Consider the following 72,089-nt stretch of genomic DNA (forward strand, 5'->3'; position numbering starts at 1 on the left):
CCGGCGTGTCCGGCTTTTTCGCCGGAGACAAAAAACGTTACAGTAGACGTTTTTTCCAGACGCCGGATCGCGACACATTGCGACACATTGCTGGATCCGGCGAAAACCGGATGAAACGCATGGCCATCCGGCGCGATCCGGCGCAAATGCAAGTCAATGGGGGTGAAACCGGATCCGGCATTGCATTTCGCCGGATCCGGTTTCTGTCAAAAGCGCCGGATTGCGCCTGACGGCGAAAACCTGATGTGTGAAAGAGGCCTAACAGTGACCACAACCTTGATAATCAGTCCCAGTTCCTGGGGTACATATGCACTTGTGCTAGATTTGTTATGCTACCCAGGTGCAAATCCTGATTGACTCTCTATAATGGTCTTTGTTGGCTTTATTTAGAGCCAGTGCAGGGTGTTTTTTTTTTTCCTTTCTCTGTGTGTATTGTTGCCTCAAGATACGCCTTGCTGCTACTCATGTTTTATTTATTTAGTTCCAGTAAAATTATTTGAAATTATCTTAAAATTGGTATAAATAAAAGTTATGTTTTAGTTTAGTATATTATGCACACAAGTTAGGTATACTTTTATTATTTAGGAGACAAAGCGGACTATCCATTTTAATAAATCAACAATATAATATTGCAATTATAGCAGCAAGGCGTAACTTGATGCAACAATACACACAGAGAAAGGAAAAAAAAAAAACCAAAAAAAAACCCCATACATTTCTGCCCAAGACTAATGATTGGTATGGGTTGCAGCTGGGTGAGCTAGTATATAAGGACGGGCTGACAGGCATTCAGCATAGCCCTGATGAAGAGGGAAGCACCCCTCGAAACATGTTGGTGCCTCTCGTGCACCTGGCCTCATCCCTGCCTGTGATGTCACAGTAGCTCCGCCCCCCACTCTCGCTGCGTCCTCGTCAATACTTCCGGCCGGAGTACACGAGTTGCTGGCGTCTACCCGCTCCCCTACTACATGCTGCATAGCTTATCACTCCATCAGCAGCTGCTGCCTCAGCCAGAGCCGCTGCCTCAACCAGACTGCGCCAGAGCAATCACCAGAAGTAAGTGCATAGAAGTCCTATTAGGACTAACTGATTATTGGAATGCTAGCATAATTAGGGTGTCTAGTGGATCCCTCCTTACACTGCATTGCTTATCACTCTATCAGCAGCTGCTGCCTCAGCCAGACTGTGACAGAGCAATTACCAGAAGTAAGTGCATAGAAGTCCTACCAGGACTTAGGCTGTGTGCACAAGCTGCGGATTTTGCTGCGGTTCCGCAGCGGTTTTGGCCGCTGCGGACCCGCAGCAGTTTTTGCTGCGGTGTACAGTACCATGATTCCCTATGGGAATCAAAAACCGCAGTGCAGACGGTGCAGATTTTTCCGCGCGGATTATCTGCGGTTTTCAATCCGCAGAAAGAATTGACATGTCAATTCTTTCTGCGGATTCCCCTGCGGTTTGCCATCTCCTCCATTGAGGAGATGAAAAACCGCAGGGCAAAACAGCAGAGCAATCCGCAGGTAAAACCGCAGGTCTTTTGACCTGCGGTTTCACCTGCGGATTTTACAAAATCCGCGTGGATGAATCCGCACATAATCCGCAGCGTGTGCACACAGCCTAACTGGCTACTGGAACGCTAGCACTATTTGTGGGTTTAGTGGATCCCTCCTTACCCAGCACTTTGTCATTTTTTTTCAACAGTGGATATCGTCCCTGCACTGGCTCTAAATAAAGCCAACAAAGACCATTATAGAGAGTCTATCAGGATTTACACCTTTTTTTTTTTTTCTGTATACATCTGCTCAGCATAGCGCGGTGAATCACACAAATATATGTTTCGCTCACCTTTTAAATGGTGTGAGGCAGTGACAAGTATTATATGCGAGGGTCGCTATGTATCTCCCAGGATGCGCATAGAAGCGTATTAAGGCCACTGGAGTGCATTGCAGTCACAGGCATAACTGTGACTGCAGGGCAAAATAAAAGTAAGTTTTGTCTTGGGCAAGCTATTTGCCCAAGACAGATTTAAGAAAACCTGGCATGGGCTCTTATTTTTGGAGCGAGCTACAGGATGGTAGTGGGGCAGTTTGCTCCCTCCAGGCCGGGTCTTACAAGTGGCCCATGGCCACAGATTTCATTTAAAAACCCTGCAGCAAAAAATTGGATGGGTTGGAGTGTTTTTACAAATTGCAGAGCAGGTGGCTCTGCAACATCTGGTGTGCAGTTAACACAGAGCCAAGGGAAACAAATGCCTGGCACCCCTCAGCATGACACAGTGGTGCAGTCGCCCATGGCAATGGTCTCGGATACGGACTCTTGTGATGCCCCGGCTGCGATCCGGAGGATACCGTTGTTTTCCCTTTGTAAGTTTGTTTTGGGCACTAAAAATACTCTGCTTTGAACTTTCCTGTGGTCACTGCCTATCTGTCGCACTGCACCAACCCCGCTGCACTGCAATGGGTATTCTAATCTCATACAAATATAGTATATCTATAGGATATACCATTTAGGTATAGTAGATGAAAGTCCCACCAGTGCTTTTATCTCGAAAATGGGGCCGTCGTGCATAGCTGTTAGTGGAGAAGTAGTCAAAATTTACATCCTAATGAATAGAAATTACAACCATTTCTCCACCAACAGCCATCTCCATTGGGGCCCCATTCTTGAGATAGATGCAGGTCCTATTGGTTGAACCTGCATCTGCTGTTTACTATTTATTTATGTCAAATTCTTCATAAATCCTCCCTTTAGGTATAGAGGTGTGTGTGTGTGTGTGTGTGTGTGTGAGTGTATATACACAAATATACCAAATCCCACCAAAAACTTGATATGCAAGATGTTTGGGTTTTCTTCATATACTCAGCCTTCCTTCTACATTCCATAGATATACTGATAGCAAATATAGAATGTAATCCCCGGGATAGTGATGATGATGTGTCTGTACATCAAATCAATGGTGCTATATAAGCGAGTAAAATAAAAAAAATGTTTTATGGGCCACATGAACCAGAAAATACTCTGGTATACCTAAGGTCTGATATCATAAGAGGTTTTGAAGGTCAAATCCCAATTGGAGATGATGGCATAGCCAAATGCTTGCCACCATGGCAGAGCACGCACTGGAAGAGTACAGGGACATGGGAGAGCACCTACACAGGCAAGTGCAGGAAATAATAATCAGGTGCTGAGTAACAGCCGAAGCGAGATCACTTTCGGGTCAGGACTCTGGCACAAGCCTAGTGCACCCGACAAGCACGGGGGCGAGGCCTATGAGTGCGCATGTGCGTTCAGTGAGGAACCTGGGGAGGCTGCAAGGCCGGGAGCACAGTGACAGTACAGAGCGCCCAGCCCGTCGGGAGACCGGAGCGCAGGAAGACATGGCGGTAACAGTACCCCCCCTTTACGCCCCTCCTTCTTACATCTGCAGAGGAACCTCTCGAGAATACGAGGGGCATGAATGTTCTCTCGGGGCTCCCAAAATCTCTCCTCAGGACCCAAATCCCTCCAGTCAATCAAAAAGAAGGTTCTCCATCTAACCCTTTTTGAGGCCAGTATATCATTTACCTCAAAGACATCCCTAGTGTTACTGGATGGAGGAGAGTGACTGGATGTGGCATGGAAATGATTGAGAACCACGGGTTTAAGGAGAGATACTGTACATGGAAGGTGTTGGGAATATGAAGTGAGGCAGGCAACCTCAGTTTGAAGGTAACATCATTGACTTGCTTATCACTTCATCTTGCCAGAAGCCCTCTCAAGCGCATCCTTAAGGGCTCGTTACACTAAGCGATATCGCTTGCAATATCGCTATAATGTCACTAGTTTTGTGACCCAGCAGCGATATTGCTAGCGATATCGCTACATGTGATAATTACCTCCGACCGGCTCCCCTGCTGGTTATCGCTGTAGCGCGAGAACATCCTGGGCCATTTCTCGTTGGCCACTTCCTGCTGGGCTTCCTGCAGTGGCAACGAGCGACGCGCGGACGCAGGCGGGAGGATGTCAGGATCGCCTCGTCTGACAGGTAAGTAGCGACACCCGACCGCTGCTATGTCGCTGGTGAGATCTGCCTGTTTGGCAGCTCACTAGTGACCACTTAGCGATGCACCAGCTATCCTGACCGTGTCATATTGTGGTCGGGATCGCTGGTGCATCGCTATGTGTAACGGTACCCTTAGTCTCCCCTCAGATCAGAGAAAACTCCTTCGACATGGAGTCAGCTGCTGGCACGCCCAAGACAAGGGAAACCGGGAGTGGCATATTGGGGTGTTGACCAAAAGTGATGTAGAACGAAGACTAGGTAGAAGATTCGCTGAGATGCTATATGTGAACTCTGCCCAGGTAGGAAGGCTGACCCAGTCATCCTGATGGACATTAGTAAAGTGCCGAAGGTAAGACGTCAGGACCTGGTTGACTTGTTCTACCTGGCTGTTAGTCTGAGGGTGATAGGCCGAGGAAAAATCCAGAGTTACCTTCATGAGTCTGCAGAGAGCTCTCCAGATGCAAATAGTAAATTGTACACCTCTGTCAGATGCTATGTGTAGAGGGAAGCCATGAAACTTGAAAATGTGACTAACAAAGATCTTTGCCAATTCTGGAGCAGATGGTGAGCCGGGTAGGGGAACAAAATGAGCCATTTTCGAAAAACGGTCCACAACCATCAAAATAACCGTACAATCCGAGGAATGAGGCAGATCAGTAATAAAAATCTATGGCAATGTGTTGCCAGGGAGCAGAAGGTACCAGAAGGGGATGCAAGAGCCCGGAGGGAAGTTGCCACCTCCTCATATTGACAGAGGAAAGGCCACCAGAAGTAGCGAGAGATGAGAGAGTCTTCTTGATTCCAGCATGGCCAGCCAATTTATAGAAATGACCCTGTCCTTCTCTGCCACGAACATCTTATCTGGTGGTGTGGTAACCCCGAGTGGAGCCATGGTGATTGCCCTAGAAGGGTCGATGATGTGAGGGGGATCCTCCGACTGGAAGGAACTGGAGAGAGTATCTGTCTTAGCATTGTCGATGCCTGGCCGAAAGTGGAGTTCGAAGTCAAACCGAGCGAAGAACAGGGACCATCTGGCTTGTCAAGGGTTAAGCCTTTGCGTGGACTGAATGTACACCAGATTCTTGTGGCCGGTGTAGACAATAAAAGGATGTATGGCTCCTTCGAGAAGATACCGCCACTCCTCCAACACTAACTTAATGGCCAACAACTCCCTGTACCCGATGGAATAGTTGCATTCTGAAGTGGAGTGTGCTTTGGAGAAGAAACCTCAGGTGACTAATCGACCTGAAGAAGACTTCTGGGAGAGAACAGCACTGATAACCGTGGACGAAGCGTTCACATCGAGAGTGAATGACTTGCTAGCCACAGGACGATGCAATATAGGAGCCTCTGCAAACCTCCGTATCAGGGTTAAGAAGGCCTCTTACGCCTCAATTGACCAGACTTTGGGATTGGATCCTTTGCGGATAAGAGCCGAGATTGGCTTAGTCAGTGACGAGAAATAAATTGTCGGTAGTAGTTCACGAAGCCAAGAAAGCGTTGAATGGCCTTAATCCCCTGAGGTTGTGGCCAGTTGAGAATGGCAGACACCTTTTTGGGATCCATCAATAGACTAGAATTGGAGATAACGTAACCTAGAAAAGGTAGGGAAGTCTGTTCAAAAATGCACTTCTCGAATTGGCGTAAAGCTGATTCTCTCATAGTCACAGCAATACCTGGCGAACATTCCATCTGTGGGTGGGCAAGTCCGGAGAAAAAAACAATGTCATCCAGGTAAACCACCACGCAATAGTATAACAGATCATGGAAGATGTCATTAACCAACTTTTGAAAAACCTTGGAAGCATTGCAAAGACTGAAGGGTATAACTAAATACTCGTAATAACCGTTCCAGGTGTTAAATGTGGTCTTCCACTCATCCTCGGAGCGAATTTGGACTAGGTTGTAGGCCCCACGAATGTCAACCTTAGTGAAGATCCTTGCTCCTCGCAGACAATTAAAGAGCTCTGGGATGAGCAGCAGTGGGTACCTGTTCTTCACGGTAATCTCTTTGAGACCTCTGTAGTCAGTACAAGGACGAAGTGAGATGTCTTTCTTTTTGTCAAATACTGTAAGAATCCAGCAGAAGACATCCGTGAAGGGCCAATAAGGAGCTGGTAATCTGACAGGAGCGAAGACAGGTCGAGACACTACGAATGGACAAACCAGTAACAGGCAATGATCATGGCAGTGCGCACCCCAATATAGAACATCTCCTGAGCGCCAGTCAGGGATAGATTCATGTGCCCTCAGCCAGGGTAGCAAATTGGGCAGGACATAGAATGCAACTCCACCTCTTCTGTAACCTTCTGTCATGATCCATGCTGGATCAGGACTGATAAAAAGCACAGGTAACCTTTTTTTTTTTTTTTTCCTAAGCTGTGCTTAAGGTTGGTTTTTGCCCCCGGTGGCCATTAGGATTATTGCACTGTGGTGTCGTTTGTTCTAAGTTTGCCCCCGGTGGTGGTGAGCGTCATTGCACTCTTGTTTCTTTAGTTAAGTGCACATGATTAAAATTCAGGTGTGATTGCTGACTCTGCTATAAGAGTCACAGGTGTTGGTGATAGTGTTCATTTCAACCATCCTTGGTGGAGGAAGGAGCTGGAGAGCATTCCTTGCAGCACTGTCTTAGCCCTGGTGTGAAAGGAGTTATAGGGGATTTCCTTGTAGCTCTGACAGAGCTTGGTGGCAGCGATTCAGGAGGAGAGCTGCATGCTGGTGGTGGACTCGGTGGCCAGGAGCAAGTGCAACAGAGTAAAGCTAAGTGGTGTTTCCCTGTTTGTGTCTTTCCTTGTTGTGTATTAGTGCAGTGGTGGGGCCAGTGCCTGTGCCACCCAGCTTCCTAGCAAGGGATAGGTGTATGGTGTGCTAGAGCGACAGGTTCCTGATCGGCGCCCGGTGCAGAACCGGGATAGGGTATGTTAGGAGCGTTAGGGACACTGACTCAGGGGAATGCAGGAGGTCTCCATGTCCCCTTTCCCTATCGCAGGGCCCACCGTTGTAACTGTTTAACTTCCCTTTGTCTTGTTGTTTTAGTTACCGGCCTGCGAGCCGTGTCACACAGGACAGTATCATGTGCCGCGTCCTGTTCTAGTTACCGGCCTGCTGGTCGCGTCACACAGGACGGGTCCATGTGACACCTTCGTGATGGTTTCACGCAGTGGCCTTCCTTCTACTGAGGAAATCAGCCGCGGTTCCTCCAGAAGCCTGACCAGAATCTGATGCTTTCTGACCTCCTTAAGACTTATGTTGCCTGCCGAGCCCGAATCCATATACGCCAACTCAGAGTAGAGCCTATTCTCAAAATTATTTGGACAGACATGGTTAAGGGTAGAGAGGAGTCACACACACCTAAGGAGGCCTCTCCTACATGACCTAGGCGGAGGAGTTTCCCGGCCGCTCGGGGCAAGAACGGAGGAAATGCGAGGCACTACCACAGTAAAAACAAAGGCCTTGCGCGACACTCTCTTTCCCTCACAGATCGGCCATTCTGACCCAATCCACCTGCATAGGTTCAGGTGAAAGAACGGAAGGGGATGCTGACGACCGTGGGCTAGGAGGCCTATGGGTGGCAGGGACTGGACGATGGTACTTTTTCTCTCGAGTGGACTCTTGAACGCTCCTGGAAGCGTAGATCAATACATGTGGCCAGGGAAATTAAATCTAGGGAGGTAGGAGTATCCCGACCCGCAAGTTCATCCTTAATTCAACCCAACAACCCCCGCCAGAATGCACCGACCAGCGCTTCGTTATTCCATCCCAGTTCCGAGAACAGAGTACAAAAACAAATGGCATATTGCCCAACGGTGAGGGAGCCTTGGTGGAGGTTAAAGAGACTCAGTGGCTGAGGCTACGTAACCTGGTTTATCAAACACTCTGTGGAAGGTCTCCAAAAAGGTTGACAGCTAAGAGGTTATGGGATTGTCCCGCTCCCACAGAGGAGTAACCCAAGCCAGTACCTCCCCCTCTAAATGAGAAACCACAAACGCCACCTTAGCCCAATCTGTGGGGTATTGATGCAGAGATAATTCAGAATGTAGACGGCATTGATTCAAAAAAACCCTGGCACAGCTTGGGATTGCTACAGCACCAGGGTGGTTTACCTAGGCGGGGTGGAAGGTGCAGGATGGGATCGGGATTACAAGGCAGAGCTTGTGCAGAAGCCGAGGCGGCAGACTGAAGGGATAACAGACGGTCATCCACGGAAGCCATATAGCTTAAAATGTGAGTCTGGGTGTCACACAGCTGAACAAGCTCCTGTAGGAAAATGGCAAGCTGGGATGCATTCCCTGGGTCAGAGGCCTGTAAGGCAGAGAACTGGGATTCCGTGGATTCTCCCACAAGTACACCAACTCCTTTTTGAGCAGCAGCTGAGGCATCAGCGGCGTTCATGGCCTGATTATTCTGTTATGAAACCTAGAGTGGACCTACTGGATCATGGTACCGACCGACCCTGGGCAAGCTGGCCAGGTGAAACTGACCCCTATACAGGGACCATTAGGGGCAGGCCCAGGAGGAAGGTGTACCGCAATAGTTATTGCCAGAGGATCGGCTCGAGGACAAGGAGAAGAATCAGCGTACTCACCGAGAATAAGACGGAACTGAGCAGCCGCGGAGAGACACAGGATCCGGGACAAGGCAGAGTTCACAGAGGAGAACGACACAGGGTCTGGGACAAGGCAGAGTTCACAGAGGGTGCGAGATCCTAGGCTGAGCAGAGCACGCCCTGACAGGCGTACAGGGACAGAGCAGAGCACGTACAGGGGTAGAGCATGCACTGGAAGCGTACAAGGACCTGGGAGAGCACCTACACAGTCAAATGCAGGAAATAATAATCAGGCGCCGATGAACGGCCGAAGCCGTCTGATATACCTGATACCGGACACCCAGCGAGATCACTTCCGGGTCAGGTCTCTGGCAGAAGTCTAGTGCACCCGGCAAGTGCGCAGCCGAGGCCTAAGAGTGCGCATGCACGGATAGTGAGGAACCTGGGGAGGCTGCAAGGCCGGGAGCACAGGCACAGCGCACCCCGGTCCCAGCAGCCCATCGTGAGACCGGAATGCGGGTGGACATGGCGGTAACACTCATATTTTACATAGTCATTAAAGAGTGATCTATTTCAAGTATTTATTTCTGTTACTGTTGATGATTATGGCTTACAGCCAATGAAAACCCAAAAGCCATTATCTCAGTAAATTAGAATAATTAACAAAAAAAACCTGCAAAGGCTTCCTAAGCTTTTAAAAAGGTCCCTTAGTCTGTTTCAGTAAGCTCCACAATCATGAGGAAGATTGCTGACTTGACAGAAGTCCACAAGGCAGTCATTGACACACTCCACAAGTAGGGTAAGCCACAAAAGGTCATTGCTAAAGATGCTGGCTGTTCGCAGAGTGCTGTATTAAAGCCTATTAATGGAAAGTTGCATGGAAAGAAAGTGTGGTAGAAAAAGGTGCGCAAGTAACAGGGATAACCGCAGCCTTGAAAGGATTGTTAAGAAAAGATTATTCAAAAATTTGAGAGAGATTCCCAAGGAATGCTGCAGTCATTGCTTCAAGAGCCACCACACACAGACATATCCTGGACATGGGCTACAAGTGTGGCATTCCTTGTGTCAAGCCACTCATGACCAATAGACAATGCTAGAAGCGTCTTACCTGGGCCAAGGAGAAAAAGAATTGGTCCAAGATGTTTTCAGATGAAAGTAAATTTTGTATTTTCCTCTTCGCCACGACAGCACCCACAGAGAGGGGATCCGCCCCCAGAACAGGAAACCTACAGAGAGATAAATGGGGCGGTCCCCCTCGCTCCCTCAGTTTGGTTTCCTGTTCCTGCAGAAGAGGATGCCTGGTCTGGTAGCCGCCTGCGTGCAGAATATGAGCAGCAGGGGCCCCAGGACCGGAGGCAGCGTCGGGCGGAGAGGTGTATTTCCCCCCCCCCCCCCCAGAGCTGGCGTAATGCAGGTGAGGCTGGAGGCGAAAGTGGTGCCAAAGCTCACTGGGGTTATGGCTATATTCCCCCCCCCCCCCCCCCCCCCCCCCCGAGGGGGTGGACGCATTACAAACGCCATCGGGCGTACTGAGACCGGCGCGCCCCCCCCCCCCTCCCAGTGTGGCAGAAGGGCTTGTGCGGTGTGTGCTGAGCGGCGCTGCTGGGAGTCATACCTGGCAGGAGAAGGACCCCGTGCGTGGAGAGGGGGCGCAGACGCGCGGTGTTGCCGGCCGCATCACTATTTGCGGTGACCCAGCGCTCCAGAAGAGGCAACCCGGAAGTGGAGGAGGACTTCCGGGATCAGGCTGAAGGCAGAGACCGCGGGACAACACCCGCGCATGCGCAGTAGGGGGAGAAAGGGGGGGAAAAAAAAAAAAAAGAGAAAGAGGAGCAGCTATGGCAAAGGCTTTAAAAGGAAGCCACAGACACAGCGCTAGTGCGCAGTCATGTCGTCCTTAGATGACTCAGCTTCGCTCCCATTAGGTCAGCTAGTGGTATCCCCACTTGGCAGTAGACAGAGCAGTGCTACGAGGAGAACCAATAGCACCAGAAGAAGTGGCAGCTCTAGGAAGGAATCCATTGGGCCTTCCAGGCAAGATGAGCCATTAGAGAAGAAACGTAAGGAAAAGAAGTCGTCCCGTGCCTCGCCTCAGCCTGGGTCCCGGACACCGCAGCCGGATAAAAGAACAGAGAAGGCGAAACATAGTGAGTGTGCCTTATGTTCGCAGCCCCTCCCGGATGGCCACCCAAAGAGATTATGCCAATCATGTGTTGAGGAGGCCTTGCAGGAGGAATCCTCACGGAAGAAGGAGGATATCTGGGCACTGATAAGAGAGGAACTACGGGCCTTAGGCGGTTCCAGTAGTCTAGGGGGTCACTCCTCCGTGAGAGAAATACGTTCATCTAAAGGATGAGTCTCGCTGGCGTCTAGGTCACCGTCAGATACCGGAGAACTAGATTCCGATAAGTCCCAGGAATACCTTTCCTCAGAGGACGAAGATCAGACGTGTTTCCCCACGGACAGTGTCAGTAATCTCGTGAAGTCTGTCCGAAATACCATGGGGTTGCCGGAGAGTAAGGACCCCAAAACCCCTCAGGACATAATGTTTGTGGGTATTTCCCGTAAAAAGGTCCGAGCATTCCCAGTGGTCCCAGCTGTAAAAGACCTAGTTAAGAGGGAATGGGAGAAACAAGGTCAGAGGACCTTCCTCCCCTTAACGTCAAAGCGTAAGTATCCCTTTGACGATGAGGAGTTAACGGCCTGGTCGAGAGCCCCCAAGGTGGATGCGGCAGTGGCCTCTACCTCCCGTAGATCCTCCTTGCCGGTGGAGGATTCGGGAACTTTGGCTGATTCTTCGGATCGTAAGACCGATACATTCCTCAAAAGATCTTGGGAAGCTTGTACGGCAGCCTTTAAGCCCGCAATAGCAGCCACATGTACGGCAAGATCTATGTTGGTGTGGCTGAACGACTTGGAGGACAATATTAAAAATGGAATAGCTAGGAGTAGGCTTCTTTCCTCTATGCCCCTCATTAAGGGAGCCGCGGCCTTCCTCTCCGACTCCTCCGCGGATTCTCTCCGGTTGTCGGCTACAGCGGCAGGACTGACCAATGCAGGCAGGCGGGCCTTATGGTTGAAGGGGTGGAAAGGAGACACACAAGCAAAAACTAGATTGTGTGCTATACCCTGCCAGGGTAAGTACCTGTTTGGTACAGAACTGGATGAGATTTTGACAAAAGCGGGGGAGAGGAAAAAGGGGTTCCCTAACCCGTATGTTCCGTTCAACAGGAGGGCCTACAGGAAGCCGCCGTTCGGTAAAAAGAGACTTTAGACCCCAGGACCGCTGGGGAAATAAGGACCCCAAGCAAAGAGGCAACCTATTCGGGAAACGTCCCTTCAGAGGAGACAGATCCAGATTAAATCCGTTATACCGGTAAGTGGCAGGCTATTAAGATTCAGCCGCCAATGGATGAAGGTGACATCAAACCCGTGGGCCCTAAGTATTGTATCATCAGGCCTAAAATTAGAATTCGTTCGGTATCCACCGAACTCCTTCTTATTGACTTCTATGAAGTCCCGATCTCAGCAGGAAGCTCTGGAGATGGAGATTGCGGTACTGCTAACTAAACAGGTTCTAGTGGAGGTCCCAGACGACGAAACAGGGATGGGCTTTTATTCTCCTCTATTCTTAGTCCCAAAACCAGATGGCTTTTACAGGACTATAATAAATTTAAAGAAACTTAATACCTTCCTAAGACTGAGGTCGTTTAAAATGGAGTCGATTAAGTCTGCAATAAAGCTTTTGTTTCCCAGGTGTTATATGGCGGTCTTGGACCTAAAGGACGCCTACTACCATCTCCCCATATATCGAGGGCACCAGAGGTTCCTGCGGGTAGCAGTCTGGTTCAGAGGTCGGATTCAGCATTTCCAGTTTGCGGCAATGCCATTCGGGCTATCCATGGCTCCTCGGGTATTTACCAAATTAATGCTGGAAGTAATGTCATATGTAAGGCTGAATGACACCCTAGTTGTCCCTTACTTAGATGACCTACTCATAGTGTGGAATTCTGTTTCACAGTGTGAAGCAAGAATAGCTAGGATTATCTCATCCCTACAAACACTGGGTTGGCTAATTAACTGGGAGAAATCCAGACTAGAGCCAGTGACCTGTCAAAGGTTTTTGGGCCTGCAAGTAGACTCCGTAACTGAGGAGTGCTTTCTGCCAAACGCCAAAGTAATGGCCATAATCGACAAAGTACAGAATGCTACAGGAAGACCCGTAATATCATTGAGACAGGGCATGTCCTTGCTGGGGTCACTAATATCATGCATTCCAGCGGTGCAATGGGCTCAGTTCCACTCTAGAGGACTACAGTGGGCTATTCTGCAGGAGACAGACTGCAGGGGCGGCTGGAAGGGAAGATATCCGTATCGCCCGAGGTGGTTGAATCCCTAAAATGGTGGTTAATTCCTTCCAATCTATCGAAGGGAGTACAGTGGTGGGTGACTCCCTCCAAGATACTCACCACGGATGCCAGCCCCTTAGGTTGGGGAGCCCACCTAGAGGAGCACATGGTACAAGGCTGGTGGAGAATGAAATAGAGGCCTCCTCTAATGTAAAGGAGCTAACAGCGTTTTTTTTTATGCGATATCTCACTTCCTCCCGCAGTTAAGAGGCGCCCACGTAAGGATCCAGACAGACAATACCACCGCAGTAGTCTATATAAACCGGCAAGGAGGCACGCGGTCAATGCCACTGATGTCTATCGCGGGAAAGATTCTGGAGATGGCCGAGGTCCATCTTCTCTCCTTGTCAGCGCTCCATATAAGAGGAGTGGACAACTCCCGAGCAGACTATCTCAGTCGCCAGGCCCTATACCAGGGAGAGTGGGTCCTCAGCAGAGACGTCTTCGAAATGATAGCGTCAGAATGGGGCAGACCGGAGATAGACCTATTCGCAACCAGAGCCAACAGGCGCGTAAAAAGGTTTGCTTCTCTCTACAGGTCGGACAACCCAGATATTCTAGATGCCCTCCAAGCACCCTGGGCATTCCAACTAGCCTATGCCTTTCCTCCGATGGTGCTACTACCAACAGTAGTCAGGAAAATAAGACAGGAGAGGGCGAGGGTCAGAAATGATAGCCCCGTTTTGGCCAAAAAGACCGTGGTTTTCATGGCTGAGAGCCATGTCGGTAACCGACCCGTGGATCCTGCCGCTGCACCAGAATCTTCTCTCGCAGGGACCCTGCTACCATCCACAGGCCAAAGCCCTGCACCTAGCGGCTTGGAATTTGAAAGGGAGCTACTGAGGCAGAAGGGTTTCTCAAAGAACCTAATCAATACCCTGCTACAAAGCAGGAAGGAGTCCACGACAAAAATATATGCTAAGGTGTGGAGGAAGTTCCTGGCCTTTCACCCAACAAAACTAGCTGGTGAAGTACCCATTACGGCCATTCTAGAGTTTCTACAAAGAGGCCGAGAACTTAGACTCTCAGTAAGCACTCTTAAGGTCCACGTGTCAGCCCTAGGAGCCCTGTTTAACTATAACGTGGCAGCAAATAGATGGGTGACTCGGTTTATCTCGGCCTGTCAACGAGCAGAACCGGTGCATGTGCCTCGACTTCCAGCGTGGAACCTTACTCTGGTTTTGGATGCCTTCACTCAGGCACCATTTGAGCCCATAAGCTCAGCATCAGTAAAGTGCCTCTCATTGAAAACGGCTATGCTGGTGGCCTTAGTATCGGCCAGGAGAGTGAGTGATCTTCATGCTCTGTCAGTAGACCCACCGTTCCTGTTAACAACACGAGACAGTCTCATTTTAAAGACGGACCCGTCCTACCTGCCCAAACGGGCAACTAAATTTCATAGGTCTCAAGAGATATGCCTACCTTCATTCTATGAGAACCCGTCAACACAGGACGAGGAGAAATATCACACCTTAGATGTGAAAAGAGCCGTGCTAGCCTACCTTGATAGGACCAGTCCCTGGAGGCAGAGTAGGTCTCTTTTTGTCTCATTCCAGGGCAGCAGGAAGGGGTCTGCAGTTACATCAGGCACGATATCCAGATGGATTAGAGATGCGATCACAATGGCGTATCTGACAAAAGGAGAAGACCCTCCACTGGGGATTAAGGCGCACTCTACTAGAGCCATATCATCCTCCTGGGCCGAGAGGGCGAACGTCCCAATTGAACAAATATGTAAGGCTGCAACCTGGTCTTCTCCATCTACCTTTTATAGTCACTATAGACTAGATTTGTCCTCTACCGAGGATCTAACTTTTGGTAGATCAGTCCTTAACACGGTGTGCCCGCCCAAGTGATTATCTCTGAAAATCTCTCAGTGGGTGCTGTCGTGGCGAAGAGGAAAAACCGGATTACTTACCGGTAATACTCTTTTGTAGAGTCCACGACAGCACCCGCTCACTTCCCTCCCGTAAGAATTTTTTCACACATGGGTCTCCTTGGTGGTGGAGATTATAATTTAAGTTAGATATGTGATTAAACTTAGTAAGCTTAAAACTGCATAGGGGTAAGATAGATGAATCGCCCAAACAGTTGACTAAAACATGTATGGCGGTTCCTCCGTTGTTCTCGGTAACACAAACTGAGGGAGCGAGGGGGACTGCCCAATTTATCTCTCTGTAGGTTTCCTGTTCCGGGGGCGGATCCCCTCTCTCAGTGGGTGCTGTCGTGGACTCTACAAAAGAGTATTACCGGTAAGTAATCCGGTTTTCATTTGGAAATCAAGGTCCCAGAGTCTGGAGGAAGAATGGAGAGGCAGACAATCCAAGCTGCTTGAGGTACAGTGTGAAGTTTCCACAATCAGTAATGGTTAGGGGAGCCATGTCATCTGCTGGTGTAGGTCCACTGTGTTTTATCGACCAAAGTCAGCGGAGCTGTCTACCAGGAGATTTTAGAGCACTTCATGCTTCCCTCTGCCAACAAACTTTTTGGGATGGAGATTTCATTCTCCAGCAGGATTTGGCACCTGTCCACACTGCCAAAAGTACCAATACCTAGTTTAAAAACAACAGTATCACTGTGATTGGCCAGCAAACTTGCCCTACCTTAACCCCATACAGAATCTATGGGGTATTGTCAAGAGGAAGATGAGACACAAGACCCAACAATGCAGCTGAGCTGAAGGCTGCTATCAAAGCAACCTGGGCTTCCATAACACCTCAGCAGTGCCACAGGCTGATCGCCTCCATGCCACACCACATTGATGCAGTAATTGATGCAAAAGAAGCCCCGACCAAGTATTGAGTGAATTTACTGAACATACATTTCAGTTGGCTAAGAGTTTGTATTTTAAGATAATTTTTCAATTTGGTGTTAAAAAGTATTCTAATTTACTGAGATAATGACTTTTGGGTTTTCATTGGCTGTAAGCCATAATCAACAACATTAACAGAAATAAACACATGAAATAGATAACTCTGTTTGTATTGACTCGATATAATATGAGTTTCACTTTTTGTATTGAAGTGTAGGTAACAGCAGGTATGCAGGATGCAGTGAAGAGACGCGAGACTGGATTGAACTTTGGCTAGAGAACTTTTATAAATTTAAGCCACTAGGGCGATGCTAAGCAACCAATGCACAATAACAGCTATTGTCCTTGCAGGGACTCTGCACAAACAAACACTTTCAGAGAGAACACGACTAACCCGGCAAAGGCCGGTTGCTATAGGGCCGCGATATGGCCGATTACGGGTCCTTATTTCCTATAGTGTCACTTATCCGTCCTGACGTCCCTCGACGTCTCTGAGGCTGCTTTTTGTGTCACAGCTGCTGGGCCCAGCTGCTGAAGAACTGTCGTAATCTTCATTCGCCCCGGAGCCAAGATGGAGTTGGGGCACAACAGGCCCTGAGGAAGTCCTTTCATGACGTAACCCCCTGTAGAGACAGCGGGGTTCAGCTCGTAAGCGAGTTCAATAAGACTCCAGTCTCCAAGCAGGGTTGTGTCGCAGTTACCAGGAGTGGCGGTTGGCAGGCCACGTGCCCGGCCTGGGCCTAGGCAAAGAGTTTCTCTGTAGGCGAGGAGTAGGCCCCAACTGCCGACTGCAGCGGGGTGACATCAACTCCGGGCAATGATTAACAGGCCGCAGCCGCGGGATGGTAGCGGGCGGGCTGGAGTGAAGCGGCTGTGAGGGGCGGCGGACAGGCCGCAACAGACTGGAGCACAGCGGTAACCGCTGCGGACGACCGTGGGCAGGTAGTGACCCTGGATTGGAGTGAAGCGGCAGTCTCTTGTTAAGTTCAGTGCTTACTCTCTGCAGGCCACTGTAAGTCTACCCTCTGCCGGCACCGCTGGTCACCGTCTGTCACTCTGGCTCTCTCAAACTCCCACAGTCTCTTGCTTTGTGTCTGACGTTCAGCCAACTGACTCCCCTGCGCGCTCCCTGTCCCTTTTATACTCGCCCCTCCCCTTGCTGTCCTGTCACTCCCAGCAGTGCACTCTCCTCCTCCGCTCCCCGGGTACAGTTCCCTTAGGAACCTAGATGGCGGTCCCCTTGGTTCTGGCCCGGACACTCTGTGGGGGCCCTTCTCCCTACACTCCCCCATCCTGTATGCTCGCCAGTCCTCGGGCGAGGGCCTCAGTATACTTGGGTTAGTCTGTGGAGATGTCAATTTTTGTTACCATATGAACTGGTCCTATTCGTATCGTTCGGGGGGTTTGCCAGCTGTTGACCGCTCGGAGCATCTTAGTTCGACTGGGGTGGTGGGCTAGCTGGTTCGGGCAGGTTAAGGCTAAGTGCACACGTACCGGAACTCTCGCGGAAATTACCGCGAGAATTACGGAATTCCAGTCCGCGGGAAAATCTCATTTTAAATTCCCGCGATTTTCCCGCGGAAAAACTAGCATTTTGCAAGCGTAATTAGCTTGCAAAATGCTAGCGTTCTCCAAGCGATCTGTAGCATCGCTTGGAGAACTGATTGACAGGTTGGTCACACTCGTCAAACATAGTGTTTGACAAGTGTGACCAACTTTTTACTACTGAGGCCGCCTATGCGGCATCAATAGTAAAAGATTGTAAAAAAAAAAAAATAGTGTTATTCTTACCCTCCGGCGTCCCGCGCAGGCGTTCCCAGTAATCCTTTGCGAAAATGCCCGCGATGACGTCAGTTCTCGCGGGATCGCGGTAATTCGCGATGACGTCGCGCGAATGACCGCGAGACTTCGCGATCCCACGAGAACGGACGCCATCGCAGGCATTTTCGCAAAGGACTACTGGGAACGAGAGCGTGAAGAGAAGCAGGAAGACTGCGCGGGACGTCGGAAGGTAAGAATAACAATATTTTTATTTTTAAATTCTATTTTTTTTACAGGGATATGGTACCCACAGCCCGGAGGACAGTCTCCTCTCCTCCGGACCGTGGGTACCATCCGCAAATGTTCTGCTTACTTTCCGCATGGTGGGCACAGCCACTTGCGGGAAGTAAGCGGAACAATGCATTCCTACGGGTGCGGGATCGCCGCGATTCCGCAAATTAATGAGCATGCTGCGGTTTTTACCGCGAAGCGATTCCGCCGTGGTAAAAACCGCAGTATTAGCACAGCATTGCGGAATGCATGGGATGCTTATTTTTCGCGGTTAAAACCGGCGCGGAAACGCGAAAAACGCCACGTGTGAACTCAGCCTTATTGTGTCAGTTGGTTTGTCTTTGAGTAGAGAGCCCCTGGATATTGTGGGGAAGTCTTCTTCGTCGTCTGGGTCCCAGAACACTGGCAATGGTTCAGAGACCTGAGGAGTAGGTTCAGGTTGTATCGGATCGGTGGAAGTACATGGGCGTAGCATATTACAGTGCACAATGCGAGTAGGCAGTGTTCCGTCTTTCTCTGGTCGTATTTCGTACACAGGTCCTTCAGGGTTTACACGGCGTAGGACCCGATGGGGACTCTCTTCCCAGCGTGGCTCTAATTTGTTCTGGGGTGTTGGTCTAGTATGAGTACTCGGTCTCTGCTTTGGAGGTTGGGAGGTGGAAATAAATTCTTTCCTGGGTGTTCTAAGTCTTGGAGTTTGGTATGTACAATTCGATGAAGAGTTTGCAGTCGGTGACGGTGATTTCGTACCCATGATGATACCCCGGGGTTCCTCTGGGTCCAACTCTACCTCCGTGATCCCTTTGCCTTTTCGTCCGAATAGCAGGGAGTAGGGGGTATAGCCGGTAACTCGGTGTACCCGGTTGTTGTAAACCCATAGTAATTCAGGGACATATTCAGGCCAACGGGCCTTCTTGTCACTCTCCAGAGTACACAACATTTGGATTAATGTCGGATTAAATCGTTCGCAGGCCCCGTTTCCCTGCGGGTGGTATGGCGTGGTCCGGGATTTGTCAATACCATAGAGACGGTGTAGTTCCTCCATAATTTTTCTGAAAAAACATGCTCCTTGGTCGGAATGTATCTGTTGAGGGCAGTCGTATACTTTTATGAAGTTTCTACAAATTGCGGAGGCAGCCGACTCCGCGATCTGGTCTTGAGTGGGAGTGACCACAGCGAACTTAGTGAAATGGTCTACCATGACGAGGTAGTGTTTGTACCCCTGGAATGCGGGACCAATGGTCAGGTAATCCACCGTCAGAAGCTCGAGGGGCGCTGAAGTCACTATTGTTTGTACTGAGGCTCGCTGTGCGGGCGGTTTGGCTAATTCGCATAGGCGGCAGGCCTGACAAGTCTTGCCCAAAACAGCATGTAAGCGTGGATGGTAAATTATCTGTTGTAACTAGTGTTGAGCATTCCGATACCGCAAGTATCGCGTATCGGCCAATATTAGCTGTATCGGAATTCCGATACTTAGATCTGATACTTTTTTCATATCGAATACCGGAATCGGAAGTTCCCATAATGCTAGGAGCCCGCTTGATTTGATTCAGCCAATGGGGATCCTCAGAAGTGTGGGCACATCCTGATAGGCATGTTAACTACTGGCATGGCTGTGATTGGCTGCTGAAATGATGTCATGATGCACTATAAAAACCGCAGCAGCCGCCATTTCGGGTTCACTCTGCTGTGAATTCAGTTGGGGACAGGCTGCTGTTGAAGACTGTGAGGGACAATTAGAAATAGCGATCATCAAACATATCTATTGCTCTACCCAGGCTACATAATCCACCACTGTAGCTTTTTTTTTTTTAGCCCAGCAGCGCAGTTTTAATAGCTGTCTGCAAGGGCTGTGTGAGTGCAGACCCAAGCTGTGTAGTGTGTCCTGCAGGCACGTCTGCTTGTAGGCTGCCCAGCGTGTGTCTCTGCCTCATAAACATTTTTCTTTTATTGCTGCTTTTTTTTTTTTTTCTCCTGTATAGTGTGCTTCCATACGTATCCATATACGTTGGTTGCAAACACTAAAGGAGTTGACAGTGGAGCCTTTCAGTGCTATAGCCCATTTCTCTGCACTGTTTTTGGCTGCCTGATAGGTCTCTCTGTGTGTGAGTGCAGCTCACGTTGCAGTGTGTTCTACAGCCACCGCTGGTTGTAGTCCGCTCAGCGTGCGTCACTGCCTCATACATAGTCCTTTTTTTGCAGCTAATTTGTCCAGATTTTTGCTCCTATATTAGTGTGCTTCCATCCGCATCCATTGTCATTGGTTGGTTGCAAACACTATATAGGATTAGATAGAGGAGCCTTTTTGCTGGCTTGTGCCCTTCAGAGCCAGCCAGACTAGCATCACCCTATTATATTTTTTTTTTTTTTTTTTTTTTTGAGCCTCATCAATTGCATTGTAGGTTAGCTTCCTGCTTTGTAAGCGCTCCAAAAAGTTTGTGATACTATAGCTTTCAAACTTTGGTCACATCCTTTTATTTCCCCCCCCCCCCCCCAAAAAAAGGAAATAAAGTTCACCAAACACTCCACTTTACAGTTGTGTAGGCCACATTAGATCATATTAAAGTGTAGCACACACACTCTTAGCCAAATTAGTGTTTCTTAGGGGTGGCTTAGTGTTCTTATTCCTGAACACCTGCTAACCAGTATTTTTTACTTTTCTGCCTATCTTTATCAGTCTACCAAGATGAAGAAGGCAGGGAGTAAGGCACGTGGTCGTGGCCGTGGAGTTTCAGCAGGGAGAGGACGTGGGGATTATGTGCCTGCTGTGGCCACCAGTGACCCGGCATCCCCCACTTTTACCAGGCAACAGTCCTTCATGTGCAGCTTTGTAGGACCTCGCCGTACCCCACTGCTGCGTGACGAACAAATTGAAGCCGTTGTCAGATGGATGGCAGCTAACGCATCCACTTCAATGACTTCCGCATCCTCTCAGGGCCAGAGCACTGAAGAGCAACCATCTGTCTCTTCACCACCTGCCAAATAGCCCAGGCAGTCTGAGAGCCCTGGACAGGAGCCATCTCAATCCTCTGTTCTCAGAATCTGTTGGCTTGGAAAGAGGTGGGAAGCCAAGCAGCATTCTAGAGCGCGAAGAGGGAGTATGCAGTGATGCGCAACTGCTTTGTCCCTCTGAATCTGAAGAGGCGGTTGGGCCAGTGCCTATTGTCAGCACACCTCAGTACTCATCTGAAGATGATGAGACTCAGTTGCCAATTTCTGGTGCATACGGTGCTGGCGAGACAACCCAGGACCAGCCGGTGCTTGAAGAGGGGAGTGGAGATGAGGTCCTTGACCCATCATGGCGTCAGCCACAGGAAGGTGGTGGGAGCAGCTCTGAGGAAGAGATTCCCCGAACAGCCAAAACAGGAGGGAGAGGGCGGGGGCAGACTTGGTTACCTGTAGCCTCCACTTTGGCACCCGTGAAGAGCAATCCTCTTCCAAAACACAAAACTGGTGCTCCCAGGACTTGCAGTGCGTGGTCTGTTTTTGACACAGTTGCAGATGACATTTACTTTGTCAAATGCAAGCTGTGTCATCAGAAAGTTTAAACGAGGGAAAAATGTGAGCAACCTCAATACCACAAATATGTGGAAACATGTGCATACCAAACACGAGGTGGAGTTACACAGACACACTGAAGATGTAGGCCAATCTTCAGCAGCACCTACCACCTCTTCAGCTCGTGTTGGGGCCTCTTCCTCCAGCTCACACACAGCTGGTTCAGCTTCCTCACTGGAACGCCATGGAAGAACCTCTGCCACTGTCCAGAGACCCAGTGAAATTCCACCCACTGAACCACGTTCTCAGTCATCAGCACACTCCCAGGCCACTCGCCAGCAATCGGTAGCACAGGCATGGGAGAAAAAGTGGCCATACTCGGCAAACCATCCCCGAGCACTGGCTCTGAATGCCGGCATTGCTAAACTACTGGCCCTTGAGATGCTGTCATTCAGGCTGGTGGAGACTGACACCTTCCGGAACTTGATGTCATTGGCAGTTCCACAATACAATGTGCCCTGCCGCTTTTATTTCAGCAGGCAAGCCATCCCTGCCCTGCAAAAAAATGTGGAGGGAAAAATTAAAAATGCGCTACTAAACGCCGTCAGTAGCAAGGTCCACCTGACCACCGATGCGTGGACCAGTAGCCATGGACAGGGACGATACCTTTCCCTCACTGCCCATTGGGTCAATGTTGTGGAGCCGGGTACAGATCTGGAGAGTGGCTCTGTACGTATTCTGCCAACTCCAAGGATTGCAGGAATGCAGTCTGTACATATTGAGTCCTCCTCCTACTGTAGTTCCTCGGAATCAGCACTGCGTGAGCCTGTTAGGCCAGATATGAGCACAGGTGTGGCCAAATGTCAACAGGCAGTCCTTAAATTAATTTCTTTGGGGAATCGGAGCCACACAGCACAGGAGCTCTGGAATGCCATCAAGCAGGAGAGCGATGTGTGGTTTGTGCCAGCGAATCTCCAGCCAGGTTTGGTAGTGAGTGACAATGGCCGAAATCTAGTGGCAGCTCTGGGCCTAGGCAACCTCACTCACATACCATGTCTGGCACACGAGCTCAATTTGGTCGTGCAGAGCGTTCTGAGGGACTATCCGGATCTTGATGCACTGCTGCACAAGGTTCGGCTAGTGTGCTCACTTGCGGCGTTCCAGCATGGCAAGATCGCGCATTGCATCTCTGCAATTCCAATTCCGCCTGCCAGAACATCGCATCATATGTGACCTCCCCACCAGGTGGAATTCAACGTTACATATGTTGGAGCGGTTGTGTGAGCAGCAGGCAGCAGTAATGGAGTACCAGCTGCATCAGGCGCAAACAAGTCGCACTGTGCGCCGGACACACTTCACCACCACTGAGTGGGCCACTAAGAGGGACATCTGCCAAGTTTTGCGTGCCTTCGATGACTCCACGCGGATGGCCAGTGCAGATGATGCACTAGTCAGCATGACTGTCCCCCTCATCTGTCTGCTTCAAAAAACCTTACAAGCACTAAGTGAGGAGGTTTTTGAAGAGGTGGAGGATGAGGAGTCAGAAATGCCATCTGCTTCTGGCAAGTCTGCGCAACGTGCTTCCACACAAAGGCCCAGGCAGGGGACACTTAGTGAGGAGGATGACGAGGAGTCAATGGAGGAGGAGGAACACATCTCTCCAGAGGAGGGAGGTACACAAGGCTCTAGTAGTCAGTGTGTACAGCAAGGGTGGGGTGATGCTGAGATGCTGCCTCAAGCTGGGGACAGCGTTTCCGGTACAGTTGGCAGTCTGCAGCACATGGCTGATTTCATGCTGCAGTGCTTGTTAAATGACCGCCGCATCGCCAAAATTTTCCACATGGCTGATTATTGGGTGTACACCCTCCTAGATCCTCGCTACCGGGACAACTTACAAAGCCTCATACCACAGTTGAACCGGGAGCGTAAAATGCGGGAATACCAAGAAACACTTGTGCAGGCCATCATGGTCTCCATTCCCCCCGCAAGTGTTGCTGGTAGTGCTTTTCAAAGCAGCCATGTGGGTAGAGGCAGTGGAGGAAGCTCTGCACAAAGAGGTAGCTGAGGCATTGCCGTAGGACAAGGCAAGGCCAGTATGGCCCAAATGTGGAAAAGTTTTGTGGGACCGCCACAAACGGCTACACCATCACAGACGGCTCCAGTCAGCAGGAGGCAACGTTTCCGTCAGATGGTGACAGACTACTTGTCTTGCCCTGTTAGTGTATTCCCAGACAGCTCTTCCCCGTTCAAGTATTGGGTCTCTAAGCTGGATACATGGCCAGAGCTTAGCCAGTATGCATTGGAGGTGCTGGCTTGCCCTGCTGCCAGTGTATTATCGGAACGTGTCTTTAGTGCTGCAGGTGGTGTGGTAACAGACCGTCGCACGCGACTATCCGCCGATAATGTTGACCGGCTTACTTTTGTGAAAATGAACAAGGCCTGGATCTCACCTGAATTTGCCAGTCCTCTTCCAGAATAAATAATTGCCTGGCAACAGGATCCAGGTCTCCTGTTGTGTTCATGTTTCTATGACCTGAACTTTCTTTCCCGGGCTACAGCAATGCCCCTTGTTGCTCAGAAGTGCTGTCCACACAGACAAAACACTCGCTCATGTGTAAGTGGGGTTTGGTAACGTCAGCTGATTTTCCCCCCCCCCCCCTGCTGTGTGTACGGCAAACTCTCCTGCTGCCTACAACTTCTGACTACCTCTGATTTAATATGTTGTCTGATTTGCCCTCTGTCTCCACTCTGTTTTGAGTAATTCCTCCGGCCTACAACACTGCCGGTTTCTGCTCTCAAGTGCCGTCTGCACAATCAACACTTGGTCCTGTAACATCTGCTCATCTCCAGAGGTGAGTCCGGCAATGTCTCCTGCTTTGTCTACATTCCCACTACTTGTAGTGGAAAAGTGGACAGATCAGGAGACATTGCCTGACTCGCCTCTAGGGAGTAGCTGCTGTTACAGAACCCCAGTAACACAGGAACAAGTGTTGGTTGTGCAGACGGCATTTCAGAGCAGCAACTGGCGTGGTTGGAAGCCAGCTGAAATACTCGAAACAGAGTGAAGACAGAGGCCTAATTGGAGTACGTTGACAGTTAGTTGTCTAGAAACAATCGCAAACTGCCACCAAGTAGGCCTCAGCCTACTACCTGATTTTCCCTGGGCTCCGACACCGCCAGTTGGTCCTCAGAAGTGCTGTACGCACAGACAAAACACTTGTTCATGTGTAAGTGGGGTTCGGTAACGTCAGCTGATCCCCCTGCTGTGTGTACGGCAAACTCTCCTGCTGCCTCCAAATTCAAATAACGTCTTATCTTAAACTGCCTCCAAGTAGGCCTCAGCCTACTACCTGATTTTCCCTGGGCTCCAACATCGTCAGTTGTTGTTCGGAAGTGCTGTCCACACAGAAAAAAACACTTCATGTGAAAGTGGGGGTCAGTAACGTCAGCTGATCCCCTGCTGTGTGGAGGGCAAACTGCTGCTGCCTCCAAATTGTAACTACTTCTGATTTAAATACTCTCTGATTTAGCCTCTGTCTCCACTCTCTCTAGTATTTCCCCTGACCTCCAACACAGCCAGTTCCTGCTCACAGTTGCCGTCCACGCATTCCACACTTGTTCCTGTATTCCTGGTGTTCTGTTACGTGAGTTGATCTCTCTCTCCCCCCCCCCCCCCCCCCCCCCACAATGTGTGTCCGGCACTGTCTCCCGCGCTGTCCGCCTTCCCACTACAAGTGGTGGGAATGTTGATGGAGCAGGAGACATTGCCAGACACACATCAGGGGATCTGCTGACATTACAGAACCCCAGTAACAGGAACACGTGTGGATTGGCCAGACGGCTACTGTACGCATAAACTGGCGGTGTTGGTGGTCAGGTGAAATCCTGGAAACAGAGTGGAGACAGATGCCTAATTGGAGCACGTTGACAGTTTGTTTGTAGTCTACAACCTATATAATACTGCCACCAAGTAGGCCTCAGCCTACACCATGATTGTCCCTGGACTCCAACATCACCAGTTGCTGCTCCGAAGTTTCGTTGGCACGGGTACTCCCTCCTGCCCAGCCTGGTTCCAGCACGCCAGCTGTTTCCGGGTAGTGTCAAGGTCACTTTGCCACCAATCCGTTGTCCTGTCGTCTTGCGGCCGGGTTAACCGACTCTACGGTGCCTGCAGTTTAGGTGACTCCTATGTGGACTGCGGGATCTGGCACTGAAGGCTGGATCCGTAGTGCCAATGGGACATGGACCCCCTGTAGGACTGTGGGTTTCGGTAACTGCGGCCGGCTTGCGGCTGGCTACTTTGCTTTGGATGGGTACCTTCTGCTACCCATCCGGGGGCCAGGACTGTCAGCTGGTTCTCGCCAGAGCCTTTGGCCTAGGTGCCTCCATCTCGGTATCCGAGGTCCAGCACCGTCAGCTGGTCCTTGGTAGTGCTTTTTAGCACAGGTACCTTCTGCTTAGTAAACGTGGTCCAGCACCATCAGCTGTTCCTCAGTAGTGCCATTGGCTATTGTTCCTTCTGCTGTCAATACGGGTTCCAGTACTGTCAGCTGGTTCTCGCCAGTTTCTCAGCCTTCTTGTACCTTCTGCTACATTTCCAAGATCAAGCTTTTTGAAATGGTCTTTGGTAATCCTTATTGATCTCCATGACGACAACCCTGATGACGACGACCCTGAAGACCACACCAAAGAAGACCAGAAATATGACCCTAAATAATATGACTTGGAGGACAAAGAACATGAAGACAACCACCAAGATACAGAAGAACAAGAAGCGAAAGCAGAAGAACATTAAGCATAAGACTAAAAATCAGCATAGAAGATATCAAAATTATAAGCAGAAGACTAAGCAGTAAATGGGGGTGAGTCCGTTCCTCCTCGTGGTGCCCCTGGAAAATGGCTGCTGCTGCAGGCCAAACTGAACGTGGACAAATCCTGTTGTAAATCTTTTGACAGGAAGAACGTAAGGTGTAATCTTATAACTTTTATAGATAAGTACTACAGGAATGCCTGTCACTATAAGAAAATTAAGAAAAAGAATAGGAAGAAGATGAAGAAATGGCATATGAAAATTAATAATAGCTGAATATGAAGAATGGGGAAAAAAAATAATGGGAAGAAGGTGAAGAAGATGAATAAGGTGAAGAAAAAGTTGATGAAAAAAATGCTACTGCTGCGGATCATGAAGGAGAAAGTGTGGGAGAAGTGCGAAAGAAGGTGAAGAGCATGGAAGTTGTGAAACATACATATCTGTCAAAATATAAAAAAGTTAACATAGTCAATATCTTTTTAACTCCTTCTTGAAGAAAAAAATTGGAATTAATGCTATGCCATGTGATTTGAATAAACCACTATGCCTTTAATGTCTCCTCCACCTCCCACAATACATTCTACATGATTCTTATTTGTTTTCAATTATGTAGAAATAGCCAACAAGGAAATACACTGTTCCAAATTATTATGCAAATTATATTTTGCTTTTCCTAAATAGTCGGTACAAATGACAGTCAGTCTAATAAGTCATCACCGGTTAGAGTATACATCGAATGTTATCGAAGAAACCTCCCAATGATAACAGTATAATCTCCAAAATGACTAAACTCTAATTGCACTGTTCCAAATTATTATGCACAGTTGAATTTCTAAACATTTGATATGTTTTAAAGAACTGAAAATGCTCATTTGTGGAATTTGCAGCATTAGGTCACATTCACCGAACAAAAAAGCTATTTAACTCCAAAACATCCTAACAGGCTAAGTTACATGTTAACATGGGAACCTTTCTTTGATATCACCTTCACAATTCTTGCATCCATTGAACTTGTGAGTTTTTTGGAGAGTTTCTGCTTGTATTTCTTTGCATGAAGTCTGAATAGCCTCCCAGAGCTGCTGTTTTGATGTGAACTGCCTTCCATCATAGATATTTTGTTTGATACTCCAAAGGTTCTCTATAGGGTTGAGGTCAGGGGAAGATGGTGGCCAAACCATGAGTTTATCTCCTTTTATGCCCAAAGCAGTCAATGACTCAGAGGTATTCTTTGCAGCATGAGATGGTGCATTATCATGCATGAAGAGGATTTTGCTCCTGAAGGCACATTTCTGCTTTTTATACCATGGAAGACAGCTGTCAGTCAAACTCTATATACTTTGCAGAGGTCATTTTCACACCTTCAGGAACCTTAAAGAGCCCTACCAGCTGTTTCCCCATGATTCCGGCCCAAAACATGACTCCTCCACCTCCTTGCTGACGTCGCAGCCGTGTTGGGACATGGTGGGCATCCACCAACCATCCACTACTCCATCCAGGGTTGCTCGACACTCATCAGTAAACAAGACTGTTTGAAAATTAGTCTTCATGTATGTCTGGGCCCACTGCAACCATTTCTGCTTGTGAACACTGTTTAGGGGTGGCCGAATAGTAGATTTATGCACCACAGCAAGCCTTTGAAGGATCCTACACCTTGAGGTTCGTGGGACTCCAGAGGCACCAGCAGCTTTAAATATCTGTTTGCTGGTTTGTAATGGCTTTTTAGCAGCTGCTCTCTTAATCCGATGAACTTGCCTGGCCAAAACCTTCCTCATTGTGCCTTTATCAGCACAAACATGTCTGTGCTAAGAATCAACCACAAACCTCAACAGTACGACGATCACGTTTAAGTTTTTGGGAAATATCTAATGTTTTCATCTCTTGACCAAGGCATTGCACTATTTGATGCTTTTCAGCCGCAGAGAGATCATTTTTCTTTCCTAAATTCCTTGAATCCTGTGCCCTGCTTAATAATGTGGAACATCATTCTTAAGTAGTTTTCCTTTTAATTGGGCTCACCTGGTAAACTAATTATCACAGGCATTTGAGATTCATTTCAGTGATCCAAAGAGCCCTGATACACAATATCATCTGAGTTTATTTGAAAAACAAAAAATTACATCTTTATGACACTTAAATCTAACTTGCATAATAATTTGGAACACAGTGTAAAGGGCTTTTTTTTTTTTTAATTCCGATACCGGAAGTCCCATTGACTTGAATGGGACTTCCGGTATCGGAATCGGCGATACCCGATATTTTTTTCGTATCGGGCAATACCATCCGATACCATATTTTTGGGTATCGAACGGTATCGCTCAACACTCGTTGTAACCATTGCAAGGTCTTTTGAGCTCCGAAATGAGCCCCTTTTTCGTGGGCTTCTCGAGCCAGTTCGTTAAGTTGGGCTCCGGGCGCAACTACCTGCCAAATCGTCATAGATGTTGTCCTTGATGTCATTTTACGATACAATAGTCCCTTTCGGATACCCAGTCTCTCCCATTGTTGTAACATCAGCGACATGTCCAGAGTCAAAGTCTGTCTTTGGGAGTCAGTGGGCAGTTTGCCAGCGGCGACCCATTTCCTGAGAAGCCCAATTTCTTCGTCTTCTTGCTGCTGTTGGATCCATTTATCACGGGATTGTTCCAGCATGCCCCTTAGGGTCTCCAAGGGGAGTACTTTCTAGATGGTAGCTGTGAGCACGGCAGCGGTGAGGGCGAACGGTATCTTTCCCTTCCAGTTCGTCATCTCGACTCTTCCCTGGGGTTGTATGTCGAATCCTGGAGAGGGCGTCGGCATATACATTCTCGGCCCATCTTTTATAGATGAATTTCGTCATCCGGGCCACCCATCTTTGTTCCAAAGCCCCCCAGTTTGGCGTTCTCCAAATGAGCCAGCGGGTTATTGTCGGTCAGCACCTCTACTTCGGAGCCCGCCAGGTACTCTGCGAACCGCTCCGTCATGGCCCACACTACTGCGAGGAGCTCGAGCTTAAAGGAGCTGTAATTGTCAGGGTTGCGCTCGGAATCATGGAGTGAGTGGCTTCCATATGCGATCACTCTCTCCCGGCCGTCTTGAACTTGTGACAACACAGCCCCCAGCCTGTGAAGACTCCCGTCAGTGTGCAGGATGAACGGTTGCGAGAAATCCGCATAAGCTAACACCGGAGCATCCGAGAGTGCAGCCTTAAGGTCTTGGAAGGGCTCTTCTTGAGGTTGTAGCCACTGGATTTTTCATCCATTTGCCCCAGCGGGAGCCCCCTTCAGCAGGTCGTGCAGGGCTCGAGCTCGACATGCAAAATTCTTTACGAAACGACGGTAATATCCGGCCAACCCCAGGAAGGCCCGCACGTCTTTTATCGTCTCAGTGGAAGGCCATCCCTGATTGGCAGCAACCTTTTCCCGGGACGGCCTTGCGCCCTCCGCCGAGACGATATGGCCCAGATATTCTGGGTGCGAAATAGGTGGCATTTTTGGGGTTTTACCTTCAACCCGTACTTTTGCAGCCGGCCGAGTACCTGCCCCAACCGCTTCAGTTGGTCCTCAAACGTGGCAGCATAGATGATGATGATGATGATGATATCGTCCAGGTATATCAACGTGGCCTTGAAATTGAGATCTCCCAGACATCGCTCCATCAACCGCTGAAAGGTCCCCGGGGCGTTGGCCAGTCCGAACGGCATTCGATTGAACTCAAATAGTCCCATAGGAAGTATGATCGCCATCTTGGCCCTGTCTTCTGACATGGGCACCTGCCAGTACCCACTGGCCAGGTCCAAAGTCGAAAAATACGCTGCCTTCCCCAAGGCAGACAAGGATTCTTCTATCGGGGTAGTGGGTACGAGTCTTTGATGGTGCAAGCAGTCAGCTTTCGATGGTCCACGCAGAACCGTAGGGTGCCATCCTTTTTGCGGACCAACACAATGGGAGCCGCCCAGGGGCTTTGGCTTTCTCGAATAACTACCTTCCGTAGCATTTGGGCCAGCAATGTTTTCACCTCTTGGTAGAGCTGTGGGGGAATCTGTCGATATCGTTCGCGGATGGGGGCCACTCCTGCCATGGGAATCCCATGGGTGATGGCGGTGGTACATCCAAAATCTTCCTCATGACTAGCAAATACCTCGTGGTACTGTCCGAGCAGTGTTTTTTATCTGGGAAAGATGAGCTCCACCTGCATCTCTAAGCTCTCCAAAGGTATCAAGGCTCAAAATGGCAGGGCCATCACCGTCTGCCCAGGGGGCAGTACAAGCAGGGGAGTCGCTGGCGCGATGACTTTGCCCAAAGCCTCGCCTTACCGGCAGTCCTGATGTTCCCGCGCTTCCCGCACCAACTGCTGGAATACCTGTCCTTGGGCCATGCGGGAACCCCACTGCTTCAGGATCGTGTGTGTGTGTGTGAGAGATCATTGGGAGTTCGGCAATCTGCTCCTCATAGTATGTTCATGCCCAGAATGACTGGATGCTGCTTATCGGTTTCCCCTTGGGTCAGTACCACTCCTCTGCGGCCGAGGGATTTACCGCACAGCGTCACCTGTACCCACACCACCCCGGCAACAGGGATCGGTAGTTGATTGGCGGCTGCTAGTCTGATCATGGGTCCCCACTGGGGTCTTGCTGCTTCGGAGAAATTTTGCCAGAAATAAGTTGCAGGCATAGTTGTCACTTGTGACCCCGTGTCCACTAGGCACCGAACGGCCCGGCCCTCTACTTCTGCCCATACCACCGGATATTTTGCGACCAAATCTTCGGGACTTCCACCACCCCTATTCGTGGTTTCTGGATCTGAGCGGCGTCCCCCCAGCCCGGAGCCCTCTAGTTTAATGGCCGCCGAGGTGGGTATCTCCCACACCGTGGACACTAGGCTGTCCAGTCCCGGACTCAGTCCTTCTCTTCACTTTGGTCAACTAGCCCTTGATTTTCTTCAATTCCTGTTTCATCTCCTCCACCCATTGAGGCTCCTCAACTGCGTTCATGGAAGCCTTCACACTCCGGACCTTTCCCACGGGGACCGCCATCCCCTGCTCCTGCTCCCGAGCGCGTGCTTGACTTCCCACCTCTGAAAAGTCTATACGGGGATTCATTCTGACCTGCTCCTGTAAGGCCTGCTTTATTAATGGGTCCCGCAGTCCAGTCACCAACAGGTCGTGTACGGTAATGTCAATAGGTCCTACCCCTACGCCGTCCTTCCTTTCGATGGCCGTATACAACTATTGGAGGACATTCATATACTGGGTGATGGTCTCTCTCTGCATCTGACAGAACAACCGGGTCCTCAACTCTCCCACATTGGTTGGGTCCCCATGGGTCTGTTTTAAAATCTGTAAAACTTTATCAAAGGTGTTGCGGTATCCCAGGGGCCTCAAAATTACTGAATTCCGAGCCTCCCCATCTAATGCCATGAGGGCTACTTCGGCTTCCAAGTCAGGAATCATCGGGTGCATCTGAAAGAGCCCCGCATCCATTCTGTCCAGCTCCATAGCATGGTATTAGAGCCGGAAAACCTAGGCAGGTTGCTCAGCATAGCACCCAACGAAATGCTGGAGCGGGGGCCCTCGCTATCTGTCGAGATCACGGCCCTGCCCTGGTCTGGGGCATCGTTGTCCGCGCTCGGAGACTGCATCCTGCCGACTACGCCAAATGTAGGTAACAGCAGGTACGCAGGATGCAGTGACAAGACGCGAGACTGGATTGAACTTTTATAAATTTAAGTCACTAGGGCTATGCTAAGCAACCAAAACACAATAAGAGCTATTGTCCTCACAGGCACAAACAAACACTTTCTGAGAGAACATGACTAACCCAGCAAAGGCTGGTTGCTATAGGGCCTTGATATGGCCGATTACGGGTCCTTATTTCCTATAGTGTCACTTATCCGTCCTGATGTCCCTCGGCGTCTCTGATGAGGCTGCTTTGGTGTCGCAGCTGCTGGGCCCAGCTGCTGAAGAACTGTCGTAAGGAGTTAGGGCACAACAGGCCCTGAGGAAGTCCTTTGATATAACCCCCTGTAGAAACAGTGGGGTTCTGCTCACAAACGAGTTCAATAAGACTCCAGTCTCCAAGCAGGGTTGTGTCGCAGTTACCAGGATTGGCGGTTGGCAGGCAACAGGCAAAGAGTTTCTCTGTAGGCGAGGAGTAGGCCCCAACTGTTGACTGCAGCGGAGTGACGTCAACTCTGGGCAATGATGAACAGGTCGCAGCCGCGGACTGAAGCGGGGCGTCTTATGAACTCATTTTCTGCTCCACCAGTTGAGAGTTCTTCCGTTCTCCCTCTGGTGGTGACAGGAGGTAGTGAGGTTGGTTTAAGTGGTAGTGATCTGCCACCTGATGAGGAGAATAACGATTGGATCTCTGGAGTATCAGATTGGATATAAGACAGCCGACGCCCTGTGCTGGTGATTCAGTCTGCTTCTCAGGTCTAGGACTTCAGCTATCTTCCAGTCTTCTCAAGTTAAGTTTGTTTTTTGCTATTGTTCACACTTGCGCTTGTGGGTCAATTCAGTTTCTTGTGTGGTCAGCCTGCCCCTGCTGGGGCAATGCTGAACTTCCACTCCTATTTATCTGTATTTGCCAATTTGCCTTTTTTATACCTTATTAGATTGAAATATTCTGAAACAGAGCAAAAAGAGGCCAGAGTGCTGATATAGTGGGAGAAGTCTAGTGACTTCAGGATTAATTTTGCTATCAGACGTGTTGGACATTATTTTGGTAGGGTTTTTTTGGCAGATTAAACAACAAAAAGCAAAAAACACAAATGTCCTGAACTAAAAAGTAAAAAATATACTGCAAATAATGCATAAAGGTAATAATAATAATGGTATTTAGTAAACATAATTTTGATCAAAATAATGTACAAGCCACGTCACGGCAACCCTTGTGGGACAGTCCCTACTCTAGTATTTAAAACCTTTTCACTTGCCAAGTGACGTGAATGTGAATAAGGATCGAGCGGCTGAACCACTAGAAACAGCTTAGGCCAGACTGGATGGCTTTCCCAGCTCAGAAAGAGGGCGGTCACACCCATATATGCACTGAATGCACAATGAAATGAATAAAAAAACAAATCTGAACTGAGAAAAGTAAGTTAATGTGTATGCACAATGTAAGTGCAAGGGTTGCCATGGCGGGATGGCTTGTACGTTATTTTGATCAAAATTATGTTTACTAAATACCCTTATTTTATGCATTATTTGCAGTATATTTTTTACTTTTTAGTTCAGGACATTTGTGTTTTTTGCTTTTTGTTTTCTCTGGTTAATGGTCATGTGTTAATATGCACTTACATTAACTTACTTTTCTCAGTTCAGATTTGTTTTTTATTTTTTGGCAGATTGCAGACAGTGGCTTTCCTTTCCTGTCCTTTCTAGTTAGTCTGGCCCCATCGTTTGCTCAGCCTATTTTCCTGCCTTTGTTTGTGTTTTCATCTTGTTTCACCTTCAATACATGTGGGGGGCTGTCTTTCCTTTGGGGTCTGCTCTGGGGCAGTTAGTTTTCCTCTTTTCCTGCTTTAGGCTTATGTAGCTCTCCGGTTGTGAAGAGGCATCTAGGACCATCGTAGGAACGTTCCACGACTGCTGCTAGTTGTGTGGCTAAGATCAGGGATCTCCAATCTGCATAGTTACCAACCTCTCTGGTTTTCTGAGACTTATCTTGGGTTTTTTTTTTTTTCCTCCTCGGTGACCCATTCATAACAGGGGCGGTAACGGGCAGGCCGCAGCTGCGGGCTGGAGTGAAGTGGTAGCGGCTGCAAGGGACGGCGGACAGGCCGCAACAGGCTGGAGCACAGCGGTAACAGCTGCAGACGACCGTGGGCAGGTAGTGACCCCAGATTGGAGTGAAGCGGCAGTCTCTTGTTGGTAAGTTTGGCGCTTACACTCACCAGGCCACTGTAAGTCTCCTCTCTGGTCACCGTCTGTCACTCTGGCTCTCTCAGACTCCCACAGTCTTTCTTTGTGTCTGCCGTTCCGCCTACTGACTCCCCTGCGGGCTCTCTGTCCCTTTTATACTCACCCCTCCCCTTGCTGTCCTGTCACTCCCAGGAGTGCACTCTCCTCCTCCATTCCCCAGGTACAGTTCCCTTAGGAACCTAGATGGCACAAGAACTGAAATAAATTGACATTTTGCTGAAATTCTAATTAAGGAAGAATCACCTATATCAGTATAAGGCCGGGATCACACATGCGAGAAACACGGCTTAGTCTCACATGTTAATACCCAGCACTGCCGCCGGCACCTGGACTGGAGTATGCCGCCGCATAGCAATACATGCAGCCGCACGCTCCACTCCCGAGTGCTGGCGGCAGTGTGGGGTATTAACATGCGAGACTCGGCCATGTTTCTCGCATGTGTGATCCCGGCCTTATACTGATATGCGTATGCATTTTTTTGTGGTGTGCGATTTTATTTTCCAGACGCTACATGTTGCATTTTTTTGGTCCGCCCAACCACTTCAAAAAAGCGTATGCGCACGTTTTGCGCTAAAAAAAGGCCATTATGGCCTATGGATGCGCATACGTGCGCACTGGCATGCGCATGTATGCGTTTTTTTTAGCGCTGCGTTTTTTTTTTTGGTGTCCACTATTTAGACAAGTTATAAAATTCTAAAGTAAAAAAAGTCTATATAAAGGAGGTGTCTGCCAACACTGTACCACTACTACAGTGACAGATTGGAGAGCAGACATTCAGCAGCGAACCCATCTTCTATCAGCGTCAAGAATGTGAGTATTATGATCGTATGCCTGTCCTTTTAAATTGTGTATGTACTAATGATTTTTATTATTTTTTACATGCAGTATGTCTTCGGAATCAGAATATTCCCCATCGTGACAGGAATTGGCGCAAGCAGACCGTGAGGTGATTATTTTCGTGCATCTGGTAAGTATATCTGCTGCTACTCCAAATCTCTTACATTTTTTTTATTTTTTTTAAGACATCATCATCTTCTGCGGACGGGACTACTGAGGGCGAAGAGCAGGAGCAGCGAAGCCAAGTCCCGGTGGTGATACGGAATGTATGTATGAAATGATTTGTAATGTTCTTTATTTTTTTATCTTTCTTTTCTGTTTTTTTTTTTTTTTTTTTTTTTGTAACTTTTTATTCAATTTAAATTTGATTATTCGAATGAATGTGTTTTGTCTAGGTTCCACAACGGGATGAAGACGTCTACCTGGATAATGAGCAGCTCATCAGCCTGGTCCAGGAGCGTGCCCCGTTGTGGGACAGCCATGACTGGCTGTACAAGGACAATGTGGTGACCCGGCGGCTATGGAATGAGGTTGCCGCAGCGTTGATGGATGGCTGGGACAGCGCCACAGCATCCTCCAAAAAGGCGTTTAAGTATTTCCCTGCTCTGTATTGTGCCGCAGTGACTGTTGTCCTTGATGGCACTGTTGGGTTTCGTGCTATATTCTAGCAGGAAACCCAACGGTGTCATCGGGCTCTACAGTGACTGCTTTGAGTATTGTATTGCTGTATTGTGCCGCAGTGACTGTTGTCCTTGATGGCACTGTTGGTTTTCGTGCTAGATATATTCTAGCAGGAAACCCAACAGTGTCATCGGGCTCTACAGTGACTGCTTTGAGTATTGTATTGCTGTATTGTGCCGCAGTGACTGTTGTCCTTGATGGCACTGTTGGTTTTCGTGCTAGATATATTCTAGCAGGAAACCCAACAGTGTCATCGGGCTTTACAGTGACTGTTTTGAGTATTGTATTGCTATATTGTGCCGCAGTGACTGTTGCCCTTGATGACACTTTTTTTTTTTTCCCCCCCCCCCAACAGTGGACAAAATCCGAACACGTTGGCGTTCAATCAAGGACCACTTCAACAGTGATGTTCGCGCTGAGGGCCAGGTTCGCAGTGGATCTGCGTCAAGGACCAGGACTAGATACCGTCACTATCACGCGTTGCAGTTCCTAAGACCGGTCCTTGCCACGAGATCGTAAGTATTATAAATTTTGGGTTTTTATTTTTGTTAATCTGTGTTTTTCTAATCCACAGCTGATGCTTCTTGTAAAGGCATGGTAGTAATGATTTTCCTTTCTTCCACAGCACCTGGAGCAGCACCCTGCAACCTGGCCCTGGAGCGGTCCTTCCTCGGACGTCCTCTGACCCGTCCCAGTCATCCGACAGCCAGGAAGCACCTTGCAGGTCAGTCACACACACAGCTGGTGACCAGGAAGCTGGGCCATCAGGTGTTCCCCTGTCCCAGGTCTCTGCCACTGGTTATGCGGGCACTACCCGCCAGCGGCAGAGGGCCTTGGACAGGAATGTCTTGCCCGAGTTTATGCACTTGAGCGAGGCCTTTAATGCCAGCCTCAAGTCGCTGTCCGACAGAGTTGAAAGCGGTTTTGCACTCATGGAACGTGGTTTTAACCACTTTGAACACCGCTTCAATTCTGTCGAACAGCGCCTTGACCGTCTGGAGGCAGACCTCAACAGACCAGCGCACCATTTTTTTAGTAAGATTGAAAAGGGCATGGCAGAACACCTTAGTCCTGAGCAACAGCTGAATGTGCTGCAGGCCTGCAACAATGCTTTCTTGCAGGGTATGCAGCATAATCGGTACGGTCAGCAGTCAGTGGTGTCATTTCCACCTGTGCCACCATTAACTTGCTTCACCTCACTACCGACTTGTGCTGCATACCACTGCACGGACACCTCTATTCAAAGCCAGGACACCCACCGTTACACCACCACAAGTCTGAGTGCAGGTGGTCACTTCACTAACACCACGATGGCAAGCGCTGCTCCTTTCTGGAGCACCACCGCCACCCCCATGCATGCGTGGAGCTCAGCCACCACTAGGCAAACGTGGAACAGCCCTGCCGCTACAACAACATGTAGTAGCCCTGCCACCACCACTCCGCAAACCTGGACCATCACTGCTGCCACTAGTCCTCCTGCAAGGACGAACACTGCCAACCAAGAGCAGCAGCCACCGCGGCAGCAGCCACAGCAGCAGATGGGGGACCTCCATTCAATATTTGCTCCAAGTTCAAGGCGAAATCAATCAAGGCGGGCATTGGGCCCAAGTAGGTCCAGGCAGACAAGCCTATGGCGACATGCACTTAGAACAAATGTACCTGAACCTATTTCCTCTCCTCCAAGTGTTCCTAGTTTAATTCCCTTAACTGGACTACCTTCCCCCACAAGTTTTGTTGCCCCTTCCCCTCAAACACCGTCTTCAACTGCAAGTGTTGCATCTTCCCTGCACACCCCCAAATTGCAACCATCTGCCCCCAAACGCCGAAAAAAATAAAGTTTTTTATATTTTTGTGGTTAAAAATAAATGTACATTTGTGGTTCACTATTACAAAGTTTGATTAATGTTTTTGGCACCGCTCACACACACTGATGGGTAAATACACGTAATAGGTTAAAAACCAAGGCCTAATATAGTCATGACTGTACTAGGCCTTTGTATTTAACATATGTTAAATACAAAGGCCTAGTATAATCATATGTGAAATAACAAGGCCTAGTATAATAAATACCAAGGCCTAGTATAATCATGTGTTAAATACAAAGGCCTAGTATAGTCATATGTGAAATACCAAGGCCTAGTATAATAACTCGAGTTTTACCGACTAAGATCTGGTTTCCTGAAAAACAAACTGATGAAACTTGTATAAAAAAAAAAGTTTCTTTCTAAACACTACCACAATTTTAGTTAATGTTAAATAAAAGTTGGAATTGAGCTGATTACATTCATCCACTCAATGCTTACTTTTATTCCCCATTGACTTGCATTGGGGTTGGGTTTTGAACGAATCACATGCTTTTTTTTTTTTTTTACACTAGTTGGACAATTTTCTTTTGAAAAAATTTGGTTTCCTGAAACCCGATCCTACCAACGTCGCTCAAAAGTCATAATCATAACTATTTATCAATCATGGCCTGGTTATAGTTATCAATCATGGCCTGGTTAATACACATCAGATTTAACATGCAGCTTTGCTTACGTTCCAATATATTTCATGCAGACTAGCAATGCTGCATTTTAACTCGTATGTGTATTTACCTGCCCAGGTGTGAGAATATCAAAAAATTCACAGGTATACATGGGAAGTTTTTTATTTAATTGGAGTTTAAAAAATATAGTGCACTCAGTAATGGTATCAAATAAGGTTTTTTATTACCATAAACAAACGAAAACATTCTTACAACATTTCATCTTGCCAGTGCACCCGTATTACATCAGAAATAAAGTAGGCCGCAAATTGGTCCCTCATTTGGCCAACTTCCATGGATGACCTGAGAGGCAATGGGTTAGGAGCATCATCGTCCAGTTCAAAGGTCGGGTGCTCTTTAGCCATCACAAAATTATGTAGAACCACACAGGCCTTCACCATCTCATCGACTGTTTCAAGTTTATGATTAATGGCCGTGCCGAGAATTCGCCATATGGAGACAAGAATCCCAAAAGCACACTCGACAATTCTTCTGGCCCTGGTCAGCCTGTAATTAAATATTTTTTTGGTGTGGTCCAAGTCCCGGCTGGAGTAGGGTTTCAGTAAGTTTGCGCACATTTGAAAAGCCTAATCCCCAACCATTACGAAGGGCAGTGATGGAGATCCGGTGTGAGGAAGAGGCCGTGGCATAGGGAAATTAAATTGGTTGCGATACAACCTCCGGCCCATGTCTGAGTTTTTAAAAGCCTGTGAGTCATTACCACGGCCAAATGCGCCAAAGTCCACTGCTACAAACATACATCCGGCATCTGCAATGGCCATGAGTACTATTGAAAAGTACTTTTTGTAATTATAGTACTCAGATCCTGTTCTTTTGGGTTTGATGATCCGTATGTGTTTACCATCAACAGCTCCCAAACAGTTGGCGAAATTGCAGACTGTCCAGAATTTGTCAGCAATTTTCATCCACATTTCAGCGGTGGGCAGGGGCATAAATTCTGGACAAAGAACATTCCAGAGAGCCCGGCAGGTGTCCGCAACAATTCCAGACAACAAGGTAGAGATTCCAATACGGTACTGGAAGTGTAGTGAAGATAGGGTTTCTCCAGTCGCCAGGAATCTGTGAACAGAGAGAAGTAAAATTAATATTTATGTATATTATTTTAAACTATAAAATATTAGTACATTCACGAAAACTAATTACCCAAGGTTCTGAATACTAAATTTTAAAAAAACCCATCAGACCGCACCCCTTGGTTTTTAAATATTACGTACCGTAATGTCACCAGTAGCCGTTCCTCAGGAGGAATCGCACAACGGAGCTGTGTGTCCTGTCTCCGGATGGATTGTTGGACATGAGCAAGCAAATCCCTGAAGCTTTCTTGGGACATCCGGATATAATCTGTAAATTTCTCCGGGTTTGCCTGTAGCTCGCTGTAGAGGGTGTGGTATGCCCCACGGCTCTCCCGGAGTTCAACAATCGGATGTATCCACATACGTCGCCGCTGCCGTCTTCGCTGACTCTCTCTTCCTTTGTTCATGGCAAGCAACTGCATATGCCTGAGCCATCGCGATGTCCAAATCCAAGTTGAAGTGAAAACTCTTCCAGCGCAGATCCATGGTGACATGAGAAGAATCAAGCAAATTGGAAGAATACTGTAGACAGGGTCTATATATTAACATACCACACCGACATTGACGTCCCATTGGTCTTGTGTGGTGTTGAATGGTTTTTTTTTCTTCTTTTTTGGGGGTTGTCCAAAAATCTGTAAGCAAACGCACTAAAAACGCTGCATTTTTTTTCCTGCATGCGCATAAAAATGCTTGAAAAAAACAGCGTTTGTATGCGTTTTTTCTATGCGTTTTTTTTGCGCTAAAAACGCGCTGCAAAAAAAAGCAAGTGTGAAATTAGCCTAAGTTATACAGAACTCAAATATGGTGGACGGCAGCAGGTTTACTAATCCTCTAGTGATAATCTTCTGCTGATAAAACTGTGATTTTTATTCATACTGTAGTAAGCAGCATCGCTGGAATCAGAGTCTCAGTCTCTACATTTTGCTGCTCTCAAATTAGGTGGCAAAAACCCAGTGACAGATCCCTTTCCTTCGCTTACAGTTGCAGGGGAGTCTGTGGTTTGAATTCTTTTGCAACTTCTCCTAATTAATATTTCAATTGGGCTAAAAGTCATGATGACTAATTAGGAAGATCAGACTCATTAGTTATAACGCAAGATAATGTTATTGAGAAAGTGTCTTGTATGACAGATTAACCTGTGATATGCACTTAAATGTGCAGTGATTCTGATTTTACAAGGGCCGTCGTCCAAAACTCACTCACACTTGTCTGATTCAGCTCATCCATCAACCGCTTCTTTCAGACGATATTAAGCATGTCATCGCTGGCAGCAGTGAGCCATGTTTGCTCACTTTACTTCTGGTTTATCGCTATTTAGTAAAGACGCCTCAGGTCACTGAGCAATAAGGCTAGATGTTCTGCATACTGAAGTGAATGTGATTCTACGGAGGATCGAGTCTGACACATACAGTACCGCATCCATATGATGTGCCGTCAGTTTCGGATAGGTGGGGCACTGGCTGAATACTAAATGGAGCCTGTAGGGTTAAAGGGGCAGCAGCTATGCTTTAGCTCTTCAAAATTTTTCCCTCCATGATATGGTTTCATCCATTATTGGTGGCATTGGGTACAGGCATGAAACAATTTCTCAGACAACTTAAGGGGGTTGATCAATTAAAACAATTACTGTAATTACCTATCCGCAGGTAAAAACTTGTCTGAACCCTTGGACTCGCATCAATTTGCAGAATGGCACACTTTTATCCCTGACGTGGAACCTCTATTTCTATTACAAAATGGAGCAGAAGGTCAGACACCCAAGTACAGCTCCATACATTCTCTATGGAGCTGCCGAAAAAAGTCGAACGTATCCCTGCCCCAATCATACAGACTGCTGCTCCATCCTAAAGGAGATAAGTGTCGTGTCCTGCTGATCGGTGCGGATTCCAACGGTCAAACCTCCGCCAATCAATGAGTTAGAGTTATCACCTATCGAGTAGATAGACTTGTTTTCACCAAACAACCCCTTAAATGGGCCCATTTTAAAGAAAATGGCATCTATTGAAAGGATTCATCATCAGTCCATGGCTCTGAGGATGATATAAAGTTCACCCCAAGAGAAGTAAGAAACATGGCTCAATGAAGTGATTATCTATGTAATGCAAATATACTCTAGATTCGAGTTAGCGGCATCAAAGGAAAGTCATTCTGGTCTCCACTTTGGTGGGTCGGTCACATCCATTTATTATGTTACGGATACCTTGGGGTTCTACATTTCTACTACATTGTGTGGAGATGGTTTTCCCTGGTAACAGCAGCAGCTAATTGTTGAAGTAGAGAAGCTGAACCATACCATTGTCCAGCTTATAAAGGTAAGTCCAGAGATAATTGTCAGGGACATGCAGGATGTAAGCTAATCCTGGCTTATTATTTCAATAGAGACACACTGCCTCTCGGAAGAAGAGTTTTAATTGTTTTCTAAACCAGTGGAGGAAGCTTTTGTTATAATGACATTCTTAAATAAACCATTCAGCTGACTCGGGTTGTGTCCACTGCTGGTGCTTTCTGCAGGTCGGAAATTGTTAATGCTCCTTTTATTGTATGTTGAGGTTTATTCACGTTCCAGTGGATGCATTATGGCCACTGGGCAGTGGGACCTGCTTCCTACTCAACTAATCATTCCTGGGAGGTCGTCCAAGATCATTCCATTGATAACAAAAAGCATTATTAATTTATCAGTTGGCAGCCATTCAAAGGACTAGAAATAGCACGGTCATCAGAGAGACTTAAAGAACAGTCCAATAATGAGGCCATTATTATAATTATTAATGCACATTCAGATATTCATTGCAGAGCATCAGCAACTACACGGCATAATTACGACTGGCCAAAAAAGGAATTATAGTCACTTCAGAATAGATTTTTCATTTTACAGACCTTGGAGATGGTGCCAGTCTGTATCATCATAGTGTTATTGGTTATTGATAGTAGTTGTTAATCCATTGTCTGGGGTTAAGGGCATTACACAAAATCCTGTTCCAGTCATTCGTCATAAGGACATTAAGAATAGTATACATCCGGACATCAGGAAGTGAACAGAGAAGCCACTGGATAAATGGATTTTTTTTTTACCCTTTTCAAGTTGGATGGTGGCTGGTACCTCTATGACGAGCTTTGCCCAGTGTCATCAACAGGAGAACCTTTCCAGTTGCAGTGTCTCCTCCAGGTTCTCTTAGAGGTCTTGCATTGCTATTACAACGAGGAGCCATGTTGACATCAGTTATCTTTCTATTTGTCATATCTCTAAATTTTTGTTCTTTTGCAACCTAACTTTTGGTCCACCTTGGTGTGCTCTTCTGTCTTGTTTTTGGCCATTTCCTGAATTCTAACTTTCACCTTGTACTACCCATATCGCTAATTGTCCATTGGCTCAACACTGTTGTTTTCTTTTTCTGCCATTACTTTGGTTAAACACCAGCAGAGTCTAGAATCCAGATATCTTTATGAATGCCTTAGGGGTATTCTCATCTTATGCGTTTATGACATTCACAGAATATGTAACACATTTTTTGTAAATGTATGTCCCACCAATAGGAACCAATGAACTATGAAAACTTGAGGTGGGTGTGGTCAGCTGACTCTCTGGGCTTGACTCACAAAATCTCTGAACTTCAGCATAAATCCTGAGCCAAAAGAACCACTGCAGAATCCTCTCTTGCGTGTTTTTAACCACTAGGTGACGGACCAGCATGTGTATTTGGGCCATTTCAAGCACGACGGTACGACTAGGCATAACCAACTTTTTCACTACTTCATCCACATCATCAAGGTCCGACCGACTTGTTCACATTTGTGCATGTCACATGTGTTTTTATTCGATTTTGTTCCCTGCTTTTGCATGGTTTGAGAGACCCCACCCCTCTCTTGTGTGACATGCACATAAAGAGCCATCTTACACCACGTGCCCATACTAGGAAGCTCCTGCCTTAATCCTGTTCATTTATACACTGTTCATATGTGCAGGTTTTAAATACATTAGATAGGGACTGCTCCATTAAGGGTTACCTTGACGAGGTGGAGTGGCTTGGTATATACTTTTTTTGCAAAAAAAGTATCGACTAAATACCCTGTATTTGTTGTCATCTTTTTACCAGCACTTGCTGATTATTGTCATATTTTTTACTGCAGGGTATTTTTGCACATTTGTTATTCTGTGCTTTCTTTTTGTGTTTCAGTCAGTGGGTGGTGTGAACACTGTCCGACCGACTGTTCACATTTGTGCATGTCACATGTGTTTTTAACCGCCCTATCTAGTTTGCTCGAGTCCCCTTGCTCCACCCAGCGCTGTATGGCTACTGGCAGATTTCGCACCAACCGGTCAAATACTACCCTCTCTACCATCAGGGCTGAGATCAAGGTCTCAGGCTAGAGTCTTTTTTTACTAACAACAACAGGTCATATGCCTGAGACCTATCGGGTTGGGTCTCCACAAAAGACCGCTTGTGCACTCGTTCCCGTTCTTAAGAATTGACCAATAGTTGGGCAAGGAGCCATCCTTAGAGTTTCCCATAGTTCTGGGCATCCTCCTGGTCGGGGTCAAAGTAGTCCCACTGGGAAATTGGTAAACTTTCCCTCTCCACTGTACTTTCAAACACAGTCAGGAAAGCTTCCATGTTGTCCTTAGGGCTCATCTTCATCAGTGCTGACTTGACTCTGTCCGGGGCCTCAGGACAAACCGGGGTCAGCGGTGGGGGCATCTTTCACAGGGCCAAAATCTGTTGCAGAATCAGGCTGTTAGTCTCCTGCTGTTGCTGTTCCTGCTGCTGCTCCTGCTGCTGCCACTGAAACTTCACCTGATGCTGTTGGGTGAGGACCAACTGCTTTAGTAGGTCCTTCATGTTGTTTGCAGGCCTGAGCTGTAATGTCACAGGCATGACCACCAATATGCAGTTTTCTTTGGGGTATGCCTTAGTTCACACTGCCCGCATTCTCCACCATGTGTAAGGCAGCGGCTTTCTCGTCCATGTGGTAATTAGGCAGTGACAAAAGAAATTTCAAAATAAATGTCTTTATTTTCAAACTTTCAAAATAAATCAAAAACTTTTATCCACCAGACGATTTTACCACCCTATAATCCGCAGATGTGGTAAAGTCTTGGTTGAAGTCTCTGATCTGGGTTTCATAAACTGAACCTTCTTGCTCTGTTACTTGCAAGCCAACAACTGACACACCCAAGCCTTAACTGAAAGTTTAAATGGGAATCGTGGACATGGGCCACGCCAAAAACCCAGAGTGCAGGGAGAGATCCATCCTACTACCATCCTACAGATCTCTACATAATCAAAAGCCCATATGAAGTTTTTTTTTTAAATCTGACTTGGTCAAATAGATTGACTAAATCCATACTCTCTATTATTTTGCATTGTATGCTTCTATGAACATTCTGGGGGACATATAACAACCCTCCTATATGATTCCCATCACAGCCTCACATCTCATAATAGCATATAACATTTACTGCCATGGACATTATACAGTATTATAAAGTATTCAACATTTACAGAGATAACTGGCACAATGTTGTAGAAGTGGTGAATTTACCTTCGTTGCCAGCTTTCATCACCATAACAGCCCTTCTAACAACAATCTTCAGGCAATAGTTCATGTACAATTGTGGTGTAAGGTCCCAGAGGGCAGTTGCAGTGGTTGATCTGCTGCTCTATGTTGCACTGGTACTTTACTGGAAAATCTTGTCCCAGGCCTAGTGTCCTGTTATAAGTGCTGTCACGAGTGCTGTCACACTAACTTTTGTGTCATGATGAGTGCTGGTCACACTCACTTTAGGACTCAGCCATCTTTGGTTACAGAAGCCGCCACACACAGATCAGGAAACAACCAGTTTGTTTCAACACACAGAAGTTTACTCAACAGTTTAAGTTCATCAGATTGTGACATGCAGTGTCGGGTACAGCATCTTCAATTTCTTGTTTTTGTAATACAGTACATTTTCAGATTTTCTTTCTGTTTTACCAGGACGATCTGTCTGTTCCCTGTTCCTGTCAGCCCAAAGGATTTCCTGTCCAGTTCTGCAGTACACCCAGATCTGTTACCTTTCCCACACATGGTTCCATGTCCATCTCCCTCTGTACTGGAGAGGTTGAAGTGCTCCCCATAGCACCTGTCTCAAGCCTTGAGCTCCGGACACTGCAGGAATATCCGCAGGGAATTTTGTAAGGCCTCATACTGCTTTCACTATAGGCCCACTGCATCTTAAACTTGACCTTGTCACATTAGCTAAAGAACTCTAGCTAACTTCATCCAGGAAGCACAGTCCTATCCCTATCACTAAGCCCTCCCACTGTGGGCTAGTTCCAACACTTAACTATTTCTGTCCCTGCAGCCTGTTGTTGGGCAGATCTCCCTTACAAACACTAATGTTCTTATAACAGTACTAGCTATTGAACCCGTTCTACGCCCAGGTGGCGAGCATTCATATTGATATATGGTCTCCATCCTGGTATGTGCTACTTCCATCCTGCACCCTAATATTGTCATGTGCTGCTACCATCTTGCGCCCCCATCCTGTCATATGCTGCTCCCATCCTGAACCACCTTCCTGTCATGTGCAGCCCCGATCCTGCACCCTCATCCAGTTTTGTGTGCCTGCATCTTGTCATGTGCTACTCACTCTCGTCATGTGCTCCCATCTGCGCCCCAATCCTGTCATGTGCTCCCATCCTGCGCCGCAATCCAGTCATGTGGTGCTCCCATCCTGGCCCCCATCCTATCATGTGGTGCTCCCATCCTGCACTCCCATGCTGACATATTTTCTATATATATTCAGTAGAAAGTGGCTGGATTGCTCCGCTGACGTATCTATAAAAATGGAGCTGGCAAGTGCGGACTGTGCAGGCACCGACTCCGGGGCCACAACACGCCCTCTTCTGACATCACGGTCTTATTTCAATAATTTGCGCCCACCAACAAAATGGCGTGTGAAGTGCACTATAGTACATGCCCCACTTCCGACGGAGGATTCATGTCACGGCCTCCGGCCCGAAGAGACCCTGTGGCAATACCGGATAGGTAAGTTGTTGTGCCAGAGATCGTGGTATGCATTCATTGCTTACACATACCGCGATCTCCTGGGCCACAATCCTCATCCTCGGATGCGTAACTCTGTGGGGTCCAGACTGCGCAGGTGCGTCGTGCTTGCGCAGTCTATAAAGGCTTCGGACAGAGTGACGCTCCTAGCATTATATTATAGCTGCACTAAGCATAGTACATATACAATGCCTATCAGACTCTTACCCTCTGTAGTCTTATGCTGTACACTACCAGTGCTATGCATTTCCTTTACACTATGCATTTTACTATATCACAGTCTATATCACAATACACATTTAAAACCGCAGGACATAGTTTACACTTCACATTACACAATATATGTATGATAAAACATGACACAATTAACATGACACCATTGTTGTCTAGAGGGGCAGGAACACGACAGTACAGTCCACACCCCTACAGTGGCAAAATGAGGCATTCCGATTAATGGTAACCACTTCATGTGACATTCTGTGTAAACAGATCTTGGCTTCGGTGACATTTCTGGCCATTACTCCGTTCCTGGAGATTGATTAATCCAGGGCTAGTCTATGTATTTGCTATAACACAGTTTCTTCTCCAGATCTGCAGAGTGTTCATCTTCTGAGAACAGGCTCAGCAAGAAACCTCTCACAGACGCGATTATGTATTCTGCTTAGATGTGAAATTGCTCACATTATAAGGTTTAGTGGTCTAATAAAGAGGACAGTGGCAGGAATACGTTCCCGGGACGATTGAAGAATGACAGTATTCATTGACTGCATGTTAATACACCAAACATGAATCACATTGGCTGAGATGTCCTGGGCATTTAGTGGGGAAAAAAATCATGTTTGCCCTCAAGTATTAAACTCCGCAAGGGACTAAATGCATCTAAATGCATCTTATTTTCACATACACCTCCCTGAAAATGGCCGCAATCCATTGATTGTTAACGCCGCCACCCGTATCTCAGCATAATGTCTTCTAAAGATCCCAATGCTTAATGGAGAAGAATGAAATTACTCAGCTAAGCATTATTATTTCTTCTTTATTCTCCTTATGCAGGATGCCTTGGGAATAGTTATAGATTTGGTTTCCGAGTTATAATATTTTAGCTCTTAGTTTCCCAACAAGCTGATCGGCAACATTCATACAGACAATGATTGTAAAATTCTTTAAATCCACTATTGATAGGACTTGGTCAGTCTCACATTTCTGGTCCTCTGCAGAAAACTATCTAAAGATTTATTTCCAGTTTCAGAAAACCCCTGTCCTCTTGTAGGGAAGTGGACTGACCTATGGACCTGTCTGCAGTAGTAAGAAAATTTGCGTTCTGCAACCCTCAGCTGTCAGTGTTAGCAAGGCTGGTTATCAAGAATAGAGGGATCCGCACGCTATTTTTTAAATTATTTAAATAAATACTTTTTAAAAATGGCGTGGTGTCCCCCCTATTTTTGAAAACCAGCCATGCTAAAGCTGACAGCCTGGGGCTGGTATTCTCAGGCTGGTAATGGGCCATGGACCTCCCCCAGTTTTCAAAATAGCAGCCCGCAGCCGCCCATAAAAGGCGCATCTATTCAATGCACCAATTCTGGTGCTTTGCGCGGCCTTTTCCACTTGCCCTGTAGTAGTGGCACATGGAGTTCTTATTTGTGGGGTTGATGTCATCTTTGTACTGTCTGGTGACATCAAGCCCACAGCTTATTAATGGAGAGTAGTTTTTAAGACACTTATCCATCACTAATCCTATAGTTGTATTGTAAATAATGTCACAGCCAGAATAAAGTCTTTTATTTGAAATCAAAACAAAACACACTTTTCCAATTTTATATAAAAATAACAAACAGTTATACTCACCTAACGCCTAATTCCACTGAATCCCTTGTCTTCTGTAATAAAACAAAAATAAAAACCGACAATATCCCTCACCTGTCCGACATTCTGTCCCACGCCATAATCCATGTCTGGGGATTAATAGATGGTGGTTGGTGCCAAGATGCGATCATCCAGGCTAAGAACCTCTGGGGAATGAGCTGCAACAAGCGCTGCATCAGTGAGCAGTGGTGAAATTGAGGTTACCGGAGGTCAGTGAGGCTGCATTCCCAGCCAGGCTGAACTGTGGTGACCTCAGCACTGTGAGAAATGGTCACTGATTTCACCGCAGTGAACTCTCTGAGCTGAACTGTGGTGAACTCAGTGACTTTTTCTCACAGTGCTGAGGTGACATCAACCCCTCAAATATGAACTTCACTTGCCACCGTTACAGGGCAAGAGGAAAGAACGGGGCAAACACCAGATTTGGCGCATATAATAGATATAACTTTTCTGGGTGACTGCGGTTTCTAAATGTGTTGGCAACATAAGTGAGCAATGCCCTAAGTGAAAATGACCAAATTGTGCCCAAAGTGTGAATATTTTCAAGCATTGCTTTAACTCAACACACAACCATTAATTTCTAATGTGTTGTGATTTGTAGATCTCATGGATCTGGAGCCATCATGAGAGCAGCTGAGGGGAAGCTGACAGAGCCTGTAAGTGTGCTATGGCACATGCTGCACATGCAGCAGAAAGGCCTTTGCATTTCATCTGTGGGGCGCCAGGGTGTGGGAACACTACAGCTTGTTGCCACGACTACCACCCTGGACACCTTACACATGTGCACTCAACGTCTTTGGTTGACCATGGTGAGGCTTGTTCTGAGTGAAACATGTTGTGTTAACCAACTGTTCGGTGTTGACCACTGTGCTGCAGCTCATTTTCAGGGTTTGGGCAATCTTCTTATAACCTAGATCATCTTTATGTAGAACAACAATTCTTTTTTTTTTCCAGATCCTGAGAGCATTCTTTGATAGAGTATGAGAGTGATAGCATCAAATTTTGCACACCTGCTCTCCAATCACACCTGATACCATATAACATTAATGAGTCATATGAAGATCGGGACGGAAAATGGCTAATTTGGCACAATTTGGCCATTTTCACATTTTCACTTAGGGTTGTACTCACTTTGGCTGCCAGCGGGTTAGATATTAATGACTATGTGTTGAGTAATTTAGCTATACAAGCTGCACACTGACTACTTTACATTTTTATCTAAGTATCAGATCTTCAGTGTTGTACCATGAAAAAGATATAATAAAATATTGTGGTGCAGCAAAGGGTGGAGTGCTGGATGGAAGATATATTTCTCCCAGCAGAATAAAATGTGGCCAGAATTATTCCTAAGGTTCTGGACCAGCAGTGATGTCACGATCATGTGATCAGCCCATGTGATGTGTACCTCACTTGTGGGTGTGGTTATGGGCTATGTAATGGAAATTGTTGTTTGGTAGAGTTGAGCGACTTTTGGTTTTTTAGGGTCGCGTTTCGTTTCGTGAAACCCGACTTTTCCAAAAGTCGGGTCGAGCAAGATCGTCCGATTATAGGGAAAAGTCGGGGTCGTCCCGAAACACGAAACCCAATGTAAGTCAATGGGGAATAAAAGTCGGCAGTGAGAGGAGGACAGGAAACACACCTACAGTGCCCATTTGAATGCCAAAAGCATCAATTCTTCTTTCTTAAGCTTGTCAACCTTAATTAACTTCATAATACAAGTTACGCACTGAAAAATGGGGGTTATTTGGCTAAAGTTGTGGGGGGGGAGGGCTGGCTGCAGGTTTTCATGTGCCCTGGGCGAAAGAGCGCCCCTTTAACACATACCACAACTCATCATGCTCCGATACGGCAGAGAAATAGCGGTATAGTACAATGAAAAATACCTCACTTTTTACATCTCATGACGAGGCCATCTATTTCTCCATACAGAATCATTGGTCCCATATAATGTTTGAAACAGTATATGATGAGCTCCACATAATGCTACAGTATATGTTGGTCCCCATGGATGAAGCTCCACTGTCTTATGGGCCCAAATAATGCTCCAAACATAATGGGCCCCATTTCTAATGCTCTAGTGTATAATGGGCCCTGTAAATGCTGCTCCAGTGTCTGATGTCCACCTTTGGAATGTTCCAGTGTATGGTGGGCCCCATCTATCATTCTCCAGAGTATAGTGCTCCCCAAAAATTGCTGTCCCAACATTGAAAACAATCAAATAAGTCTCCTCGCTAGGGAATCCCTGTACTTGTCTGGACAGGTGCTGTAGCTTGCTTAACAGCTCGCCAGCCGTTCTCACGCCCAGTATGGATTACACGTGATTGCACAAAGGTGAGAAAGGGTACCGGATCCCCAGATAACATGTATGGATAGCGTACACATTCAAAATATATGTCTCAGGAGGCAGGCTCAGACGGTGTTAGGCCCAGTTTGGATTGCACGTGATTGCACAAAGGTTAGAAAGGGTACCGTATCCCTGGATAGCGTACACATTCAAAATATATGTCTCAGGAGGCAGGCTCAGACGGTGTTAGGCCCAGTATGGATTGCACGTGATTGCACAAAGGTTAGAAAGGGTACCGTATCCCTGGATAACATGTATGGATAGCGTACACATTCAAAATATATGTCTCAGGAGGCAGGCTCAGACGGTGTTAGGCCCAGTATGGATTGCACGTGATTGCACAAAGGTTAGAAAGGGTACCGTATCCCTGGATAACATGTATGGATAGCGTACACATTCAAAATATATGTCTATACAGCATGAGGCAGGCTCAGACGGTGTTAGGCCCAGTATGGATTGCACGTGATTGCACAAAGGTTAGAAAGGGTACCGTATCCCCGGATAACATGTATGGATAGCGTACACATTCAAAATATATGTCTCAGGAGGCAGGCTCAGACGGTGTTAGGCCCAGTATGGATTGCACGTGATTGCACAAAGGTTAGAAAGGATACCGTATCCCTGGATAACATGTATGGATAGCGTACACATTCAAAATATTTGTCTCAGGAGGCAGGCTCAGACGGTGTTAGGCCCAGTATGGATTGCACGTGATTGCACAAAGGTTAGAAAGGGTACCGTATCCCTGGATAACATGTATGGATAGCGTACACATTCAAAATATATGTCTCAGGAGGCAGGCTCAGACGGTGTTAGGCCCAGTATGGATTGCACGTGATTGCACAAAGGTTAGAAAGGGTACCGTATCCCTGGATAACATGTATGGATAGCGTACACATTCAAAATATATGTCTATACAGCATGAGGCAGGCTCAGACGGTGTTAGGCCCAGTATGGATTGCACGTGATTGCACAAAGGTTAGAAAGGGTACCGTATCCCTGGATAACATGTATGGATAGCGTACACATTCAAAATATATGTCTCAGGAGGCAGGCTCAGACGGTGTTAGGCCCAGTATGGATTGCACGTGATTGCACAAAGGTTAGAAAGGGTACCGTATCCCTGGATAACATGTATGGATAGCGTACACATTCAAAATATATGTCTATACAGCATGAGGCAGGCTCAGACGGTGTTAGGCCCAGTATGGATTGCACGTGATTGCACAAAGGTTAGAAAGGGTACCGTATCCCTGGATAACATGTATGGATAGCGTACACATTCAAAATATATGTCTCAGGAGGCAGGCTCAGACGGTGTTAGGCCCAGTATGGATTGCACGTGATTGCACAAAGGTTAGAAAGGGTAGCGTATCCCTGGATAACATGTATGGATAGCGTACACATTCAAAATATATGTCTATACAGCATGAGGCAGGCTGAGATGGTGTTAGGCCCAGTATGGATTGCACGTGATTGCACAAAGGTTAGAAAGGGTACCGTATCCCTGGATAACATGTATGGATAGCGTACACATTCAAAATATATGTCTCAGGAGGCAGGCTCAGACGGTGTTAGGCCCAGTATGGATTGCACGTGATTGCACAAAGGTTAGAAAGGGTACCGTATCCCTGGATAACATGTATGGATAGCGTACACATTCAAAATATATGTCTCAGGAGGCAGGCTCAGACGGTGTCAGGCACAGTATGGATTTGACGGCCCAGATTACACAGCGAAGTAGCAGGGAGAGGTAAAGATTGCAAATGCTGGGGCCCTGCCCAAGCAAGGGGGGCCCACTCGTGGGCGTCGGTACTGGCACTGGGCCCCTCATAGTACAGCGGTGTGTCTGACGGCGGGTGTGCACCACCATCGTCAGAGACACTTGATTGCACTATGAGGGACCCTGTGCCAGTGCCCGCGCCCAAGAGTCGGCCTACCCACCTGTCCAGGGCAACGGCACTCGCACGGTGTCGTGCGGTAGGTGGTGACCCCGGCCATGGGGGGGGGAGGCAGCACAGTTAGGGAGTTTTAGAAAGTGGCATATGTTGATGTTGGACATTCAGCTGATGCAAAAGGCGAAATAGGTGAAGTACCAGGAAGAGGTGGACCAAAGCAAGCCATTTTTCTTTCACCCTATGTGTCATCAGGGGAAGGTGGGACAAAATCCTTGGAAACCCATGCGTGGTTCATTTTAATGAAGGTTAGATCATCCACATTTTGGGTTGACAGACGGGTCCTTTTTTCTGTCAGGATTGATCCAGCTGCACTGAAGACTCTTTCCGATAGCACACTTGCAGCTGGGCAAGCGAGCTCCTGTAAGGCATATTGTGCCAATTCAGGCCAGGTGTCCAGTTTAGAGGCCCAATAGTCAAAGGGGAATGACCTGCGTGGGAGAACATCGATATGGGAGGAAAAGTAGTTTGTATCCATAGTTGACAACTGCTGTCTCCTGTCACTTTCCATCGATGCAGTATTACCAGTTGTGTGAGCGGTATTTGAAAAATCAGTCCACAACATTGTCATGAAACCCCTGTCTCCAACGCCACTTCTGCTGTGTGCACCACGAACACCTCTGCCAAGCTGCCCCCGGCCCGTACGGCTCGTGTGAGAACCATCACCGCTGCTGTGTGCTGGGAATGCCTCAAGCAACCGATTTACCAGAGTTGCTTGTTTATTAGCCAATATTAGGTCAAGGTTCTCCTGTGGCATGATGTTTTGTAATTTGCCTTTATAGCGTGGATACAGGATGCTGGCCAACCAGTAGTCGTCATCGTTCATCATTTTGGCAATGCGGGGGTCCCTTTTTAGGATCCGCAAGGCATAATCTGACATGTGGGCCAATGTTCCCGGTGTCAATGATGCACTGCGAGTGCTGGTTGGAGGAGCACTTTCTGGCAAATCCACATCCCTCCAGTCACGCACAAACCCTGTACCAGACCTTGCCACGCCAACATTTTCACTTGCCCCACGAGATGCATCCTCCTCCCCTAAGTAATCATCCCCATCATCCTCCTCCTCCTCCTCTTCTTTCTCCACCTCGTCCAGGAGAGGTCCCTGAGCAGATAATGGCTGATTGTCATCAAGGATTCCCTCCTCCTCTTCCTTCTCATCAACATTGGCTGAAGACGCCTGCTCCTTAAGGTGCGTCAAAGTTTGCATGAGCAGACGCATAAGTGGGATGCTCATGCTTAGGATGGCGTCGTCTGCGCTTACCAGCCGTGTGCATTCCTCAAAACACTGAAGGACTTTACAAAGGTCTTTCAGCTTCGACCACTGCACACCTGTCAACTCCATGTCTGCTCTCAAAGTGCCTGGCCGTGTATCCTCCCACAAATGCATTATGGCCTGCCTCTGCTCGCACAGCCGCTCCACCATGTGCAGGGTGGAGTTCCACCTTGTTGCAATGTCGATAATGAGGCGGTGGTTGGGAAGGTGGAGCAATCGCTGCAGCTTCTGCATATGAACGGAGTGTACAGGCGACCGGCGGATGTGCGCGCACAGTCTTCGCACCTTCTGGAGCAGGGCTGTTAACTCCGGATAATTTTTGAGGAAGCACTGCACCACCAGGTTCAAGGTGTGAGCCAAGCAAGGTATGTGGCTGAGTTTTGAAAGGGCTATGGCTGCCACAAAATTACGGCCGTTATCACTAACTACCTTGCCTGCCTCAAGATGTACACTGCCCAGCCATGACTCAGTTTGTCGCTTCAAGTACTCGGTCAGCACCTCGGCGGTGTGTCTGTCGCCCAAACACATCATCTGCAACACAGCCTGCTGACGCTTTCCACTAGCTGCTCGATACGGGGACACATCGTGTGCAACAGTGGCAGCTGCAGATGGAGTGCTCGTACGACTGTGCTCTGTGGACGAGCTTTCGCTTCTGGAGGAGGAGGAGGAGGAGGAGGAGGGTCGAACGCCTACAGCCAACTGTTTCCTATACCGTGGGCTAGGCAGCACTGTCCCACCACTGCTGTCCCCTGTGGACCCTGCATCCACCACATTAACCCAGTGCGCAGTGATGGACACGTAACGGCCCTGGCCATGCCGACTGGACCATGCATCAGTTGTGAGGTGCACCTTTCCGCTCACTGACTGCTTCAGTGCATGGAAAATGCGGTCTTTCACATGATGGTGGAGGGCTGGGATGGCTTTGCGAGAGAAGAAGTGGCGACTGGGTAGGTCATAGCGTGGTACTGCATAGGCCATGAGTTCGCGGAAAGCTGTGCTTTCCACCAACCGAAAGGGCATCATCTCAAACGAGATTAGTTTGGCAATGTGGGCGTTCAAACCCAGTGTACGCGGATGAGAGACTGAGTACTTTCTTGACCTACTCATAGTGTCTGGGAGGGTGAGCTGGACTTGAGAGCTGCATATGGTGGAAGTAGCGGTGGACAGGGCGGACTGAGAGAGGGTTGATGATGGTGATGGAGTTGGTGTTCTTTCTGATGGCCTAGAATCAGTCTTTCGTTGATATAACCGTGGGATTCCCTGACTGCTGTGGTCTTGCAACGACACCTCAACATTTGCTGCTGTGCTAACCGGTGGGCTTACAGTGGGGGAAACAATGTAGCGTTGCTGACTACCTTCGTTGTGATCAGTTGCACATGTGGCACTTGAGGTTTGGTGTTGTGTCCACGCTTGCAAGTGCATGCTGGTTAAATGTCTAAGCATGCAACTGGTATTCAAATTTTTCAGATTTTTCCCTCGGCTAAAGGTCTTTGCGCACTTCTTACAGATAACCTTGGCCTGATCATGAGGATTTTGTTCATAAAAGTGCCACACTGCACTCTTCCTACTTTGGAGGACATTTTGCGGCCTAGCACGCTGTGATCTTTTGACCCTCTGGACAAGCTGTCCAGCAACTCTTTTGATGTTTGGAACCTGTCTTTGGAGTGCTCCGGGCCTGCCAGATAACAGCTGTTGCGATGTCGATGTCTGCTGTGGATGCTCCTCATCTGAGCTATTGGAAGCAGCACCCTCTTCCCCCAATGGATGCCAATCTGGGTCAACAACTGGGTCATCCATCACCTCCTCTTCTATGTCATGTGCACCTTCCTCTGTGTCACCGTGTATGGTGGTATAGTGCGGGAAGGGGCACCTGAGTCTCATCAGGGTCAGAATCTGGCTCTGTACACTGCGAGGACAATGTAGTGCTCTGAGTGAATGTATCAGCAGAATCATCCATCAGCGGCTGTGCATCAGTGCACTCCATGTCAGATTCATCTTGGCCTGGGTAATTCACCATTTCACTTGATAATCCAGGCATGGTATGTGAAAACAGCTCCATGGAGTAATCAGTAGTATGGCCTGCGTCATCCTTCAATCTTGGTTGGGGTGAAGGACACAAGGAAAGGTGTGGTTCATGAACATGAGCCTCCAATGACGACTCAGTGCTTTTACTTTTTACAACTGAAGAAGAGGAGGCGATAGAGCTGGAGGCTGAGTCAGCAATGTAAGACAAAACTTTTTCCTGATGCTCTGGCTTTAAAAGCGGTTTGCCAACTCCTAGAAAACTAAGCGTTCGAGGCCTTATGTAGCCAGACGATGACGCAGGGTCAGCACCTCCTGCATTCGGTCCTATTTTGCTCTTGCCACTACCATCAGATCCACCACCAACACCATCATTACCAGCTGCCAACCCCCGCCCAATTCCACGGCCTCTTCCACCAGCCTTCCTCATTTTTGGTAGAAATGTAGACAAAATCCAACAAACTATATAGTAATGTAAAACAAGGTACAAGGTGTCTATAGGACAGGGGAGATTTTGAATTTCTGCACACACTTTTGGACACTGGACACTTTTGGATTGTGTGAGGCCCACTGATATCTGAGCGCTATGTGACAGGCTCGATGGCACAGCTGTGACAAAAGTGACTAGAGGATAAGGGAGATTTTGAATCTCTGCACACACTTTTGGACACTGGACACTTTTGGATTGTGTGAGGCCCAATGAATATCTGAGCGCTATGTGACAGGCTCGATGGCACAGCTGTGACAAAAGTGACTAGAGGATAAGGGAGATTTTGAATCTCTGCACACACTTTTGGACACTGGACACTTTTGGATTGTGTGAGGCCCACTGATATCTGAGCGCTATGTGACAGGCTCGATGGCACAGCTGTGACAAAAGTGACTAGAGGATAAGGGAGATTTTGAATCTCTGCACACACTTTTGGACACTGGACACTTTTGGATTGTGTGAGGCCCAATGAATATCTGAGCGCTATGTGACAGGCTCGATGGCACAGCTGTGACAAAAGTGACTAGAGGATAAGGGAGATTTTGAATTTCTGCACACACTTGTGGACAGTGGACACTTTTGGATTGTGTGAGGCCCACTGATATCTGAACGCTATGTGACAGGCTCGATGGCACAGCTGTGACAAAAGTGACTAGAGGATAAGGGAGATTTTGAATCTCTGCACACACTTTTGGACACTGGACACTTTTGGATTGTGTGAGGCCCAATGAATATCTGAGCGCTATGTGACAGGCTCGATGGCACAGCTGTGACAAAAGTGACTAGAGGATAAGGGAGATTTTGAATCTCTGCACACACTTTTGGACACTGGACACTTTTGGATTGTGTGAGGCCCAATGAATATCTGAGCGCTATGTGACAGGCTCGATGGCACAGCTGTGACAAAAGTGACTAGAGGATAAGGGAGATTTTGAATCTCTGCACACACTTTTGGACACTGGACACTTTTGGATTGTGTGAGGCCCAATGAATATCTGAGCGCTATGTAACAGGCTCGATGGCACAGCTGTGACAAAAGTGACTAGAGGATAAGGGAGATTTTGAATCTCTGCACACACTTTTGGACACTGGACACTTTTGGATTGTGTGAGGCCCACTGATATCTGAGCGCTATGTGACAGGCTCGATGGCACAGCTGTGACAAAAGTGACTAGAGAATAAGGGAGATTTTGAATTTCTGCACACACTTTTGGACACTGGACACTTTTGGATTGTGTGAGGCCCACTGATATCTGAGCGCTATGTGACAGGCTCGATGGCACAGCTGTGACAAAAGTGACTAGAGGATAAGGGAGATTTTGAATCTCTGCACACACTTTTGGACACTGGACACTTTTGGATTGTGTGAGGCCCAATGAATATCTGAGCGCTATGTGACAGGCTCGATGGCACAGCTGTGACAAAAGTGACTAGAGGATAAGGGAGATTTTGAATCTCTGCACACACTTTTGGACACTGGACACTTTTGGATTGTGTGAGGCCCACTGATATCTGAGCGCTATGTGACAGGCTCGATGGCACAGCTGTGACAAAAGTGACTAGAGGATAAGGGAGATTTTGAATCTCTGCACACACTTTTGGACACTGGACACTTTTGGATTGTGTGAGGCCCAATGAATATCTGAGCGCTATGTGACAGGCTCGATGGCACAGCTGTGACAAAAGTGACTAGAGGATAAGGGAGATTTTGAATTTCTGCACACACTTGTGGACAGTGGACACTTTTGGATTGTGTGAGGCCCACTGATATCTGAACGCTATGTGACAGGCTCGATGGCACAGCTGTGACAAAAGTGACTAGAGGATAAGGGAGATTTTGAATCTCTGCACACACTTTTGGACACTGGACACTTTTGGATTGTGTGAGGCCCAATGAATATCTGAGCGCTATGTGACAGGCTCGATGGCACAGCTGTGACAAAAGTGACTAGAGGATAAGGGAGATTTTGAATCTCTGCACACACTTTTGGACACTGGACACTTTTGGATTGTGTGAGGCCCAATGAATATCTGAGCGCTATGTGACAGGCTCGATGGCACAGCTGTGACAAAAGTGACTAGAGGATAAGGGAGATTTTGAATCTCTGCACACACTTTTGGACACTGGACACTTTTGGATTGTGTGAGGCCCAATGAATATCTGAGCGCTATGTAACAGGCTCGATGGCACAGCTGTGACAAAAGTGACTAGAGGATAAGGGAGATTTTGAATCTCTGCACACACTTTTGGACACTGGACACTTTTGGATTGTGTGAGGCCCACTGATATCTGAGCGCTATTTGACAGGCTCGATGGCACAGCTGTGACAAAAGTGACTAGAGAATAAGGGAGATTTTGAATTTCTGCACACACTTTTGGACACTGGACACTTTTGGATTGTGTGAGGCCCACTGATATCTGAGCGCTATGTGACAGGCTCGATGGCACAGCTGTGACAAAAGTGACTAGAGGATAAGGGAGATTTTGAATCTCTGCACACACTTTTGGACACTGGACACTTTTGGATTGTGTGAGGCCCAATGAATATCTGAGCGCTATGTGACAGGCTCGATGGCACAGCTGTGACAAAAGTGACTAGAGGATAAGGGAGATTTTGAATCTCTGCACACACTTTTGGACACTGGACACTTTTGGATTGTGTGAGGCCCACTGATATCTGAGCGCTATGTGACAGGCTCGATGGCACAGCTGTGACAAAAGTGACTAGAGGATAAGGGAGATTTTGAATCTCTGCACACACTTTTGGACACTGGACACTTTTGGATTGTGTGAGGCCCAATGAGTATCTGAGCGCTATGTGACAGGCTAGATGGCACAGCTGTGACAAAAGTGACTAGAGGATAAGGGAGATTTTGAATTTCTGCACACACTTGTGGACAGTGGACACTTTTGGATTGTGTGAGGCCCACTGATATCTGAGCGCTATGTGACAGGCTCGTTGGCACAGCTGTGACAAAAGTGACTAGAGGATAAGGGAGATTTTGAATCTCTGCACACACTTTTGGACACTGGACACTTTTGGATTGTGTGAGGCCCAATGAATATCTGAGCGCTATGTGACAGGCTCGATGGCACAGCTGTGACAAAAGTGACTAGAGGATAAGGGAGATTTTGAATCTCTGCACACACTTTTGGACACTGGACACTTTTGGATTGTGTGAGACCCACTGATATCTGAGCGCTATGTGACAGGCTCGATGGCACAGCTGTGACAAAAGTGACTAGAGGATAAGGGAGATTTTGAATCTCTGCACACACTTTTGGACACTGGACACTTTTGGATTGTGTGAGGCCCAATGAGTATCTGAGCGCTATGTGACAGGCTCGATGGCACAGCTGTGACAAAAGTGACTAGAGGATAAGGGAGATTTTGAATTTCTGCACACACTTGTGGACAGTGGACACTTTTGGATTGTGTGAGGCCCACTGATATCTGAGCGCTATGTGACAGGCTCGATGGCACAGCTGTGACAAAAGTGACTAGAGGATAAGGGAGATTTTGAATTTCTGCACACACTTGTGGACAGTGGACACTTTTGGATTGTGTGAGGCCCACTGATATCTGAGCGCTATGTGACAGGCTCGATGACACAGCTGTGACAAAAGTGACTAGAGGATAAGGTAGATTTTGAATCTCTGCACACACTTTTGGACACTGGACACTTTTGGATTGTGTGAGGCCCAATGAATATCTGAGCGCTATGTGACAGGCTCGATGGCACAGCTGTGACAAAAGTGACTAGAGGATAAGGGAGATTTTGAATTTCTGCACACACTTGTGGACAGTGGACACTTTTGGATTGTGTGAGGCCCACTGATATCTGAGCGCTATGTGACAGGCTCGATGGCACAGCTGTGACAAAAGTGACTAGAGGATAAGGGAGATTTTGAATCTCTGCACACACTTTTGGACACTGGACACTTTTGGATTGTGTGAGGCCCAATGAATATCTGAGCGCTATGTGACAGGCTCGATGGCACAGCTGTGACAAAAGTGACTAGAGGATAAGGGATATTTTGAATCTCTGCACACACTTTTGGACACTGGACACTTTTGGATTGTGTGAGGCCCACTGATATCTGAGCGCTATGTGACAGGCTCGATGGCACAGCTGTGACAAAAGTGACTAGAGAATAAGGGAGATTTTGAATTTCTGCACACACTTTTGGACACTGGACACTTTTGGATTGTGTGAGGCCCACTGATATCTGAGCGCAATGTGACAGGCTCGATGGCACAGCTGTGACAAAAGTGACTAGAGGATAAGGGAGATTTTGAATCTCTGCACACACTTTTGGACACTGGACACTTTTGGATTGTGTGAGGCCCAATGAATATCTGAGCGCTATGTGACAGGCTCGATGGCACAGCTGTGACAAAAGTGACTAGAGGATAAGGGAGATTTTGAATTTCTGCACACACTTTTGGACACTGGACACTTTTGGATTGTGTGAGGCCCACTGATATCTGAGCGCTATGTGACAGGCTCGATGGCACACCTGTGACAAAAGTGACTAGAGGATAAGGGAGATTTTGAATCTCTGCACACACTTTTGGACACTGGACACTTTTGGATTGTGTGAGGCCCAATGAATATCTGAGCGCTATGTGACAGGCTCGATGGCACAGCTGTGACAAAAGTGACTAGAGGATAAGGGAGCTTTTGAATTTCTGCACACACTTGTGGACAGTGCACACTTTTGGATTGTGTGAGGCCCACTGATATCTGAGCGCTATGTGACAGGCTCGATGGCACAGCTGTGACAAAAGTGACTAGAGGATAAGGGAGATTTTGAATCTCTGCACACACTTTTGGACACTGGACACTTTTGGATTGTGTGAGGCCCACTGATATCTGAGCGCTATGTGACAGGCTCGATGGCACAGCTTTGACAAAAGTGACTAGAGGATAAGGGAGATTTTGAATTTCTGCACACACTTGTGGACAGTGGACACTTTTGGATTGTGTGAGGCCCACTGATATCTGAGCGCTATGTGACAGGCTCGATGGCACAGCTGTGACAAAAGTGACTAGAGGATAAGGGAGATTTTGAATCTCTGCACACACTTTTGGACACTGGACACTTTTGGATTGTGTGAGGCCCAATGAATATCTGAGCGCTATGTGACAGGCTCGATGGCACAGCTGTGACAAAAGTGACTAGAGGATAAGGGATATTTTGAATCTCTGCACACACTTTTGGACACTGGACACTTTTGGATTGTGTGAGGCCCACTGATATCTGAGCGCTATGTGACAGGCTCGATGGCACAGCTGTGACAAAAGTGACTAGAGAATAAGGGAGATTTTGAATTTCTGCACACACTTTTGGACACTGGACACTTTTGGATTGTGTGAGGCCCACTGATATCTGAGCGCAATGTGACAGGCTCGATGGCACAGCTGTGACAAAAGTGACTAGAGGATAAGGGAGATTTTGAATCTCTGCACACACTTTTGGACACTGGAGACTTTTGGATTGTGTGAGGCCCAATGAATATCTGAGCGCTATGTGACAGGCTCGATGGCACAGCTGTGACAAAAGTGACTAGAGGATAAGGGAGATTTTGAATTTCTGCACACACTTTTGGACACTGGACACTTTTGGATTGTGTGAGGCCCACTGATATCTGAGCGCTATGTGACAGGCTCGATGGCACAGCTGTGACAAAAGTGACTAGAGGATAAGGGAGATTTTGAATCTCTGCACACACTTTTGGACACTGGACACTTTTGGATTGTGTGAGGCCCAATGAATATCTGAGCGCTATGTGACAGGCTCGATGGCACAGCTGTGACAAAAGTGACTAGAGGATAAGGGAGCTTTTGAATTTCTGCACACACTTGTGGACAGTGCACACTTTTGGATTGTGTGAGGCCCACTGATATCTGAGCGCTATGTGACAGGCTCGATGGCACAGCTGTGACAAAAGTGACTAGAGGATAAGGGAGATTTTGAATCTCTGCACACACTTTTGGACACTGGACACTTTTGGATTGTGTGAGGCCCAATGAATATCTGAGCGCTATGTGACAGGCTCGATGGCACAGCTGTGACAAAAGTGACTAGAGGATAAGGGAGATTTTCAATCTCTGCACACACTTTTGGACACTGGACACTTTTGGATTGTGTGAGGCCCACTGATATCTGAGCGCTATGTGACAGGCTCGATGGCACAGCTGTGACAAAAGTGACTAGAGGATAAGGGAGATTTTGAATTTCTGCACACACTTGTGGACAGTGAACACTTTTGGATTGTGTGAGGCCCACTGATATCTGAGCGCTATGTGACAGGCTCGATGGCACAGCTGTGACAAAAGTGACTAGAGGATAAGGGAGATTTTGAATCTCTGCACACACTTTTGGACACTGGACACTTTTGGATTGTGTGAGGCCCAATGAATATCTGAGCGCTATGTGACAGCCAGGCTCGATGGCACAGCTGTGACAAAAGTGACTAGAGGATAAGGGAGATTGGATTGCTTTTAAAAAAGCAGTTTGCGGAGCAGTGGGTAAACAGCAATGCAGGAATGTCAGGAAGCCTTAGAAGGCAGCCCAACAACCTACACCACTATATAGCCTCCCCTTGCACTGCACACACAGTGACTGGTGTGTTGTGCAGGCCAAATTGCTAGCAGCAGAAGCAGTTTTTTTTTCTTCTCAGCAGGACAAAAAAAAAAAATTGGGATTGCTTTTAAAAAAGCAGTTTGCGGAGCAGTGGGTAAACAGCAATGCAGGAATGTCAGGAAGCCTTAGAAGGCAGCCCAACAACCAACACCACTGATACACCACTATATAGCCTCCCCTTGCACTGCACACACAGTGACTGGTGTGTTGTGCAGGCCAAATCGCTAGCAGCAGAAGCAGTTTTTTTGTCTTCTTCCCAGCCTAACGCTCTCCCTACAGAATCAGCAGCAACCTCTCCCTATACTAAGATCGGCAGAAGTAAGATGGCGGTCGGCGTGCACGCCCTTTTATACCCCCTGTGACGCCCACCAAAGCAAGCCAATCACTTGCATGCCCTTCTGAAAGATGGTGGTGACCCGTGCCTATGTCATCACGTTGCCCACAGTGTCCGTGGATCCTGATTGGCTGAAAAAGAGCGCAAAACAAACTTTTGAAACGCGACTTTGGCGCGTAAGTCGCCGACCTCGTGGCCGACCTCATCCTAGGGTCGGGTTTCGTTTTATGAAACCCGACTTTGCCAAAAGTCGGCGACTTTTGAATTTTTTCGACCCGTTTCGCTCAACTCTATTGTTTGGCACATGGTCTGTGTGCAAAGTGTGAGGAGCTAGGCAGGAGTTAGCCTGAACCTGCTCTGTTGGACTACATGTGCTGCAAAGGTTTTGCGACAAGACTCATAGCAACCCTGGGAATGGCACTTGGTGGACGCTGCTGACCAGGCAGCCGCTTAGTTAAGCTTGTCCCGTGCAAGGGTGATTCTGAGACCAGTGGTTCTCCAAGTTGGAGTACGTTTTTTTCCCTTACCTTCTACTACCCACTGTTTAAAGTGTCATTAAACCGCTGAAGTTTGGACTCAAAGCCTGTGTGTTGCCTCGTTACTGTGGCCCTGCCACTGCCTACCAGAGCAAATCCCTACCAAAATGTGAAGGTGTACTCACTTTTGAGATATACTGTGTGTATATGTATATATATATATATATATATATATATATATATATATTTACAGTGGGGAAAAAAAGTATTTAGTCAGTGCAATAGTGCAAGTTCCACCACTTAAAAAGATGAGAGGCGTCTGTAATTTACATCATAGGTAGACCTCAACTATGGGAGACAAACTGAGAAAAAAAAATCCAGAAAATCACATTGTCTGTTTTTTTTCATTTTATTTGCATATTATGGTGGAAAATAAGTATTTGGTCAGAAACAAAATTTTATCTCAATACTTTGTGATATATCCTTTGTTGGCAATGACAGAGGTCAAACGTTTTCTGTAAGTCTTCACAAGGTTGCCACACACTGTTGTTGGTATGTTGGCCCATTCCTCCATGCAGATCTCCTCTAGAGCAGTGATGTTTTTGGCTTTTCGCTTGGCAACACGGACTTTCAACTCCCTCCAAAGGTTTTCTATAGGGTTGAGATCTGGAGACTGGCTAGGCCACTCCAGGACCTTGAAATGCTTCTTACGAAGCCACTCCTTCGTTGCCCTGGTGGTGTGCTTTGGATCATTGTCATGTTGAAAGACCCAGCCACGTTTCATCTTCAATGCCCTTGCTGATGGAAGGAGGTTTGCACTCAAAATATCACGATACATGGCCCCATTCATTCTTTCATGTACCCGGATCAGTCGTCCTGGCCCCTTTGCAGAGAAACAGCCCCAAAGCATGATTTTTCCACCACCATGCTTTACAGTAGGTATGGTGTTTGATGGATGCAACTCAGTATTCTTTTTCCTCCAAACACGACAAGTTGTGTTTCTACCAAACAGTTCCAGTTTGGTTTCATCAGTCCATAGGACATTCTCCCAAAACTCCTCTGGATCATCCAAATGCTCTCTAGCAAACTTCAGACGGGCCCGGACATGTACAGGCTTAAGCAGTGGGACACGTCTGGCACTGCAGGATCTGAGTCCATGGTGGCGTAGTGTGTTACTTATGGTAGGCCTTGTTACATTGGTCCCAGCTCTCTGCAGTTCATTCACTAGGTCCCCCCGCGTGGTTCTGGGATTTTTGCTCACCGTTCTTGTGATCATTCTGACCCCACGGGGTGGGATTTTGCGTGGAGCACCAGATCGAGGGAGATTATCAGTGGTCTTGTATGTCTTCCATTTTCTAATTATTGCTCCCACAGTTGATTTCTTCACTCCAAGCTGGTTGGCTATTGCAGATTCAGTCTTCCCAGCCTGGTGCAGGGCTACAATTTTGTTTCTGGTGTCCTTTGACAGCTCTTTGGTCTTCACCATAGTGGAGTTTGGAGTCAGACTGTTTGAGGGTGTGCACAGGTGTCTTTTTATACTGATAACAAGTTTAAACAGGTGCCATTACTACAGGTAATGAGTGGAGGAAAGAAGAGACTCTTAAAGAAGAAGTTACAGGTCTGTGAGAGCCAGAAATCTTGATTGCTTGTTTCTGACCAAATACTTATTTTCCACCATAATATGCAAATAAAATGAAAAAAAAACAGACAATGTGATTTTCTGGATTTTTTTTTCTCAGTTTGTCTCCCATAGTTGAGGTCTACCTATGATGTAAATTACAGACGCCTCTCATCTTTTTAAGTGGTGGAACTTGCACTATTGCTGACTGACTAAATACTTTTTTTCCCCACTGTATATATAAATATATATATTAGTGGGTGCGGAAAGTTTTTAGACCCCTTTAAATTTTTCACTCTTTGGTTCATTGCAGCCATTTGGTAAATTCAAAAAAGTTCATTTTTTTCTCAATAATGTACACTCTGCGCCTCATCTTGACTGAAAAAAAGCAGAAATGTAGAACGTTTAGCAAATTTTGTAAAATTTTTGGAGCTAGTACAGCCATGAGTCTTCTTAGGAATGATGCAACAATTTTTTCACACCTGGAATTGGGGATCCTCTGCCAATCTTCCTTGTAGATCATCTCCAGTTCCGTCAGGTTGGATGGTGAATGTTGGTGGACAGCCATTTTCAGCTCTCTCCAGAGATGCACAATTGGTTTTAGGTCAGGGCTCTTGCTGGTGCAGTCAAGAATGGTCACAGAGTTGTTCTAAAGCCACTCCATTGTTATTTTAGCTGTGTACTTAGGGTCATTGTGTTGTTGGAAGTTGAACCTTCAGCCAAGTCTGAGGTCGAGCACACTCTGGAAGAGGTTTTCATCCAGGATATCTCTGTACTTGGCCGCATTCATGTTTCCTTCAATTGCAACCAGTCATCCTGTCCCTGCAGCTGAAAAACACCCCCATAGCATGATGCTGCCACCACCATGTTTCACTGTCAGGATTGTATCAGGCAGGTGATGAGCAGTGCCTGGTTTTCTACACACATACCGCTTAGAATTATCACCAAAAAGGTCTATATTCATCTCATCAGAACAGAGAAATTTATTTCTCACAGTCTGGGAGTCCTTCATGTGTTTTTTAGCAAACACTATGTGGGCTTTCATATGTCTTGCAGTGAGGAGAGGCTTCCATCGGGCCACTCTGCCATAAAGGCACAACTGGTGGAGGGCTGCAGTGATGGTTAACTTTGTGGAAATTTCTCCCATCTCCCTACTGCATCTGTGGAGCTCAGCCACAGTGATCTTGGGGTTCTTCTTTACCTCTCTCACTAAGGCTCTTCTCCCACAATTGCTCAGTTTGACTGGACGGCCAGGTCTAGGAAGACTTCTGGAGGTCACAAATTTCTTCCATTTAAGGATTATGGAGCCCACTGTGCTCTTAGGGACCTTGAGTACTGCAGAAATTCTTTTGTAACCTTGGCCAGATCTGTGCCTTGTCACAATTCTGTCTCTGAGCTCCTTGGTCCGTTCATTTTACCTCATGATTCTCATTTGGTCTGACATGCACTGTAAGCTGTGAGGTCTTATATAGACAGGTGTGTGCCTTTACAAATCAAGTCCTAACAGTTTAATTAAACACAGCTGGACTCCAATTAAGGAATAGAACCATCTCAAGGAGGATTACAAGGAAATGGACAGCATGTGTTAGGCACCAGGATTGTCCCGCTGCATGGGATGGATCTCAAGCCTTGTCTGGTGCTGTTGTCTCCCATTCAGGCTTGGCTGCTGGGATGACTGTTCAGCACAGACTTCGGTCCCAGCACCTTGCCCAGGCTCATGAGCATGTGTAGTTACTGCTGGCCCTCCAGCTAAGCCTATGGTGACTACTAGTTTATTTGTGCAGCGCTGTGCTCTGGAGCCTAAGTTCAAATTTCACCCTACTGATCATGTCCATGTCATGGTGCCTTACCATTGGTGCTCGGATGTCAGGTGCTCTGGTGAGGTGGCAGCTTCAGATTGGTCCACAGGCATGGTCCTGTCTGTCTGTACTTAAGTAAGGTATAAAAAGCTCTCAATGGTGCACGCCTGTGTGCTAGTATCATGTGTGTTTGTTGTGTTGGTGGCTACCTTACCACCCTGTGTGCATGTGTGCTGCTTATAACACTGCAAGTGTGTTTCTAGACAGGCAGTGTAGGGTGGGAACTCCCGATTGAACTTAGCATCTGCACCGGGCATCCTCGGGCACGCATGCTAAAGCACATCGTGTGTCAGAGTGTGTCCCTGAGCTCCTTGGCCAGTTCCTTTGACCTCATGATTCTCATTTGGTCTGACATGCACTGTGAGCTGTGAGGTCTTATATAGACAGGTGTGTGCCTTTACAAATCAAGTCCTATCAGTTTAATTAAACACAGCTGGACTCCAATGAAGAAGTACAACCATCTCAAAGAGGATCACAAGGAAATGGACAGCATGTGACTTAAATATGAGTGTCTGAGCAAGGGGTCTGAATACTTATGACCATGTGATATTTCAGTTTTTCTTTTTTAATAAGTTTGCAAAAATGTCTACATTTCTGGGTTTTTTTTCAGTCAAGATGGCGTACAGAGTGTACATTAATGAGAAAAAAAATTAACTTTTTTGAATTTACCAAATGGCTGCAATGAACCAAAGAGTGAAAAATTTAAAGGAGTCTGAATACCTTCCATACCCATTATATATATATATATATATATGTGTATATATAAATATATATATATATATATATATACTAGCTGAAGAGCCCGGCGCTGCCCGGGCATAGTAACTAACTGTGGTTAGTTATAGCAAATTATAATTATCCTCCATCCCATAGTACCGTGCCCATATACCCATCATACATATCCACAATCCCATAGGCCCGTGCCCATATACCCATCATACATATCCTCCATCTCATAGTCGAGTGCCCATATACCCATCACACATCCTCCATCCCATAATCCCATGCCCATATACCCATCACACATCCTCCAACCCATAGTCCCATGCCCATATACCCATCATACATATCCTCCATCCCATAGTCCCGTGCCCATATACCCATCATACATATCCACCATCCCATAGTCCCATGCCCATATACCCGTCATATATAACCTCCATCCCATAGTCCAGTGCCCATATACCCATCACACATCCTCCATCCCATAGTCCCCTGCCCATATACCCATCATACATATCCTCCATCCCAAAGTCCAGTGCCCATATACCCATCACACATCCTCCATCCCATAGTCAACCATTATGACATCATAATGAGTGGCAGGGCTTGCAACCTATGATGACATCAGCATCGCCATTGCAACCATTATGACATCATAATGAGGGGCGGGGCTTGATACACACACACTTTTTCCCCATTATGTAGATAGGGGCAAAATTGTTTGGTGAATTGGAACGTGCAGGGTTAAAATTTCACCTCACAGCATAGCCTAGGACACTCTCGGGGTCCAGATGTGTGACTGTGCCAAATTTTGTGGCTGTAGCTGCGACGGTGCGGATGCCAATCCCGGACATACGCACATACACACACTTAAGCTTTATATATTATATATATATATATATATATATATATATATATATACACACTCACTGGCCACTTTATTAGATACACCTGTCCAACTGTGTGTTAAGACTTAATTTCTAATCAGCCAATCACATGGCGGCAACTCAGTGCATTTAGGCATGTAGACATGGTCAAGACAATCTCCTGCAGTTCAAACCGAGCATCAGTATGGTGAAGAAAGGTGATTTGAGTGCCTTTGAACATGGCATGATTGTTGGTGCCAGAAGGGCTGGTCTGAGTATTTCAGAAACTGCTGATCTACTGGGATTTTCACGCACAACCATCTCTAGGGTTTACAGAGAATGGTCCGAAAAAGAAAAAAAATCCAGTGAGCGGCAGTTCTGTGGCCGGAAATGCCTTGTTGATGCCAGAGGTCAGAGGAGAATGGGCATACTGGTTCGAGCTGATAGAAAGGCAACAGTGACTCAAATTGCCACCCGTTACAACCAAGGTAGGCAGAAGAGCATCTCTGAACGCACAGTGCGTCGAACTTTGAGGCAGATGGGCTACAGCAGCAGAAGACCACACTGGGTACCACTCCTCTCAGCTAAGAACAGGCATCTGATGGCTACTTTCAGCAGGATAATGCGCCATGTCATAAAGCTCGAATCATCTCAGATTGGTTTCTTGAACATGACAATGAGTTCACTGTACTCAAATGGCCTCCTCAGTCACCAGATCTCAATCCAATAGAGCATCTTTGGGATGTGGTGGAACGGGAGATTCGCATCAGGGATGTGCAGCCGACAAATCTGCGCCAACTGTGTGATGCCATCATGTCAATATGGTCCAAAATCTCTGAGGAATGCTTCCAGCACCTTGTTGAATCTCTGCCACGAAGAATTGAGGCAGTTCTGAAGGCAAAAGGGGGTCCAACCCGTTACTAGCATGGTGTACCTAATAAAGTGGCCAGTGAGTGTATATATATATATATATGTTGACATCATTCTTTTTACCTTACATCCCCCTCTCTTCTTCTCTTCTTAACTTCCTCTGCTCCTGGCTGACTTCAGCTTGCCTGACACGGTGCGAAAAGTCACTACCAAGCGCTGTCTGTGACGGACACGTCGAAGTCTCCTGACGGTCTTGGAACGGCTGGATGTATTGCACCGCCATAAAATAGCTGAATGTGCTTCTTCAAGCAGACATCAAGCTGAATAGAGGAAGGTGTTGACGGGCATTGACCCCCATGGGCCCAGTCTTGGTCACACCCTCTGCAGTGTAGTTAGAATTAGTGTCATTCTTAGATGTATGTAGGTGTGCAGTATCATTTTTATTAGTATACCCATTTGTAACACTACCTGATATACTCATTACAATGTGATGTGAGGACTTCTTCCCTCTTTTGTGACTACTTTATTGCATTTATGTCATTTTAGATGCTTTTTTGTGATTAATTATTGCATTTGCTGGAATTGCATAACAGACCTAGTAACATGTGCCATAATGTGTAATATTTGTTCACATAACGATCTCTGATACCATAAGGACCCCCCTTTCTTTGTATATAATGAAAGGGCTAGAAGAATACATAAATTGCATAATGTATTTCTATATATGGCACAGATATGCAGAGACAGATGGGCAGAGCTGTTCATTAATTTGCTAAATCATATCTCTAGATCCGCAAATATCCCCTATATATAACAGTACCAGAGAAAAAGTGATGACAAGGATAGGAATATTTGCATTCTAGCAAATTAACACAACGCCTTGTGACAGAGACTTCTGCAAGTTTATTCTGGAAACTAATTTAATATAATAAAGGTATATACTCTGCGTGCTCATATTAGCCTATGGTTATATGGCATAGCACGCCGGAGATGCAAGTGTAAGAAATACAGAGGGACATGAAATGCTATTGCAGTCCTCATATAATTAATTTCTTTTCTTCTAGTACAAAGTGACATAGTCCTACTAAAGAGGTACATGAACCTTTAAGTTAAAAATAGAGCAAAATTAAATCTTTATAGGGTTGGGGTTTTGTGTTTCTGATGCAAAGCTCCAAATCCTCTGCATTACTTCACGTGGGCATATAGTTACTGTGTATGATAAAATTCTGACTACCAGCTGCCTCCATTAGGGGGTGCTCTTTTTAAATACACAGTAAAAGATCTTTAAAAGACCACCTCTTTGAGAAGACCACTCGCTTATCATGGCTAGATGTTCCCTGACAAACTTTACAGACTTTCAGTCTCCCAATATACTTTATTAATTTTTTTTGTCTACGCTCCCTCTAGTAGAATCAGTACTATACCACACAAATATGCCATCTGATGCCACCCATTATATGATTTCTGTCCTTAAATAATCCATAATTATTAGAAATTGTATGGCAGACTTTATTGGCATGTATCACACCAGTGACTCTAACGAGCAGTAAGTGCAGCCCTACTCATTGCGGACACCGCTCTGCTCCTCCTAGTCTCTGGTGCAAGACCTTGGCAGCCAGCTCATAGAATACGGTCCCCATTGCACCTGGCTGGTGGAGCAGTCTATAACTGGTGCATGTAGATGCAAGGTCGTCCCACTGAGCTGCCTCCTGGAGCATTTCCAGCCGTGCTGGTTGTATCTGCTATCATTGCCAGAGACTCGTGCCATGTCAGAATACATCCAAGAAAACCCTGCTAAGGGATTCATTCTCTTCTCTTGTCGATGCTTACTTATTCTTCTGACTAAGAAGGATGGCTCCCTAGATCCCTGCCTTGACTGGTCTCCAAGTATAGAGCCAGTTTTCCCCCAAAACATGGAAGTATTATCAAGGATAACACAAGCATGTAATAGTACAGTAATACAAGAAGCCGTAGACAAGTTTCCTATCAGCATTACAATACATGCATGTTTTCTGTCAGTCCAGGCTCTTTTGAGGTCAAATTATCTCCAGTCTGGAGCTCCCAATCTCCTCTGACTTGCTCTTCAGTCTAAACATTGTGCTGATAATAATGATTGAATGAGATTTATTGTTATGGGTCTAATAGAGCTGTAATATTTGATGGGACTCATTACAGTTCCCTAATATCTCTCGAAAAGAACTCATACCCACTGGTGCAAAATAATAACTCGGCCAAACTTTTCTTCATCATCTTCCAACAATGTCAAAATTATCATAAAAAAACATTCAAATATTAATTGTGGAATTTAGCATTCTGATATAGATTTTTATGTTCCCTGCCGGGATTGTTAGAAGTTTACTACAGAACTGCTGGACAAGAGTTACGACATCTTGTTAACATTGAAATAAATGTATTGATGGGCAGAAAATGAATGAGGATTATAAGGAAGATGATTCTAGAAGATGTCTCAGTGGTTAGCACTAGAGCTTTGCAGTG

The 72,089-nt window shown here is 47.0% G+C and overlaps 1 long non-coding RNA gene across 1 annotated transcript; it reads left to right on the plus strand.

Annotated features, from left to right (window-relative positions):
• The first annotated feature begins 936 nt into the window (after positions 1-936).
• On the plus strand, positions 937-35,608 carry LOC141094933 (uncharacterized). Its single transcript, XR_012233206.1, has 5 exons — positions 937-1,056; positions 33,853-34,014; positions 34,951-35,011; positions 35,088-35,168; positions 35,298-35,608. It is a non-coding gene; the product is annotated as an uncharacterized lncRNA (long non-coding RNA).
• Positions 35,609-72,089: the final 36,481 nt, after the last annotated feature.

Source organism: Dendrobates tinctorius, unplaced genomic scaffold (assembly GCF_039654945.1).
Source record: "Dendrobates tinctorius isolate UK_male_01 unplaced genomic scaffold, ASM3965494v1 ptg000065l, whole genome shotgun sequence".
In the NCBI taxonomy this organism is placed as follows: domain Eukaryota; kingdom Metazoa; phylum Chordata; class Amphibia; order Anura; family Dendrobatidae; genus Dendrobates; species Dendrobates tinctorius.